The sequence below is a fragment of the Vombatus ursinus genome, unplaced genomic scaffold (assembly GCF_900497805.2).
Source record: "Vombatus ursinus unplaced genomic scaffold, bare-nosed wombat genome assembly UNPS02014858.1, whole genome shotgun sequence".
Lineage (NCBI taxonomy): Eukaryota > Metazoa > Chordata > Mammalia > Diprotodontia > Vombatidae > Vombatus > Vombatus ursinus.
In genome coordinates this window covers 302,263-373,472 of record NW_020954636.1, presented here as the reverse complement: position 1 = coordinate 373,472, position 71,210 = coordinate 302,263, and the positions used below count along the sequence as shown (strand labels likewise).

General features: G+C 43.7%; 2 protein-coding genes across 8 annotated transcripts; one reads left to right on the top strand and one right to left on the bottom strand.

Annotated features, from left to right (window-relative positions):
• The first annotated feature begins 13,680 nt into the window (after window positions 1-13,680).
• TRPV6 (transient receptor potential cation channel subfamily V member 6) lies at window positions 13,681-35,112 on the top strand. Its single transcript, XM_027841266.1, has 15 exons — window positions 13,681-13,857; window positions 27,489-27,586; window positions 27,772-27,894; window positions 28,488-28,625; window positions 29,147-29,245; window positions 29,394-29,569; window positions 29,864-30,010; window positions 30,110-30,322; window positions 30,933-31,019; window positions 31,164-31,240; window positions 31,575-31,740; window positions 32,001-32,067; window positions 32,535-32,803; window positions 33,799-33,905; window positions 34,279-35,112. The coding sequence occupies exons 1-15, from the start codon at window positions 13,730-13,732 to the stop codon at window positions 34,562-34,564; spliced, it is 2,181 nt and encodes a 726-aa protein (XP_027697067.1). The 5' UTR covers window positions 13,681-13,729; the 3' UTR covers window positions 34,565-35,112.
• Window positions 35,113-35,207: 95 nt separating this feature from the next.
• EPHB6 (EPH receptor B6) lies at window positions 35,208-59,182 on the bottom strand. Of its 7 annotated transcripts, XM_027841261.1 has the most exons (18): window positions 59,111-59,135; window positions 47,302-47,337; window positions 44,546-44,746; window positions 44,184-44,248; window positions 43,037-43,763; window positions 41,812-41,967; window positions 41,048-41,395; window positions 39,977-40,101; window positions 39,576-39,738; window positions 39,137-39,251; window positions 38,769-38,824; window positions 38,247-38,366; window positions 37,800-38,047; window positions 37,352-37,546; window positions 36,903-37,052; window positions 36,025-36,218; window positions 35,716-35,871; window positions 35,208-35,491 (listed from the first exon to the last, which is right to left on the bottom strand). In XM_027841261.1, the coding sequence occupies exons 3-18, from the start codon at window positions 44,640-44,642 to the stop codon at window positions 35,383-35,385; spliced, it is 3,024 nt and encodes a 1,007-aa protein (XP_027697062.1). In that variant the 5' UTR covers window positions 44,643-44,746; window positions 47,302-47,337; window positions 59,111-59,135; the 3' UTR covers window positions 35,208-35,382. The 7 variants fall into 7 exon arrangements, with proteins under 7 accessions (XP_027697062.1, XP_027697061.1, XP_027697060.1 ...); XM_027841260.1 differs by lacking the exon at window positions 47,302-47,337 and having other exon boundaries at window positions 59,111-59,182; XM_027841259.1 differs by lacking the exons at window positions 47,302-47,337; window positions 59,111-59,135 and adding an exon at window positions 58,840-59,104.
• Window positions 59,183-71,210: the final 12,028 nt, after the last annotated feature.

Here is a 71,210-nt window from a genome sequence, read left to right as displayed (position 1 = left end):
TATTAACAGCTAGTATTTCTTCCTCTGAAAACTTCATATTTATATCTGACTATCAATTGAGGAATGGTTCTTATTCTTATAAATTTGAATTATTTCCCTATGTATCTTAGAAGTGAGATTTTTATTGGAGAAATTTGTCACAAAGATGATTCCCCCATTTATTTACTTCTCTTCTAATTTTAACTGCATTAGTTTTGTTTGTGCAAAAATGTTATAATTATATATAATCAAAATTTTCCATTTTACCTTCTGTGATCCTTTCAATGTCTTGTTTGGTCATGAACTCTTCCCTTATTCATAAATCTGGTGGGTAATTTCTTCCTTGTCCTTTGTTTTTGATGTCACATTTTATGTCTAAGTCATGTATCCATTTGGAGTTTTTCTTGATAAATGATTTGAGTTGTTGGTCTATACCTAGATTCTGTCATACTCTTTTCCAGTTTTTCTAATGATTTCTTTTGAATAGTGAGTTCTTGCCCAAATAGCTGGGATCTTTGGGTTTTTGAAACATTTAAGTCTGCTGTGCTGCTGCTAGGTGGCACAATGAAAAGAGTGCTGGGCCTGAAGTCAGGAAGACCTGAATTCAAATTGGCACTCTGACACTTACTAGCCGTATGACCTGAGCAAGTCACTTAACCTCTGTTTGCCTCAGTTTCCTCAACTATAAAATGGGGATAATAATAGCACCTACCTTCCAGGGTTGTGGTGTGGATTAAATGAGATAATATTTGTAAGAACTTAACATAGTGTCTGGCAAGTGGCACAGTGGACAAAGCACAGGGCCTGGAGTCAGGAAGACCTGAGTTCAAATCTGGCCTCAGATACTTACTAGTTGTGTCACTTCACCTTGTTTGCCTCAGTTTCCTCATCTGTAAAATGAGCTGGAGAAGGAAATGTCAAACCATTCCAGTGTCTTTGCCAAGAAAATCCCCGGTGGGGGTCACGAAGAGTCAGATACCACTGAACACAGCAACAACAAATATGAATGCTCCTTCTCCTCTGTCCCTCATTTCCTTTTGTATGTCGTGTACCTAATCTGTTCCGCTGATCAACTTCTCTATTTCTGAACCAGAATCAAATTGTCTTGATGACTCCTGCTTTGAAGTTTAGCTTATCTGGTACTGTTAGGCCTGCTTCCTTCCCACTTTTTTTTAAAATTACCTTAGCATTCTTGATATTTTGTTTCTACAGATGAATTTTGTTATTATTTTTCCTAGCTCTCAAAAGTAATGCTTTGGTAGTTTGAATGGTATGGCACTAAGTAAATTATTAGGTAGTATTGTTATTTTTACTACGTTGACTCATCTTAGCCATGAACAATTAATTCTGCTGGCATCTTTCCAGCTGTCAATGTTCCAGTGAGAGGAGACAATGCTGTACAGGGAGAAGCTTTGGGCCCTGTCCCTCTGTCTGAGGCTGACATGTGTTCCCATGAACATTGGTCTTGGTTTTTTGCCCAATATTTGTTCTTCTTTTTTTTCTTTCAGGTGAAGGAAATTGTAAACTATGACCTTGTGAGTTTTGAAAGGTCAGGAGAGCTAATCACCGTGGGCCTAGGAGTCCAGAACTGGGGCACTAGTTATTGATGGTTAATAGTCGAGGAAACATACTCAGAATGGGGACTGAAGGCATAACATTAGAAAGAGAAATTGCTCAGGGATTTACCTAGAATCCAGGGAGAGTGAGGTCAGAGGGAGGGCTTACTACATTTCTATCCCCAGAGTATCTATGCAATGCCTGGCACATAGCAAGTACTTAATAAATGCTTGTTAGTGATAATAATAGATAACATTTCAGACATTGTGCTGAGTGTTCTACAAATATTGTATCATTTGTTTCTCACAACAACCTTGGAAAGTAGGTGCTACTATTATCACCCCAATTTCACAAATGAGGAAACTGAGAAAAACAGAGCTTAAGTGACTTGCTTATGGTCACACAGCTAGTAAGTGTCTGGGGCTGGATTTGAACCCAAGTCCTCTTGACTCCAGGCAACTAGGTGGTACAATGGATCGAGTGCCAGGCCTGGAGTCAGGATGACCTGAGTTCAAATTCAGCTTCAGACACTAGCTGTGTGACCCAGGGCAAGTCACTTGGCCCTGTTTGCCTCAGTTTCCTCATCTGTAAAATGAACTGGAGAAGGAAATGGCAAACCATTCTAGTATCTTTGTCAAGAAAACCCTAAACCAGGCAACAGAGTCAGATGGGACAGAATAATAACAACCTTCTGACTTCAGGCCCAGCGCTATATAAACTGAATCACCTTGCCCTTGTCGATTATTGATTGATTAATTATCAGTCAGTCAATCAACTGAATGAAACTTTAGTCACACACACACAACAAAAGGCTAAGGAATTGTTTCTTCCTTCTAAACAAAGTGCATTTCCACATTGTGTGGGGCAGGGTATGATCAAATAGATGGCAGATCACTCTCCTTTATCTATTCTTCTCTGATTGCCTATTTCACTGTCACTCATCTCAGTGTTCCAAACCTTCTCTCCTTTTCTCAGGACCCCAAATATTCTCCTACCCATCTGTCTCAGCTCTTACTTCCAGTGTAAATCTACCAATGAAAATTTCTTTCCTGGACTTCCTTGTTTTCCCTAGGACCCACTTCAAAGGCCCTTTATATCTTCACCTTCCTCCTGTTTTACTTTGTTTTCTGAGGAAAAGATATTTCTCCTTCATATGACCAACTCCACTCTTTTTCCCTTTCTCCCCCCCCCCCCCCCACATTCCCTACCTTTAATCTTTAGTCTCTGTCTACTCACTGGTCCTATTCTATCCTCTTCTATCTATCTAATAAGCTTTAACAATCCTTCATTTGCCTTGAGAGTTGCCTCAAGCTATTGTCCTATCACTTCTTTATGCTGCCAAACTCCTAGACTAACCAATACCAGTGGCCTCCAATTCCTTATCACATAATCACTTCTCTCACAGACTATTATGTGCCCCACTACTTGACTGAATTGCTCTCTTCCAGGTTGTCAACGATCTCTTAATTGCTGAATCAGATGCCTTTTTCTCCATTCTCACCCTCCTCCACATTTCTCTAGCTTTTAACACAGTTGAGTATACCCTCCTTTTTGTCTCCCATGGTTTTGGTGAAACTCCTTTCTTCTGGTTCTCTTCCTACCTTTTAGACCACTTAGTCTCATTTTTTCCTTTGGGAATCCCATCTACTCCCATACATTCTAATATCATCTCCATACAAGTAACTGCCAAATCTATATATCCATTGCTAATTTCTTTCTTGTACAGCAGTTCTATATCATCAGCTAGATTTCTCCTGAATGGGCCATAGGTGTCTCAAACTCAATATGTCCAAACTAGACTTCATCTGTTCCCTGAAACCTGCCTTTCCTCCAAACTCCTATTATCTTTCCAGTCACCCAGTTCTGTAATCCTGAAGTTATTCATGACTTTTCCTTCTTCATTCCCCTCACTCGTATTCTATCAGTTGTTAAGTCATGCCAATTTTATTTTCACATCTCTCACATCCATCTACTTCTTTCTACTTACATAGCAAATACCTTGGTTCAAACTTATCACCTTACACTAAGGCTACTATAACAGCCTTGTAATTAGTCTCTCGTCACCCCAACCATTCTGGAAATTAATGTGGACCTTTATGAGAAAAGGCACTAAAATGTTTCTAACCCTTTGACCAAGAGACCTCACTATTAGAGATATGTAGCCCAAGGATGTCAAAGATGTAATGAAAGGTCTTATTTTTATGCAAAAATATTAATAGCAGCACTTTTGAGATAACAAAAAAGGGGGAAAAACTAGATATAAAGCAGGGGCCCAACAACTGGGGTATGGCTGAATAAAAAGTGACAAACATGAGGAATTCAGAGAAATATGGGAATACTTGTACGAACTGATACCGAATAAAGTAAGGAGAGCCAAGACAACAATATATATGGCTCTAATAATGTAAGGGGGTTTCCCAGTGAGACTTGAGCAACTGCTGAAATTTGTTTTTTTTGTTTTTTTGTTTTTTTGTTTTTGTTTTTGTTTTTCTGGCTAGGCAATGGAGTTAAGTGACTTGCCCAGGGTCACACAGCTAGGAGATGTTATGTGTCTGAGATTAGATTTGAACTCAGGTCCTCCTGAATCCAAGACCAGTGCTCTATCCACTGCACCACCTAACTGCCCCCATGAAGTTCTGCAGAAGGTAAATGACAGAGACATCAAAAGGCAAAGGGGCAAGCCATCAGATGCAAAATAGACATTCCTCATTCTAAAAAAGGGTAAGAGACTTGAATACCTCAAATGCATGTGAAGAACCAACAAAACTATGAATATTCTCTCAAAGCACAGATTATATTCACTCAGTCACTTGTATATATAAGATACCCAAAGGAATATGAGAGAGGACTTAAGAAAGCAATAAACATTTTAAAAGTATCTACTATGTGCCTGGCACTGAGCTAAGCTCTCTGAGTACAAAAAGAGCCCAAAGATAGTCCCTGCCCTCAAGGAGTTTATAATCTAGCGAGGGAGACAAGATGCAAACAAATATATATAAAGCAAGTTACATATAGAATAAATAAGAAATAATGAAAAGAGGGAAAACACTGGGATTTTTAAAAAGTTGGGAAATGTTTCCTGTAGAATGTGAGATTTTAGTTGGGATAAAGAACGCCAGGAAGGTCAATAGTCAGAGCAGAGGAGGGAGAGCATTCCAGGCACGCAAGACAGCCAGAAAAAATATACCCTGAGCCAAGAGATGGAATGTTTTGTTCATATAAGAGTCAAGAGGCCAGTGTCACTGGACTGAAGGGCACATGTTGGGGAGTGAGTTGTAAGAAGACTGGAAGGATAGGAGGAGGCTAGGTTATGAAGGGCTTTGAATGCCAAACAGAGTATTTTGTATTTGCTCCTGGAGGCAACAAGAAGCCACTGGACTTTTAGGGGTGATGGTGGTGATGTGATTAGACCTGTGCTTTAGGACAATTACTTTAGTGGCTGAATGGAGAATGAATTGGATTGAGGAGAGACTTGAGGCAGGCAGACCTACCAGCAGATTATTGCAATAATCTCAAGACAGGAGGTGATGAGGGTCTCCACTAGAGTGGTGGCAGTGTCAGAAGAGAGAAGAGGGCATATTTGAGAGATGTCACAAAGGTGAAATCAGCACACCTTGGCAACAGCTGGGACATGAAAGGTGAGAGATAGTGACATGGGCAGAACTTTATCTAGGGTAAATCTTCCTCCTTCATTCAATCTGGGGGCATCTTCTAGAGCAGGGAGAGAAGGGGAGGAAACCCTGGCAATTGCAGAGTACTATTTGCCATACCTACATGTGCATTTAGTGATTCATCTGAAGCAGGGATTGTGACCCTTGTGGACAAGGAATACAAGTCTATGCCATAATTCCCTGGGTTCTAAGAGAACAGAGTTGGGGATAAGGTGCATGGTGGAGGCAGGTGGGGGAGGTAGGAGCAGCAGGGGCAGTGATAATAACGAACCCTCTGTTCAATATCTGCCCGTCTGAGGTTTGGATTCTTCTCTGTTTGTTCTCATGGGACTGAGGTTTGGAAGTAATCCATAGCAGAGGTTGAGGAGGATAAGGTCATAAATAGGCACAGAGAGAAGGAACAAGAGAAACCCCAAGATTGGCCATCCCAGTCTAATTTATGGAGTGTATTCAGGGATATATGATTCACAGAGATACATTTAGACAATCAGCATCTTCCACCTATATAGTACAGTATAGTATGGTATGGTATAGTATAGTACAGTATAGTATAATATAGTATAGTATAGCGTAGCGTAGCACAGCATAGCACAGCACAGCACAGCACAGTATAGCATAGCACATTTTCAAAGTGTTTTCCCATATTTTATCTCATTGATCCTCCTAACAACTATAAGAGGTATGCAGGAATTATTATCTCACTGATTTTATTGGTGAGAAAACAGTCTCAGAGAGTTTGAGTGACTTGCCCAAGATCACATAGTCAATAAGCTTCTGAGTAGCAAAAAACCCCCAAATCTACTACTTGCTCCCTGGTGACCTTGGGCAAATTATTTCACTTCTCTGGGCTTCTGTTTCTGCCTCTAAAATAAGGGTGTTGGAATAAATGATCTCTGAGTTCCCTTCCAAACTGATCATCCTATAATTTTCTGGTTCCTAATTCATTGCTCTTTCCACTATACTACCCCATCTTTCATGCATATATATGTAGATACTGGAGTATGCCCCAGGCACACAGACCTACTGATGCCCAGGCACCTACATTACCATTTGGACAATGAAGGACACATATACCAAAATTCAAAGTGACAGAGTGCTCAGAAGGCATGGACCTCTGATACCTCAGAAAGTTTTATAAAGGGAGCTATAGGCAGTGAATAGAATGGATAAGCAAGGACAAACTCTTAGTCAGAGTTACATTGTCAAGTACAACACAGCTCAGTCAGGGGCTGGGGAGTGGAGGGAGACCTGTGTATATAGATGGGATCGGTTCCTGAGATTTGCTTCTGCCCCCACCCCAAGGAAGAAAAATTTTCTTGGCCTCTCAGGCTTCTCCAAAAGCTAGAAAGTAACTTTCCCAGACACACTAAAGACTGCTCCTAGAGCCAAGACCCAGAAAAGCAAAGGGATGGGAGGGAGAGGGGTAGGAGAAAGGTTATTCAGGGGAGTCTAGTTAGGAACCAAAGAGTAAGGACCTTCCCTGGGACTCAAATTTAAGCACTATGATGATTTCACATACTTTATAATAGGAGATCAATATCAGGAAAAAGCTGATACAACCCTGCCCAAATGCCAAATTTTCTTTCTCTCCCTCTCTCCTTCCATAGAATCAAATCTGTTTCACATACACTCATATACACAATCTAAATGACATTCATGCTCATTTGCCAGTACACTTGGGGTCAGAAAGATGGGAGGGAAAGTAGGGGGCTGGCAGCAAAAGGAGCTGAGATCACTTTATTTCCTAGTTCCTGTTCCTGGAGTGGCTGCCCAGAAGCCTAATGCCCCCAGTTGCCCAACAGTGTCTGGGAAACACACAATTTGGCCTCAGTTCCTGCCTGCAAACTCAGGTGGGACAACCCCACGACCTTTTCCCACTTCTTCCCCATTCCCACTCCCCCACCTGCCACCCCACCCTGCTCAGGTATCTGCTGCTGAACCTGTCCCAGCCCCCTTGGCCTCAGCCTGGCTGCTTCCAGTCCTAGCAAAGGCCTAATTGCCATCTACCATGTCAGACTGAGAGAAGGGCAAGAGAGACCCACAGTACCTGAGAGTTGGAATTGCAGTAAGGGAGATGGAGAGGTGGGCATTTTTGCAGGGATGCATCAGATTTTTCCTGATACCAAGCTCCTATTAGAGGGGATATGAAATCATCACAGGGCTTGAATTTGGGTCAAGTTGGAACTTAGAAACAACCCAGTTTAACCTTTTAATAAGTAAACTATGGAGAAACTAAAACCCAGAAATGGAAGTTATTTGCTTTACTGCCTAGTACAAGAGGTAATCCTTATTTTTAGATGGGTTCTTTAACTCTGTTCTGGTTCTTGAGACCACTATTTAGCCAAGTACTTTTCACGTTTTCTTTCAATGCCCTAGAATTCCCATTGATATACCCTGCTGCCCAATCTGGACCCAAAAGCCCCATCCTTCAGCCTTGGTGCCTTCAGTATGGGCCTCTTTGACCCAAAAGGGAGATTAGGGAGCTGCAAAGGGGAGATTAGAGTCCCTACAGTACTAACCTCAGGGGTGTTCAAATGAGGGTTATGGAGACTAACATCCATCACTTTGGGGTACACTGGAAAGAAGACCAGGGTAATAGTCACTAGGCAGGGCTCTGTGAAGAGACTTACCAAGTCCTTTGACTTAGGAGAGGTCAATTCATTCCTTTCTCACTTTTCTCATGTGCTTAAAATGAGGGGATTGGACTAGATGAATTCTAAAACCAGTCCTAAGGCCTCTTTATCTTTTAGGATTTTATGAATTCTACTCCGTCTTCTTCCTACCCCCATCCTTATATCTTCAAGGCCATCTCAGACGTGCCTTCCAGAGTCATAGCATTTGGATACAAGGTGTGGATGCCCCACCTGCTCACATCCCTATGGCTGGAGGTCAGGGTAGGGGGAATATTCAATTTCATTTCCTCTCCCAACAAGTTTTGGGTAACTTAACCAGCAGTTCTTCTCCTTCCCTACTCCCCTCCCTCAATAGTCAAATACATTTCAGAGCTGAGTGGGGCCAAGATACTCACTTACTGTACCCTGGGCAAGTTCTCCTTAGCAAGGGGGCACATATACTATTCTCTCCTTGGCACCCACCTTCAATCCTGTCTCCTCCTCATTCCTATTGCCAAGCAACTCTCTCTTTTACCCAGGAGTACAATCCTAGCTGCCATCCCTGGCTCTTAAGGGGCTTAAACTCCAAAGGGGCCACCTTGAGAAAGGATAATATCACTCCCACTCTACATTCTGTCAGTTAGTCAATAAACATTTATTGAGCACCTGCTATGTGGCAGGCAATCACTGGAGATTCCAAGAAAGGCAAATGACAGTCCCTGCCCTCAAGGACTTCCCAGTCTAAAGGGGGAGACAACAGGCATATGATATAGGATAACTAGGAAATAATCAACAGAGAAAAGGGACTAGATTGAATCCTGTGACTCTCTCTGGATGATGAGGAACTTTTTTGAAAAGTTAGAAACTTTTCCAGCTACTAGCTCCCATCTTTCTCCTGGCTGCTCTTGGAGCCAATAGATCAAAAAGATTCAGAGTGACCTCAGAGAGTAAGGCTTTTCCTTGACACTTGGGTAGTTGGCTTGTGGGAGCATCCTGGAAATGATGAGGTGTTTGAGGAGAGATAAGGGTTATACTTGGGATGTAGCACAATGGTGCGTGTGTGTGTGTGTGTGTGTGTGTGTGTGTGTGTGTGTATAGAAGATAAAACAATGACTAAGTCCATAGAGCTTGAGGTGGGGAGAAAAAGGTTGGGGTGAAGGTGACAGTGGCCTAGAAGCTATAGGCGAACAGGCTTCTAGAATAGTTTTCAGATTTTGATATATTATAATGAACCTCCAATATCTTCAGACCAGAGTCCTGAGACTCACGAAAGTTCAAGTGGACGATGGAGGTCATGAGTCAAACTTGGGGTGGGGCAGGCTGTGGGGACCCAAGGAAATGACAAGATTGGATCAGGGTCCAGTCTCATGAAAATGGTGGGGTCACTAAACTTGTGCCTTATTAGGAAGAAACTTGGGATTGGCCTCTCTCCTGTCACCCGCTACCTATCACCCTGGGAAACTGGACATTAAGAATCACACAAAGAGTTAGAGGTATACTCTGTAAATGGAGCAGGATATTGGGGAGGGGGACAGTTGAGTTCAATTCAAATATAAGGGACTAGAGAACACTGGATTTGGACTCTATGTGGCATGTGAGTGAACTCTCAGGGATTGGGACATTGGGAAGAAAGTATAGTGAATGTGGATCAACCTTTTTTTAAGGGTCATATAATTACTATAAATTACTGATGTATTTTAATGTTTTGTTAATTCTGAGTGAATTCATACCTCCTTCTCCAAAAGTTAATAACCCAGGCACTAATACTACCTTCCCTTCTGTAATTCTACCCTTTTTTTTTCATGGCTCTCATCCAATTGTTGTTGTTGTTGTTTTTCCCAAGGAAAGTCACATTTATCTCAAACTTGAAATGTTTCCTTCTTCTATATCCCTGCCCCACCCTGAACTCCAGGGCCAAGTTTTCAGTGTTTAAAAGGGGAGCAAGAAATGGAGGTGGGGGATGGGATTGACAATTAGAACGTAGGAGGTAGGGCATAAAAATGATCTTCCATTCAACTGGAGATGAGATACAGGGTAGGGGAAAGGATCAGCTGTCTGAGGGTCAGAAAAGATGAGTGATAGTGTCTAGAAGCAATTAAGAGGAATTCCTGGTGGGTGAAAGCCACGTGTGTATATGACTGTGTGTTTGTAACTATGTCCTTATGTACATTTGCTGACCTGTCACTCCTACTTCTTGCAGGCTTTATGAATTCATACTGGGGTGAGTGAACCCACTGACCGGAGCAAACTCCAAGCTGAATGAGTCCTGGCTTAGTCTATCCTCACCCTCTGAGACACCTACTCCATCGTCACAGGCATCTGGGCAGCCCACTCTTGGGCTGCTCATGACAGCCCTTGTCAGCTGACCTAGGGATTACTTGATGTCTTCCAATACAGAATCAGTGGTAGTTTTGTGTATGGGGAGCAGCTGGGTGGTAGGGGGAAGGCTGAGTGGAGAAAGATGGGGATGGAGGGTGCTGACTCAGAGACTGAAACAGAAAGAGATAAGATCAAGAGACAGAAACTCAGAGACAAAAGAGGTAAATCACATATACAGTTACAGAGACTTAGAGGAAAACAGACAAAAACACAAGGGAAAAGACAGAAAGACACAAAGACAGAAAGAAACCTAGAAACAGAGCACGGAGATGAGAATGTTCAAAAACAGCTAGATAAAAGTACACCTATGCCAGACATCTCAAATACACACAAATCAAGTCTAGATTTTGGTACTATTTACACTTACATCAAGATAATAGACTATTTAAAAACACACATGGAGATATGTTTAGATAGGAACTCAAACCTACCATTTCTTTCTGTTTTTATCCCCCTGCTGGAAAGAAATCTTCAGAGGTAGGGTGCTGCTTCTGCTCTTCGACCTGGGGGGGCCCCCTCAACTTCAGTCCTTGCAGGCCTGAGGTCAGATAGGTAAGCCAGAGGCAGGAAGAACTGGTTTGAACGAACACTAACAGGACATTCCCTGAGGCTATGGAGCCCTCTGTCCTGCCCCAGCCCTCGAAGTTCTATTCCAGCAGACCCCAATTTCCATCTACAATCAAACCTTGCCTGGGCCCTAAACCAAACAGACTCTTTTCAAGTGGTACCTGCACTAGAGAGGGTAATAAGAGACCCCCAAAGTCACTTGCATGAGGGCAATTGTCACCAATAATGGCAAATAATGATGAGGAAAAAAAAGTGAAGTGTTAATATTTGTCCTTTGTCCTCACACAGAGGGCAGCAGTGTCTAGAGAAGGAATAAGTTCAGACCAAGAAGCAAAGAAGGTGGCTATTTCTCCTTTCCCAACTCAAACATCTCATTGTCTTTTACCCCAACCCTTGTTTGAGGTCTTATTTGGGGCTCTCTTACTAGGGAAGACTGGAGGTATAATGTGAGTTATATCGTAGGCTAAGCACCAGAGTAATGGACACAAAGGTCCTGAGTTCAAGGTCTGAACTTAAGCTCCACCCCCTCTTCCTGCACTCTCTGACCTTAGGGGGTGGGGGTGAGGCTGAAGGCCCCTCCTCTCCTAATCAGGCTTCTTTGTTTGCTCAGGGTATCTGGCCCTGGCCTTGAACCATCAGCAGGAAGAGAAGTGGCTTTTAATTCTGGGTTGCTCCCATTAGTGCTGAAGGCTGTGTCTGATCTACATCAAACATGGCACCCAGGCCTCTGCCATGGACTCTACCACTTCTTGCCCTCTTTTTCTGCTTAGTCAAAACTGTCCACTCCCCGTGATCTCTGATAGCAAAACTGACCAGGAAGGACATTTCAATTCAGTTCAAGGATTTAATAAATGCCTTTTATTCATTAAGGACACACTGAACAAATAAGGACAAAGATAGAGCATGAGAGAAGAGGCTGAGAATAGCTCTTTCTTAATAACATTTTTGTGTATTTACATACAAACAAGATCATTACTAACTAGCTGTGTGATCTTGAGTAAATACCTTTATGTCTTCTGGCCTCAGTGTCCTCACTTATAAAATGAGTCAGACGACCTGTAATATCATAAATTTAGAGCCGGAAGGGATATTAGACTTCTTCTAACCCAACTCAGACACTTACTAGCTGTGTGACCCTGGTCAAGTCTCTTAACTTGGTTTGCCTCAGTTTCCTCATCTGTAAAATTAGCCTGAGAAGGAGATGGCGAACCATTCCGTCATCTTTGCCAAGAAAACTCCAAATAGGGTCATAAAAAGTTATACGTGACTGAAAAAATGACTGAACAACAGCAAAACCCCAACTCTCTCATTTTACAGATGAGGAAACTAACATAGAAAAAGAAAGTTATGTGTGACTAATGTTTCATAGGTAGTAAGTAGCAGAATCAAGATTCAAACACAGCTCTTCTCATTCCAAATCCATGTCTCTTCCCACCACAAAACAACCATCTCCCTGCTCTCATAGGATCACAGATTTAGAACTCTAAAGATATCTAGTCCAAAGATGACATTTTTATAGCTGAGGAAACTGAGGCCCAGGGAAGTTAAGTGTTACATAAGTAGTAAGAATCAGAAGTGGAATTTGACCCCAAGTCCTCTGACTCCAGTCTGGGTGTTCTTTTCACTTTATTACACCTGTATATATTAAAGAAGCACTTTAATAGACAGAAGAGAATGAGAAGAAAGGCTTGGGAAGCAGTGTAGCACAGTGGTAAAAATATTGGCTCAGCTGACCTCGTTCTAATTCTCCCTCTGATACTTACTACCTATGAGACCTTAAGCAAATTTCTTGCCCTCCCTGGGCCTCAGTTTCCTCATCTATAAAATGGAAGGATTGGACCAGATGATCCTGCACCCCTTTGGGCTCAACATTCAGGATTCTATGAGTGCTAGCAGAGAAAAAAAAAATACTAGTTCTGGTGTTAGAGGACTTGAGTTTGAATCTTAAATACGCTATTTACCACCTGTGTGATCTTAGACAAGCAATTTTTTTTTCCTCCTCTGGACTTGAGTTTTCCCATCTGTAAAATGAGGTGGAAGGAGGGGGCAGGGTAACTGGTCTCTAACGCGTCCTTCCCGCTCTCAATCTTCGGTTCTTATGATCTGCAGAGTGCCTGCTCCCATTGATTACAGGCTAGGAAGCCTCTTTTCTTCCAGCCATAGAGAAGCCGGAGGGGGTTGCAAGCAGCAGTTACTGAAGAAGAAAATGAGCAAAGAGGTCAACACGGCACGTGCAGAGAGAGGAAAAGAAGGCATGCAGACAAGAAAGGCTGCCTATTGCTAATTTAGGAGAAATGATCGCTCCTGGGGGCCTCTGGATCACTGGGTCCCCATACTACCTGCACTTTCATGTGACATCACCCCTGACCCTACCTGCCGCCTTCACTGCCTGAAGCTTCTGAAACCTCCCTGAATTGTCCAGATCTTCTGGTGGCTCCGAGTCTTAGGGAGGGCTCCCCTAGTTTCACAGAATCTCAGTCCTTTAGGGGCGGGCCTGAGGGCAGGGAGAAAGACCCGAGTGGGGAGGGAGCTTGAACAAGCCCCGGGGACCAGCGGCGGGCGGGCCTCCAGCAGCCTGTCCCTTTAAATCTCAGGTAATTTGGGAGGAGGGTGTGTCCGCCGTGCTTCCCGCTGGCTCTGAGCTTCTGACAAAGCCAAGCCCGAGCCCGAGCCTCAGCTCCTGCCAAGTGTAACAATCCCAAAGCCCTGTCGTGGCTCGGCCCCAGCAGCTGGTGAGAGCTCCTGGGGGGACTGGGGGACGAATTCCTGCGTCGGAGCGGGGGAGGGGTGTTGTGGATCAGGGGGAGGCGGAACCCCGGACCAGAGAAAGGACCTCTTCAGGGCGGGGGCGGGGGCGAGCTCGCCCTAGATCGCTGCGATGTGGCCCCGAGATTGATTCCTGCCCCGATCCGGCCCCGGTCCGGGTCCCAGGCCCAGACCCCCGGTGAGCCAGCCCTGCACCCCATGGGGGTGCCCCTGCCCAAGGAGCTAGGACTGCTCCCCAGCCTGTGGGGCAAGATCTGCCAATATCTCCAGGGACGGGAATCGTGGGACAGACGCCTAGATGAGCTGAACCTGCTGCAGCAGAAGAGGTAGGTGTCGCTCGGACCCCGTGGGTCCCCCGCCACCACCACGCTATCTCTGTTCACCCGGCCTCTCTCCGCCATCCTCTAGATGTCCTTTTGTGAAAGGAAATTCCAAAACTCTGATGTTCTTTGTGTGCAGTCAGCCCTGAACATCAACATTCAATTCAATTCATTTCAAGGAGCATTTATTTTTGAGGGGTCAGGAAGGAGGCTCTAAAGTTTACCTAAAAGTTAGTCTGAGTGCACTTGGAGTTCCAAGCTGGGTAGACACCACCCCGCGGTTTGGATAGGCTTGGACTGCATCCTGGAGGCATCTCCTTCACAGCTGATTTGGAACATTTTGCTCTGGGGGACAGGATCCTCACTTCAGAGAGAGGGAGTGTTGGGATGGATACCACAGCCCCTGCCTCAGGTCATATTAGATGGCCAAGGTTCCCAGGTGTCCATGAGGGCAAGAGTAGCGGGCTGTCCCCCATTCCTGGAACTATCTCCCTCCTCCGCTCCGACTACCGACCTCCAAGGCTTCCTTTAAAGTCCCAACTAAAATCCCACCTTCTACTACAGCCTTCTCTGACCCCTCTTAACTCAAGTGCTTGCTTCTTTTCATTATTTTCTATTTATCCTGTATATACTTTGCTTTGTATATATTTGTTTGCATGTTGTCTCCCTCCTTAGATTATAAACTCCTTAAGGGCAGGGACTATCTTTTCCCTCCTTTTGTATCTCCACCGCTTGGCACAGAGACTGGCACATAGTAGGTGCCAATTAAATGTTTCTTGAATTGAATTGAATAGTGGAAAGGACCCTGAACTATCATCCTGATCAGCTTCTTGAGGGCAGAAATCAAGCTGCTTTGGGCGCATACATATTGCACGTATTAGGTGCTTTAAAAAAAAAAAGATTGTTGAACTGGAAATTAACTTGACTTGTGTTCAGGAGACTTAGGTCCAAGTCCTTTCTATTTACTGGTTGTGTGACCAAGGGTGATTCACTTTATGTCCCTGAGTCTCTGTTTCCTTATTTATAAAATGGAAAAAAAATGTTTTCAGTACCCTAAATCTAGGGATTGTTGAGAACAAATAAAAAAATTAATATGAAATCACTTCCTAGTTGTAAACTATTATTATTGTCAGCTCTCTTTATATTCTTTATACTCCCAGATAGAATTTCTGGCAGTCAGGAGTCTGCCTTTAGTTAGCTTTGATCCTTATGCAGATCCCTGAGGCTTTCCCACCATTGTTTCCACCCCCTACCTTTCCCTGGGGACATCTGGGACTCCCTGCTCTGGAAGGAAAGGAGAGGAGTGGTTCTCTGTGTGTTTGTGTTTGTGTGTGTATCTGTGTGTGTATGTGTGGGGGGGTATTGGACCCTAAAGAAGCGGCCTTTCAAATGACGTACTACCTCCTTCCTACACCCAGATCTCCTTCCCAACCAGGCCATAGGAGTTAGTCAGGTTCCCTACTTGATAGGGACTTCCCCAGGCCCCTAAGAATGCATATAATGTTTCTATTCATAATAGAAATACTTGGTACCCCTCCCCCTACCCCCAGACTCACCATGGCTCTTCAGCCCCAAACTTGTCATGGTCAGGTTGGAGGCTGGGGAATTAAGGCAGAATTACCCTCTCCCTAGCTGATATCCAGAAATGAGGGTTTGGTGGGCTTACCTTCCTTTTTTTTAGCTGTAGTTTTCTCACCTCACTCCACCCAGATCTCTCCCCCTGGGCCTGGGAGGGTGGGTGGGGGAGAACATGTTTTGGTGATGAGATCTTGAGTTGACACAAGGATGTTGTTGTTGTTGGGGAACAGGTGATCACTGGTTCCATGGTCTATTCCATGCACTGGTGTGACCCCCACCTCCAAGAATGGGAGCGGAAAGGCCCATGGGCTTAGAGTGAGGGAGCCTTAGCTTCCTGAGTCTCTCTGTGGGTATGAAAGGAGGGTGTAGGACCAGGGCTGGCGGCTATAGCCTGGTACTCGACTTCACTCTGTAGCTCCATTCTGACTTGGCCAGGAGACTTTAGGGAAGGTACACTCCCTAGATCTTCCTCTGTCTCCCATCTCTCTCTAAAATGGCATTACATTACCTGCTGAGTGACCTTTGTGAGCCTGGCAAGGAGAGTAGTAGCTGGAACTTTTGAGACCACGACTTTGCCCCATCTGGGACAGTCTTTTCTCAACCTGAATACCTATATCAGCCATCCATCTTCTTTTCTATTTCCCCTTTCGTTGACTTTCCACCTCAGCACCCAAAACCTTACTCTTTCTGTTTGAGAAACTATACTGTGTGACATTGATACTGCCTGGAATGGTGGGCTTCCCCTATGAAAATAAAGGAACACTACATAATATTTCAGTATAGATGACCACAATACATTTCTATAGTGTTTTGTGGTTGTTATAAAGTTCCCCCCCCCCAGCATACTCTACTATATCCTCCATATATATTATCTCACTTTATTTCTATAAGGGTGGGGAACCTATGGCCTTGGAGTCACATGTGGTCCTTTAGGTCCTCAAGTGCATCCCTTTGACTGAATCTAAACTTCATAGACCAAATCCCCTTAATAAAAGGATTTGTTCTCTAAAACTTGGACTCAGTCAAAAGGCTGCACTCAAGGACCTAGAAGCCCACATGTGGCCTCGAAGGTTCCCTACCCCTGCTAGGGAAAGCCTATGAAACAGGACCCTAGGATCTAGGACTGGAAACTAGCAGTTAGGGTTTCAAATGCAGATTCCAAAAAGGGGAAAACCTCTAGCAGAGTAGGAAAGGCTTAATTTTATTTCACTTAACTTCTTCTTCTTCCTAATTTCCCAAATAGTCCCTTTCTTGTCATTGTGTCCTATGTTCATCGGATCATAAATTCAGAGCCAGAAGGGACCTGTAAGGTCATTTAATCCAATCACTTCGTTTTACAGATGAAGAAACTGAGATCCAGGGGAACTGTGATTTGTGCAAGGTCTTATAAGGAATTATCAATCACCAAAGGTGGGATAAGACCCCAGGATCTCTGAATCAATGTTCTTTGTGCTGTACACCTCCTGTCTCCCGAATGATCTCGAAAGTAAAGGGCCTTCTAAGACTGACTCTCTGGTCCTATCAGCTACCTTTAGTCTAGTGGAATTCAATTTGAGCTCCACTATTTTTCCTGGTTCTGCCCTCCTCCTGGGTCCTTTATTAAGGACAGATTGAAACAAATAGAAACAAAGACAGAATGGATGTGAGACCTCAACTGAACAGGGAATGGCATCTACACTTAATAGCATGCTTGTATACATTCAAATTTAGCTGGCTGGGTTACCTTGAACAAATCTCTTCACCTCTCTGAGCCTCACTGTCCCATCTGATGATCCATAAGAGCATAGATTTAGGATGACTAGGGACATGAGAGATTATTTGAAGATACCCCATTCCCCTTCCCTACTTGAAAGTACTACCTTCTTTTGGATTAGGTACTTCATTTTCCTAATGGATTAATTTAACTTTGATCCATCACTTTAACTCCTCTCTGTTGGTGGCCTAGTAATGGGGATGGAAGAGGGCCAGGGGTCATCCATGTTTTTGCATGTGTGTGTTTACCAGAGGTGGGGAACCTTGAGGCCACATGTGGCAGGTTCCCCACCCCTGGTTTAAACCCATAGGGGGTACTCTGTGATTCCCAGTTTGTTGTATTCTCACCCAACCCATTGGAAGTTGCATTTGATTTATGTGTACAGTGTCTCAATGCCCTGGAAGAATGAGCTGAGGTTCAGAATGCCATCCCAGATGCTCGTGCCCTGGAAAAGCTGTTTACCTGGGGTTCTCAGTTTTTCCTTCTTAATTTCTGGGGACAGTCTGTAAGAAGCAGAAGTTGATTGTATTCTGCCCTCATCACCTCTCCCTGCCCCTGACTCAAGAAAACAACACCAAAAAAAGCTGTCAGTCAGGTGAGACTAAAAGCTGCATGAGTAGGATGAGCCCGAAGTTGAAGTAGCCCAAAGCTAGGTCCTAATTCAAGGTCTTCTGTCACTAGGGACTTTGGGCAAATCACTGAACCTCTCAGGGCCTCAGTTTTCTTATGTGTAAAATGATAATGTTGGACTGGACTGTCTATAAAGTTCCTTTCCTGCTCTAATTACATGATCTAATGAACTTACCCTGTGATCTTAGACTTATCTATCTAGGCCTCAGTTTCCTTATCTTTAAAATGAGATGAATAACATTTCTCCTACTAACCTCAGAGAACTACCATGAGTATCAAATGAGATAGTGAATAAGAAATTACTTGGTAAACTGCTAATTTTTAAAGTAAATTGTAATTTATTTTTTCCAGTTACATATAAAGATAGTTTTTTTTTTTAATTTTAGGCAATTGGGGTTAAGTGACTTGCCCAGGGTCACACAGCTAGTAAGTGTCAAATGTTTGGTCTGAGGCCTCATTTGAACTCAGGTTCTCCTGACTTCAGGGCCGGTACTCCATCCACTGTGCCATCTAGCTGCCCCCAAGATAGTTTTTAACATTCATTTTTTAAATAAGGTTTTGAGTTCCAAATTTTTCTCCCTCCCTAAGATGACAAGCAATCTGATCTAGGTTATACATAGTGCAATCATGTTAAACATATTTCTACACTAGTCATGTTGGGAAAGAAGAAACAGAACAAAAGGGAAAAACCATGAAAAACAAGAAAAAATGAAAATAATATGCTTCGATCTGCATTCAGACTCCATAGTTCTTTCTCTGGGTGTGGATAGCATTTTCTGTCATGAGTCTTTTGGAATTGTCATGGATTGTTGTATTGCTGGGAAGAGCTAAGTCAATCATAGTTGATCATCACACAATTAAACTGCTAAATTTTATATGAAGTGACTTAATAATGCTGTTTGTATTTTTAATTCCATCACATGTATAATATAATGTGTGATATTTATTAATAATAATCTCAGTCCCTATGTGGAGGCCCCTGCAGTCTTCTTTCTTATGATGTATTGCTTTCTACCTATACCTTGAGCTAAAAGACTATATATACCCTTCCCCCACATACACACACACATACACACACACACACACACACACCCAACAACAGTACAAGTCCTATTTACCTGGACCCACTTGATGGGGGTTTATATTCTGCCCTGTCTCTAAGTAACAGAATAAACACAATACACTGTGGGCACCATGGCACTCAGCATCACACTTTCCTAAGAACTGAGACAGAAAAGGGCAAAGTGGAGCAAAGGGAAGAGGGCACTGATATTAATGTGCCAGGTCACACCTAGCAACATGGGGCTAGGCCACAGGTCCCTGGGTTTGAGGAGAAGACTTGAAGTAATTTAGTAAGATAACTCAATTATATATGGAAGATGAAACCTCCATTTCTTTGTTTAGAACCATTTTTTCAACAGGTATTTGGAGGGTTTGGGGGAGAGCTCAAGCAAGTCACTGCTTTTACTGAAACCTCCATTTCTTGGAAGGAAGAAAGAGTAGAGACAAAGGTGTTTAATTAGGACCAAGAATGGGCTGAACAACACATTCGATATCTTAGCTGTCATAGTGTAGTGGAAAGTGGGCTGCTGTTTAAAGCCAGAATACCTGGTTTTGTGTTCTGGCTTGGGTTACTTGCTTGTTGCATGACCTGGGCAAGTCACTCAATCTGTCTGAGGCTCTGTTTCCTTGTCTGTAAAATGATGCTGATAACATTTGCATCATACATTACTCAGGGTCATTTAAAGGAAGACACTGAAGGCATTATATAAAGGTGATTTATTTATTATCATTATGGAGATAACAGTATGCTTCACCCTTTACTAGTTTCTAAGAAGTTTCCTGAGGGGTGGTAAATAATAGGCTTTATGTATCTCCTGCACTTAGGCATAGTGAATTTGGACTTAGGTGTTTAATAAATATTTGGTGTTTGTTGGCTCGAATTTAACTGGGCTTTGGGGAAGGTGGATGAAGTACAATGAGGAAGACGTGATTTCTAAAAAAGGTGTCGAGTGCTCCAATGTTATGGTTCTACAGGCTCCAGAGAGAGCACGGTGGGGGCTTTGTACACGGGATCTTAGATGTCTATCTATAAAGGCTACCAGAGGTCATCTAGTCAACACCATCATTTTATGGATGAAGAAGCTGAGGAACAGCAGGTTAAATGACTTGCCTAAGGTCACACAGGCAATAAGTATCAGGCTGGAACTGGAAGCCGGGTCTTCTGATTATGAAGCCAACACTCTTTCTACTGTACTAGACTGCATCTTAAGATGAGCTCATCCCAAGGGCCAGTTCTGTTTTTTCTACCTCTACATTTCTTTCATCCATGAGACTTTTGTGGAATGTGATAGGTTTTAGAATCTGAGTAGCCTTATCCTTTCCATAGTCCCTGTGGGGCTGTTTACTGGGCCACTGAAAGGAACTTAGTTGCTATACTAAGTTCCCTTCTTTTTGAGATTTTCAGATTTACCAGTTACAGGCTAAATGGATAGAGCTATTGGTTGGTTTGGAATCTTGCTGGTTCTGCCTCCCAGGGGAGAAATTTCACTTAGCTTCACTGTTAATAAGAACAATAGCAACAACAAGAATAGCAATCATAATAATAACAACAACAAACACAATAATAGCTAGCATTTATAAATGTGTTTAAGAGCTTTAATCACTTTACACATTTTATCTCATGTGATACAACCCCTTCCCCTCAGTCCTTTAAGGCAACCAGAAGATGGGTCTGGCAATACTCAGTCATTCAAAGAAAGTCAGGGCAAAGTGGAAAATAAAATTTAGGAACATCTAATGCCATTTTTGAACTTGTGTTCTTAAAAAAAAAAAAACCAACCACTTCATGCATTTTCTCATTTGATACTATCCCTTCCCTTCTATCCTACAAGGTAACCGAAAGATGAGCCATTAAAGGTTAGACAGATACTCTCTCCTGAGAGTCTACGGTCTCCTGGAACAAGATGCAACCATTTAAGGAGGAGCAGGGATGAAGTGGAGAAAAAAATTTAGGAAGATCTAACACTATTATTATACCTACCCCTGGGTTTTTCTTACCTTTCATTCAATGAACTCATTTCATCCATAACCTTAGAGAGTGAGACCACATCCAAGGGGGTTGTTGGTCCTATGACACTGCCCCACCCCTACCCCCAGCCTCTTCTAGTTCCAGCCTTTTAGAGCTCCCAAATTCCACATTTTCAATCTTACTTCCTTTCACACCTTCTTATCCCAGTCCCCACCGAAACTATGGTCTTACACAAGAACATTGTCAACTTTTAACCAGCTCAAATGTGAGTCAACCATATTACAGGGCTGCCAAAAACAGGGACTGCAATTGTAGGCTCTGTTAATAGACCTATAGTGCCCAGAACAAGGGCACTTCATTGTACTCTGCCCAGGTCAGACTGCATCTGGAATATTATGTTCAGTTTGCAGTGCTGTGCTTTAAAAGGCATATGGGACAAATTATTAAAGGAAAGGTGACCAGGAAAGTGGTGGTACTTGAAAACACATGGAATGATTAACCATTCTACAAGCATTGATTCAGCCTATTAGGTGGTAGGTGTTGGGGATACAAATACAAATGATGAAACACTCCTCTCTTTCAAGCATCATGAAGGCAATTGTAAGTACATTACTCCAGCACAGTTTAAGGAATTGGGGATTAGGGATGTATAACTTGGTGAAAAGGAAGAAGGTGGTTTTTCAATGGGGGGAGACATATGATCATAGTCTTCAGATATTTTAAAAAGCATCTTTCAGAAAAGGGATTAGACTTATTCTGTATAGCTTCAGAGGGACGTGTATGAAAGGGAGGCAAATTGCATGTCAGGATAAGGCAGCTCTAACAAGTTAGATCTGTCTAATGATGGAATGGGCTACTTTGGGAGGTAGTGACTTCACTGTCACCAGATATGTTTGAACAAAGGCTATCCCCCTGTCAAGGATGGGGTAAGAGGTTGGACTAGCTGACATTAATCCCCTTCCAGGACTAAAAGTTAAGTGATTCTCTCACCCCAAGCTCTAGGTCCTCTTAGCTAAGTGTTCTTTCCCAACTCTCCCTCCCTTCCCCACAGGTAATATGGGAAAATGGTTGAGAACTGGGAAGGGCCTCATATGCCCTAGAGCAAAGAAACTGGAGAGGACTTGGGGAGAGATGACTGTAGTGTTTGGAGACTTTGGGTATCAGGACATAGCACATGCTCTTGTGGTGTCTGACTAGTAAGACAGAATAGAATAACATTAGGCTAGGAGATAGGAGACCTGCATTTTTAGTCCAAAATCTGCTACTAACTGGGCAACTAGCCAGTTCACTTTGCCTCATCTCAGATGAGTTTCCTCGACTGTAAAATAAGGGGATGATCTCTAAGATCTTTCTTGGCTCTTTCTGTCTGATGATGCTTTCTTCACGCTGTGCTCCCTTGGGAGGAAGAGAAATAAGGGAGAGAAATGTGGGAAGAGAATTTGGCTGGCCAAACTCAGGGAAGGGTTTGAGTGGCAGCTACATTCAGATGGGAGTGCCACAGAAGATGGTAGTCTGCTGATGTCCATTCCTGGAAAGCAGCAGGAGGGAAATGTGATAAATTTAAGACCTGGTTTTAGACACGATACCATGGCTAGATGAGGAAAATGTAAATCTAATAGCTGTTTCTTCTCTTCCCTCTCTTTTTTGTTCTCTCTCCTTGCCTTTGAGAGTATCTGGTGTAATTAAGTTAACGTTGTTACTTCAGTATTTTAAAAGTTATTACCCACTGTTTTCTCAGAACCTATCTCTCTTGTAGCATATTATCTTCATTGAGTTGCCATGTAAAAAAATATTCACCTGGTTGCCAATTTCTAGATGATGAGCCTCCTTTTCTGCTCTTAGGGTGCTTGGTTCTCAAATGGCAGACAGATTTGGAGGCATTTATATAGACTACACCTGAAACATCTCCATCTTTGTAAGCCCATTGTTCTGTTAACATCAATTTCAAGAACTCAGAGTCCATTTCCCCATACCACAGTGAAACTGATTTAGGACGAGGGTCACCGATCTGGAGCTGGAAGGAACCTAAAAGACCACTAGTCCAAACTTCTCCTTTTACAGCTGGGGAAACTGAGGCCCAGGGAGGTTGACTAGCCCAAGATCATGCAAGTAGTCAACATAAAAGGTGTGATTTGAACCCAGGCCCTCTGACTTCATAGCCAGTATATTTATATTGCAGTAGGTATATACCACTTTATATGCCACTAAACCAGGAGGACCCATGTCTTTACCCATGTGAATAATTGTATGTGAATAAGCTATCAGTATATTTCTGACCTATAGAAAATATTTTTGTCCTATAGAATATTTTCAATTCAAACAATATATTTTTGACTCCTATAAAGAAGACCAAATTGCTCAGGAGAGAGAAAAATAGGTAAAGAGGAACACTAGAAGGAAAATAATCATGAGGAAAGAGAAAGTTTTAGTTTATAAGAAAAATAGGATTCAAGGACATAAATTCTAGTATTACGTAGGAGAGGGAAGTTTAGCCTGAACCAAGAGTCACAGATTAGAACTGGGCAGAGTCCACAGCCTTTTCTGAAAATAGAAAAGTGAGTCTTGCACACAAAATAGGTATAACCTAAGGACGAGGAGGAGAGGGCTAGACAGAGGCATCTAGATTTTGGGAGCATGGTAGGAAGTACTCACTAATGGTTGCAGAGCTGAATGTGAATCTACTTTGTACATCTGTAATTCATGACCTGAATATAGTTATTGAATGAATAATTAATGAATAAAAGCATTTATTAAGAGCTTAGTATAGGGTCAGCGAGGTGGCGCAGTGGATAAGGTTCCAGCCCTGGAGTCAGGAGGATCTGAGTTCAAATCTGGCCTCAGACACTTGATACTCACTAGCTGTGAGACTCTGGGCTTAACCCCGATTGCCTCACCAAAAATTTAAAAAAAAAAAAGAGCTTAGTATATGGAAAGCGCGGTGGTAATCACTAGGACTACAAATAGTAGATTAACAGTCTCTGCTGTCATGGAACTGCTAGTCTTATGGGGGAGACAATATATACGAAAGTTTTCAGCTGTAAGTCAGATGGAATAGTCCCATGGCTCTCAGGGTCCAGCAGCAAAGCAAAGCAAATGTTAATGTCTTCTCTTTAGTGCCATTTCCAACGATAAAATCCCATCAGTTTCTGATGCTGAACTGTGTGACAGGCCCAAAGACCTTTGTGACAAGAGCGTTCTTTTCTGAGTGTTCAGTAGGGGTTCCTGTAGCCCCTGTAGCAGTAATTGCCAGGCTGTATCACCACAGGGGTTGCCCATGTCAAGAATTCTCTTGTGGAGAATTCACTCATTCTTCCAGAATGATATCTGAGGGAACTGGGCTGAAAGCACTGCTATTCCCATGACTCCTGGGCTCAGGCCGTACTTATTAGGACCCGAGGAGAGATGGTGACCAAGTTGGTTGTAGTCATGGTGGTCCAACCTGCCTATCAATGTTATCCTTGCCCAGTTACCTCCTCAGTGAAGGTCATTGCCACAGCCAGGCTGGCCGGCCTGCCTTGTGTATGTAGTAGCAACTGGTCAGGGGATGGTGGGAAAGGCTGGCCTCTTTTTGCACAAGAATGGCCTCCCTAGATGAAGGCCACAAGGGCAGGGCTAGACACAGGAATGGTGGTCTGGGTGGTGCTGCCACTTACATGGCGTCCATGCCCATATGCTTGTTGGTGGCAGTTGGTCAAGCTCTGTTGCTGGTGAGGGGGGAAGGTTTCTCCCCTCATGACTAACCCCCTCAATGATGGCCGCAGGGCTGGTTTGGAAGCATCTTCAGCGGCTCCAGAAGGCATCACCTTTTTCAAGGCTTTTGGGTTCAGGGTCCTGGGCTATTTCCTTCAGAGTCAGAGGGGCTGTGGTGACTAAGGTGGTGGTGGTGACCTGACCTGCCTAGCCAACTCTGCCCTCCCCACCATCGTGTCCTGTGTTCTGCCTTTTAGGGTGTCCTGCTGCTTCAGCCAGGTTAGCCATATTATTGCCCATATACATCTTCATTCCTGCAGTGAAGTAATATTTATTGCATTGAAAATAGCTTTTCTAATTGTGTTTTGCTGGGGACTTAGCAGCAGGAAGGGAAAGGTGGGGGAAGGCCGTGTTCCTCAGGCTGTCAACTCATAGAGGCTACTCTGCTTGCCATTCCCCTCTTTCTTCTCTGATCAGAGGAAAGAAAGAAAGAGCAGGTGATGATACTGAGATTTGAAGAATGCTGCTCAGAGACTTTGAGATTCATAAGGGAATAAGCATTTTTTAAAAACCTAATATGTGCTAGTGCTTTACATTTGATCCTCATAACAACCCTCTGAGTGAAGTAGGTACTATTATTATACCATTTTATAGATGAGGAAACGGAGGCAAACAGAGGTGAGGTGACTTGCCCAGAGTCACACAGCTAGTAAGTGTCTGAGTCTGGATTAGTTCTTCCTAATGCCAGTCCCGTTGCTCTATCCACTATGCCACCCAGTTACCTCTAAAATAATTTAAATATGGAAGGGAATAAGTATTTATATAGTACCTACTATATGCCAGATACTACTAAGCTCTTTTTATTTAAAAAAAAAAGATTCTTACAACAAACCTGTGAGGTAGGTGCTATTATTATCACCATTTTACATTTGAGGAAACTGAGGCAAACAGATGTGAAATGACTTGCCCAGGGCTACTCCAGGCCCAGTGCTCTATTCGCTGTGTCACCTATGTAGCCTGTGAGCTACCTAGCTATGAGCTCATCTGCTCCAGGTCTGGGGAGCAGCAAGGACAATTGGGAAAGGCCCAGAGAAGGCGAGGTTAGCACCTTTTTGTGCTGGTGGGCAAGGCTGGGATCGAGTGCTTTCTGAAGAGCAGGGAGGTGGCTGAGGTGATGCTGCATGGATTTCTAAAGGGTGAAACCAGACTGAGTTCATGACTTTCTCTTGACCGCTTTCTATAGCCCTGAAGCAGAAGCAGAAATTGTGTGGTGGAAGTTACCTAGAGATAAAGATTTACAAGGCAGTCTAAGGTGATAATTATTGAAAGATTAAAATAGCAGACCATGAGGTCAAGGCTGGATATGGAGATAAGTGATACCAGAGGAGGGAAGATGGGGAAAGAACACTGGGTGTGGGAAACAGGGGAGCTGGGCTCCATCCCCAGCTCTGCCATTTTGTATCTGTTGTGATGTGAGGCAAAATGATCTTCCCAGGCCTCAGTTTTCACATCTGTAAAATGAGAGAGTTGCATTATATCAGTTGTGTCAGACTTGAATAAATACAGGGTCACTAAACTGGGTCCCCAGGGTACATGAGGATCTCTGCGGATGCAGCTTGACTTATAAACTACATACGCATTTTTATTTATTTTGTTAAATATTTCCCAGTGACATTTTCATCTGACTCTGGCAGCCCTGGGAGTGTTGTGAGTGGCATGTTTGACACATCTGGATTAGTTGACCTCTGACACCTCTTCCAGCCCTAAATTGATGACCATATAATCCTCTTCTCTCCCCTCCCCCTTCCTTCTTACTTCTCTTTCCTTCTACTTCTACTACATCCTACCCTGGCCTCCAGTAAGAGCACTTGAAGGAGCAGTGGTTGAAGAGGAAGACAAACCAGAAGGCTCAGTGCAGTGGAGCTAGGAAACCATGTCCTTAGGAGTTTTACCCTACTAGACCGTATGGCTAAACCAGAGCCTACGGATGCGCATAAGACACTATCTGCCTCTTGTGGTTGTCGTTGTTTGGTTGTTGTAGTCACGTCTGACTCTTTGTGACTCCATTTGGGGTTTTCTTGGCAAAGATACTGGAATGGTTTGCCATTTTCTTCTTCAGCTCATTTTACAGATGAGGAAATTGAGGCAAACAGGGTTAAGTGACTTGCCCAGGGTCACATAGCTAGGAAGTGTCTGAGGCCAGATTTGAACTCAGGATGATAAGTCTTCCTGACTTCAGGCCTGGCACTCTATCCACTGTGCCACCTAGCTGCCCTTCTTTGTATACCCCAAATCATCATTGTCATCATAATAGCTAGGTTTAAGGTTTGCAAAGTACTTTACAAATATCTCATTTTATCCTCACAACAACCCTAGGAAGTAGATGCTATTATTCTCCCTATTTCACAGCTAGGGAAATTGAGGTTAAGTGACTTGCCTAGGGTTATACAGTTGGTAAATGACTGAGGTCAAATTTGAACTCAGGTCTTCCAGGCCGCAGGTCCAGTACTCTATCTATCATACCACCTAGTTGCCTCTGTATGGTAAAGAATTAGAGGAAAAAATGTTAGTCTTGAGATATGGCCTATGGCTGTCTAATGAAGCAGAGGGGAGACCTGATTTATAAGTAAACATCGATTTGGAGCAATCCCTTTCCCATTTTAGTTTTAGGCTGTCAAAGACATAGGGTCTCATGTCTATCTTTCTCCCAGATAAGTGGATAAGAAGAGTTGAATGTATTGACTCATTGGATAACTGGCCGGTGAAATGGGATAAGGATTCTTTGAAGCTTGCCCTCTCGTCTTACTGAATGATCTTGGGCATCCCTGGACAGCTGGAATGCATATATGTGTAGGAGAGTAGGGCTAGGCATTCATATCTCCCCACAGACTTCCTCCTCCCCTTTCCCTGTACCTGGAATCTTGTTTCTATCTTCCTAAATGTCCCCTCCTATAGGATCTGGGAGTCTCCGCTGCTCTTAGCTGCCAAGGAGAATGATATCCGAGCACTGACTAAGCTTCTCAAGTATGAAGTCTGTGATGTACACCAGAGAGGTGAGGAACCTTCTGACCCTGACCTAGGACAACCCTTCCTCCCTGACTTCCTTGGACCTGCTGATTCAGAAACCCCAACCCCATGTGCCACTATAAAGGCCTATATGCTGAACTCCTATGTGCTACTATAAAGGCCCCGAGAGGTGACACTGCCTTATGACACTGCTTCCCTTCTCCAACCTCAGGGGCCCTTGGGGAGACAGCACTACATGTTGCTGCCCTCTATGACAGTTTTGAGGCAGCCAAGTTGCTGATAGAAGTTGCACCTGACCTGGTGACTGAACATATGACTTCTGAGCTGTATGAAGGTGAGAGGGCATGACGTAAATGGATGCAGGAAGAAGGAGAAAACATGCCTTCCTGGGCATGGGATGGCCCAAGGGTCCAGAGCTATGGATATCAGGCTTCTTGCTGACCATTAGCATGCCTCCCCTTTCCCTTGGAACCTGATAATCTCCCCTCAAAGTACCTGAACTTTGTTCTTCCTTCCACTGTCCTTACCCAGTGGGGAAGGTGCTATCTCTTCTAGTTGTGTTCCTCTGAAGAGCCAAGGGGTGGGGAAGAGGGCTAGGAAGAGAGAAAGAAAAGGGGCTAGGGAGGGGAACTAGGTTAGGCCACTTAGAGACCTTAGAGTCGATTAGAGGGAGGGGTGGTGTTAGTTACTTTTCTTTCCCTAATACATTAAGATGTGAGGGGGTTCCCTGGTTTTCCTTTGTTTCCCCCGCTTCCCTAAGTCTTCCTTGCTGAGATTCAGTGGCGTGGGTCAGAAGGTTCAGGAGGAGGGGGATGTTTCAGGAAGAGATGTTTTCTTTCTGGGTCCCTTGGGACACTGTTGCTTATCTGGGAGGATAACGTGGAAGTCGTTTCCCACACCTGAGGTGGTCTCCTTGGGGGGATCCAGGCCAGACAGCACTCCACATCGCGATAGTGAACCAGAATGTGAACTTGGTGCGAACTCTGCTCACCCACGGTGCCATCGTCTCTGCCCGAGCCACTGGGATGGCCTTTCGCCAGAGCCCCCACAACCTCATCTACTTTGGTGAGGACCAGAACCAGGGTGGTGAAGGAGGCCAACAGGGATGGGGGTGGGCTGGGAGGGTAATGGAAGGGATGCAAATAAGGATGAAAGAGAAGGGTACAGAGAAGATTGGGAAGAAAAAAAGTTAGGAGGGAGGTCAATTTCATTTGCTTGGGGGAGGTCAGGCCTTGGGTCAGCCTCTGCAGACTCCGGAGCCCCTTCTTTTCTCTGTACTTTCTCTGCCCTCATACTGATCTTTCCCTTGTTCCTTTATGTGATTTCATTTCCCTTACTGCCTTCCACTAATTCTGCCCTCCCACTGCCAGCCAATCACTGCCCTAATTTCTGCACAATTTGTACAAAGAACCCTAAACCTCACGTGTACAAAGGAAGGAGACAGTTGCTTCTTCTGAGAGCTCCTCATTTGACGGGAGAGAGAGGGTCCCAACTTTTCAAGTCTTAATAAGGGAAACAAAGCAGTTAGATGACTCTGGCTACTCCTGTCCCTCATCTTTATTGTGATGACCCCTTCTTTCCTCCAGGAGAGCACCCTTTGTCCTTTGCTGCCTGTGTGAGCAATGAAGAGATTGTTCAGCTGCTTATAGAGTTTGGAGCTGACGTCCGGGCCCAGGACTCCTTGGGTAAGAGCTGGCATAAGATAAAGGTGGAGGGATTTAGAAAGCTGTGTTAGAGCCGAGACACAACAGAAACACAACTGGGACAAAGAGGAGTGGATTAACAAGTGGTCAGTGGCCTTCAAGCCACCCCCATATCATATGCTCTCTCCAGGAAATACAGTGCTCCACATCCTAGTATTCCAGCCCAACAAAACATTTGCCTGCCAGATGTATAATGCGTTGCTAGCTTATGATGAGCGGAGTAGTCACATGAAGTCGTTAGACCTCATCCCTAACCACCAAGGCCTCACTCCTTTCAAGCTGGCTGGTGTCGAGGGGAACATGGTGGTAAGAGATGCTTGTCCTCAAAATCAGGGCCCCAAATCTTTGCCCACATGGGTAAGAACAATTCCTTGCCACTTACTGAGAGAAAAGTAGTTACAGAATACAGATTTCAGCTGTCAGCCTAAATTTAAATTTCTTCCTCAGGTCATCCCTTTTCTGTTTCCTGTTTTCCACCCTGTTCCTTTTCTGTCCATCTTGAAGTCTGGGAAGTTATGGCTAATCAGGGGACGTCAAGGATGGACAAGCTGTTCTTCAGGAGTCCTTTGACTCTGATGTCTCTTATCTCCTGCCCTTTAGATGTTCCAGCACCTGCTGCAGAAGAGGAAGCATGTCCAGTGGACATATGGACCATTGACTTCCACTCTGTATGACCTCACAGAGATTGACTCCTACGGAGATGAGCAATCATTGCTTGAACTCATTGTCACAACCAAGAAGAGAGAGGTATAGAGATAGTCCAAAGGGGCGGAGGGGAAAGGAGAGATGGGATGAGAGTATGTGTATCAGTGCACATACCCTAGACTCCATTTTCCTACCTTCTAGGCCCGTCAGATCCTAGACCTGACCCCTGTGAAGGAGCTGGTGAGCCTCAAGTGGAGAAGGTTTGGGAGACCATACTTTTGTGTGCTGGGTGCCATCTATGTTCTCTACATGATCTGCTTCACTATGTGCTGTGCCTACCGTCCCCTCAAGCCTCGGAGCAGCAATCATACCAGCCTGCGGGATATTACTCTTCTCCAGCAGAAACTACTGCAGGTGATTGCCTCTGAGAGCAGACAATCATAGGATGATGCTTCACCTGCCCTTCCTTTCCCCAGATAAGGCATTCACGAATTATATGTGTTTATATTTTCAACGGACAATCTTGTATAACAAATGTATATACAAATTCTAAGGTACATATATACATACTCCTTGGAGTACCGTTAAATAAGATAAAAGCAATTGAACCAAATCTAGCCTAGGAAAGTAGATCCCATAGGGCAGACACTAAGAAACTCCTCAAGGTCTGGGACACGTACTCACATGGACTCATTCTGCTTGGATCCTGAGGACAGAATTAGGAATAATGGGACACAGTTGGAGAGAGGTTTATTGGGGAGCTTCCCAGCAATTAGGGCTATCCCAAAGTAGAATGGGTAGATAGGTCCCCACTCCTGAAGGTCTTCAGTTAGACTGGATAGCCATTTGTTGGGGATTGTTATAGAGAGGATTCTTATGCAGATATAAATTGGACTATATGTTACATAGACTACAAAGACCCTTCTAATTATGATATTCTATATGTGTATACACATGTACAATACACACATACATACATACACACCACATGTTCCACACCTTGAACTTCTATTTTTCCTAGCAGGAGTCTTATGTGACCCAGGAGGACAATATCCGAATGGTGGGGGAGCTGGTTTCTGTCATTGGGGCTATGGCCATCCTACTTCTTGAGGTGAGATGTGGGTAAGAGATGGCTCAGGCCCAGAGATTGGATGAGGAGGGTATTTGAAGCTGGTCTCCTATTAAGAGTCCTAAATCATTTGTAATCCTTTATTCCTGTTTTCTATTTCTTTTCTTAATTGATTCATGCACTCAGATCCCAGACATCTTCAGGGTAGGGGTTACTCGGTACTTTGGACAAACTATTCTTGGAGGACCATTTCATTCCATCATGTAAGTCACCTCTTACCCATGTCTTAGACCCATTGAAGTATCTCTAGCACCCTAATGTCAACACCCCTTTCTTCACCTATCCCTCCCTCCCAAAAATGGGCTTTAGGTTTCAGCTAAACCCCAATTTCAGGAGCCCCATTTCCAGAGAATCTATGTGTCTGTACTGATGCAATATATGTGCCTGAATTTGAGTGCATGCAGGTGTATGTGATTATGTGTGTATGAATATATGTGAACAGTGGAAGTCATACACAACTTACAGCTGAGTCCTGAGACAGCCTACCAGCCATCCCTTTACATGTGCCCTATGTTTTGCTCCCTCCTCTTACCCAAGCATCACCTATGCCTGCATGGTGCTAGTGACCATGGTGATGCGGCTCACCAGCACATCTGGGGAGGTGGTGCCTATGTCCTTTGCCCTGGTGCTTGGCTGGTGCAATGTTATGTACTTCGCCCGAGGATTCCAGATGCTGGGCCCCTTCACCATCATGATCCAGAAGGTCAGTGTTCCCCCCTCCAACTTCTGGTATGGACAGCATCTCCCTGCTCCCCAATCACATTTGGCCATCTCAGAGAAGGGGACTGAGCAGTTTGGGAGGTGGGTATTTAGCATATATGATATAAACTAGAGGTTCATGCAGATGATAGATAAATTGGAGACTGACTCATTGTGTTATTGGAGGGAAGGGGTAGCTACTCAGGGATAATTAGGGGAGAAGAAATTGCCTCATCCTGCTCTTCCCTTCTCTGCCCCCTGCAGATGATTTTCGGCGATCTGTTGCGTTTCTGCTGGCTGATGGCTGTGGTCATCCTGGGATTTGCTTCCGGTAATATCTCTGCCTAGGACAGGGGCTAGGAAAAGGAGAGAGAGAGAGACTCTAGGGGTCAAAGATGATGGACAATAGTACAATCAGGGTAATTTTGAGTAAGAAGGGAGTAATGGGAAAGATGTATGAAACAGGAATTAGTAGAATTCAAGGAGATTGACTCAGTGAGGAGAGCAGGGTTTTTGATCCCAAGATCATGAGAGTTAGGAAGGTAGTATAACACAAGATGAGATCAATTAGGTACCAGGAAGTTAGAAAGATTGGAGTAAGAATGAGGTTCACAGGGAGATGAGGAAGGATAGGGATATTGGGGAGGGTCTTCAAGATGAGCCATCTTATGGAGAGTGAATATTATCAGAGATAAAGAGCTAAAGGTCTAAAGTTTGGAAATGTGACTGGCAAGGGTCACCTAAAGATTGGCTGATGGTTGCTTGAATATAGTTGTCTCCTCCTCCTGGGCGGAGCAGCGTTCTATATCATCTTCCAGACAGAAGACCCAGATGAACTGGGCCATTTCTTTGACTACCCTATGGCATTGTTCAGCACCTTCGAGCTGTTCCTCACAATCATCGATGGTCCTGCCAACTATGATGTAGACCTGCCCTTCATGTACAGCATCACATATGCTGCCTTTGCTATTATTGCCACGCTACTCATGCTCAACCTGCTCATTGCTATGATGGGTGACACCCACTGGCGAGTGGCCCATGAGAGAGATGAGCTCTGGAGGGCTCAGGTGAGCTCCTTGGTACAAGATGTATGTCTGTCCCCTCCTATCTGGACTCTTTTTGCCTGGGATACCTCTTGATCAGTTCCTAGCTACTCCTTTCTTCCTCTAAACCTGCAAAGTGTCCCAACTTAATTCTAACTGCCAGGGCATTGGGTATAGGATCAGACTGTAGTCACTCTTTATCCCTTAGGAAAGGGACAAAGAAAGCAGATCACTCTCAGTAATAATTGACATGACTTCCTAGAGGAAAGCCTCATCTATCTCCTTCCTACCAATCCTATTTTAGAGGGTTTTCCTATAACAGAAGATTGCGGACGTAAGACTGGAAGGGACCTTGGAAGTCATCTGGTCATAGGCTCATAGATTTAGAGCTGACTTAAGGCCTTAATAAGGCCTATCTAGTCTGATCCCTTCAGTTGAGAGATGTGAAAACAGAGGTCTGGAGACCTTGCCCAAGGCCATACAGCTAGTAAATAGTGGAGCTAGACTTTGAACCTCAGGTCTCGTGAATCCCAAGATCAGCATTCTCTCTTCTGCACCTTTTTGTGAGAGAAGAGGATTCCTAATCAAAAGACCTGGGTTGGAGTTCTGTCTCTGTGACCTTAGGAAAGCCCTTTACTGTCCTCCTTGATAGAATAGGGGTTAAAAAACAAACACCTGCCTTAACTAACTGAAAGAGTTGTTGTGGGGATGTATTAGATAATGTATGTAAAGTGTCCTTGCAGTTAGCATTGTGTTGTCCAGGTATTAGAAATAATAGCTGGGTGATATTATAAGAATTCCTACCTGGATCTTGGATTGGGATAGAATGGAATTAGGTGATGGTGAGTACTTATGGACATGAATGATGCCCACTTTCTCCTTACAGCACTTAAAAAGATTGCTTATTTCCACCTATTGTCCTTTCTCTATTTATTCCTTGTCTTCCATCCTTTTCTCTAGATTGGCATTCCTCTTCACACTTTTAACAGTAATTCTCTCCTCCCCCACCCCCACCCCAGGTTGTTGCCACCACAGTGATGTTGGAGCGCAAGCTGCCCAGATGCCTCTGGCCTCGATCTGGAATCTGCGGCCGAGAGTATGGGCTGGGGGACCGCTGGTTTCTTCGGTGAGTTGAAGTGTGTGAGCATGCGCCTGTAGGAGTGGCAATACTTTTATGCATCTCTTCTCTCTACCCAGCTCCTTGGGTCTATAGAGGGTTAAGGTCTTAGATAACAGAATTTCCGTAAAAAGCATCTATTTAGTAAGTCATTCCCCCAACCTCTTCAAAAAAGGTTGTGGATACTGCTAAGAGCAGGTTTTTTGTCTAGAAATAGAACTTTCCTTTTCCCTCCTTCTTTTGAGGGCCTACAAATCCTAGAGTCCACTCCTTTTCATAGCCAATAAATTACGAGCTTAACTCTGACACACTCTTAAGGGAAGGCCACTGGCCAGTAAGTGTATGATTCAAACCATGCATGTGTCTTCTACCCTCTCCACAGAGTGGAGGACCGACAAGACCCAAGTCGACAGCGAATACATCGATATGCCTATGCCTTCAATCCTTCGGGGACTGATGATTTAGACAAAGACTCACTAAGTAAACTGGACTTGACTCCACCTTGTCGTCATCACAGACTAGCAATACCTACTCCCTCCATTTCCCGAAGTACCACTCGGAGCAGTGCCAACTGGGAGAGGCTTCGACGGGGGACCCTGGGGGCAAACCTAAGGGGGGAGATCAATAGGGGCCTGGAAGAGGAGGAGGGGAGGGTATATCAAGTCTGAAGCTCTTCCACAGGAGCCCAAAGAGTCTACCTTCTTCGCTCAGTGGGAATGAAAGGAGGCCATGTTCTTCGTCCCTTTGAGAGAGATCGAATTGAGCCAGAGAAAATGCTCTTTAGAAAGAGCCAGATTCCAACTTATCCAGGCCCCACTGGGCATCTGGTTAATTAAACAGTATGTGTCCATTCCTTCCCTTCATTACCCCCAACCCCCCAAATGTCCTGTCACTGTGGCAAACTTTCCCTCTCCTCCAGGTCGAGCAGCTGAATACACTGCCAGAACAAAGCACTTTAAGGATGTTCTACTGAGCATCCTCTCCCCACCCTTCTCAGGTACCCCTCATCCCTTATCAGGGATGGGCTTTCCCTTGCTGAGCTGGGTAATTGTAGGAGATGAGAATAGGGGCTCATGAGAAGTGGAGGTTGTGCAGTTGAGTGAATAAGGAAAATGAAAAAGACTTGGGTGTTATGGCTGGTACACAGACACCTGCCCTGCTAAGGCATCACTCCTTCCAATAAAGTTGGCACCCTAATCTCTAAAAAGCCTTCCATGTTGACCTTTCTCCAAAAACGTTTCCAGTCCCTTTAATCTTCCTCCTACGGTCTCCTAGTTTCCTACTTACATGAGACTTCATCACACCTCCATATTGGCATTTTTCCCCTTTAATGTGGTAGTGGGAGAACCATTGTGGAGGGAAGAGTCCAAAGAATGAGTCATGGATGGGAAGTGAAAAGGGGCAGGTCCTTCCATCTGAAACCAAGGCTCATGCTATTTGTGGTCCTTTTGTGGCTGTGTGGCCACAGCTGATTCCTGTGCAGGGCTCAGACTTCCACTGGGCCTGGCTGGCTTAGATGCTGCTGAAGCAGATCGATGTTATGGAGAAGTTTCTTCTGGTGTCCAGCCAGAGTGATGCCCAAGGCAGGCATATCCCTGAGAAAAGGAGGAATGGGGGTGATGTGAGACATAGCCTCTCTACCTATCTCCCTTAAGCTACAAGACACCTATTTCTGCTGCTTTTCCCTGGGAAAGTGGGGATTCTGGGGGAGGGAGTAGGTCAGATACTCTGTTGAATGAGAGATGTGTGGCCCTGACACTTAACCCTTTCTTCCCCCACTCCATTCTCAATGATTGCAATGTTGCCCAACTCTGCTTACTCAAGACCAAGCTGAGCCACCTCATTGAAGCTACAGAGCCCAACTTTGGAGAAGCTGTCTTGATAGCACTCCATGCCGATGGCAGCCAACCAGGCCTGGGGTGTTTCCAGTGAAGAGAAGTCCAAGGTCACAGGACTCAATAGGATCTGTGATGGTCTAGTGGGAGAAGGGATTAGGCTGTTGAAGGGCTTCAGGCTCAAAGTTCATAAGCAACTTCCATACCACGTCTCACCCAGAGCTTTTGCCTTTCCCATTGGTAACCCATTTCTACTTCTTGGTTTTCCCTAGCCCTCTCTTGTTTCTCCAGACCTTCCCCTATGGACTCCGCCAGCCTGTAGCATTTCCGGCTTGCGGATCATCTTGTCCAAGGCAGCCACCAGCTGGTCAAAATGAGGCCGCTGGGTGGAATCCTGTTGCCAGGTATCCAGCATCAGCAGGTGCAGTCCACTGGGGCAGCCTGGGGGTGGAGGAAGCCGGAACTCCTGTTCAATAGCATTCAGCACCTGGAGAAAAATTATAGAAAGTCAGAGAATCAAAGAATCTTAAAATCTTGTGGGGTAGGACTTCAGAATGTATGTAGTACAAGCTATATCTGAGTAGGAATTCTTTTCACAGCCTCATTAACATCTAGTTTTTACCTAAAGACCTGCAGCGTGGGGGGGAACCCACTACTTCCCAAGTCTGTCCATTTCACTTTTGGATAGCTCTGATTGGTAGCAAGTTTTCCCTTCTATCAATTTGTCTCTGCAATTTCCCATTGCTCCTTGTTCTCCCGTCTGGCTCCAATGGGAGCTTCTCTGGGATCAGGTGGGACAACTCACCTGAGAGAAACACACCCAAGGGTGACCCAGTAGCATCCACTACACACCCAATAACATGGAACCAAACTGGCTGGATCTTCAAATCCTTAAAGACAGCTATGCTGCCTCCCATATATCCTCCTCTCCAGGCTAAATATCTCCACTTCAGCCAATCCCCATGTAACAATCTGGTGGTGATATTGAGTGAAAGTGAATTAAGGGACAGGAAAATGGCACTGGGCTCATATAGAAATGGGTATACGAAATCTATGGATTAGAGAGTGGAAACTGGGTGGGATGGGGTGGCTAACTATATTAGAGGGAAGGGGAGGGGGTTTTGACATTCAGAGATCAATCACCATGAAGGAGCAAGGTAGGCATCCTCACCTCTTGGTCACTCATGTCCCAGTATGGGCGCTCCCCATAACTCATTACTTCCCACATTAGGATCCCAAAGCTCCAGACATCACTGGCTGTTGTGAATTTTCCATGAGTTAGGACCTCAGGAGCTGCCCATCGGAGTGGAGGTTGTGAACCCTGGAAGGAAGTAGATGGGAGACTTTGGAGCTCTGGAGGCCTCCAATTAGTGCCCCTGCTCCTTAGGCCTTTATTAAGTCCTACCTTCCCAGATTTCCTAATATCCTGCCCCAAATCTCCCAGTATCTTTCTTCAATGCCAGCTCCCATCTTCTCCTGCCCTTGGTAGCCATATGTACCACTAACTCCTCTTGAATTCCATGAACCCTCAGTACATCAGATGTTGAACCTCTCTGTATTTCTGTTCAGTCTACTGATCCATCTGTAGAATAATGGTTTCCTGAGCATATGATCTCTTACCTGGCTACTGTGACTCAGATAGCTGTGGCCATGGCTAAGGTGGGCCACTTTGCACACCAGGTGGCCATTGACTAGCACACTATGGGCAGTCAAAGCCCTGTGTACAAAGCCACAACTGGACAGGTACTGCATGGCTGCTGCCACACCCCGCTGCATTGCCACGAGCTGCAGGTTACTGAACTGACCCTCTTGTTGCTGAAGAGTAGAGAGCAGAGGTCAGCTATAGGGTAGAGGAAAGAGATAAAAAGCTACTGACCTAGAAGTCTGGTGAGATCAGCCGTGGCTCAGGGTTGGGATTAGAAAGCTATCTACAGGAGATGGGCAGATCAGAAACCAAGGGGAGGGAGGGAAGTAGCAGAAGTATTATGGGTACCTCTCCCAGGACAATTGGGGTCCTCCCCATCCTAGTTCCCAAGTCCTTGCCTCCTTCCTTCTGCATTCTACTGACCCTGAGAAAGCTGTCCAGTGGGCCATTCTCCATAAGCTCAGTTAGTACCATGAGGGGTTGACTCTTGGTTACCACACCCTCAAGCCGAAGGACATTAGGATGATGGAACTGGCCCAGTACTGCAGCCTGGCCCAGGAAGGCACCACGCTGGCTTTCTACTCCACTGGCCCATAGGGTATGAATGGCCACAGCTTGCTCCCGCCGTCCTCGAGGCTGCAGCCAGCCTTTGCATACCTCACCAAAGGAGCCTGGGGGGTAAATGCAGAAGGTCAGGTTGTACCAAACTGGCAGGGGGCAAAAAGATAAGGAATGTCTCTAGAAAGGCAATCATTAGGGATGTTTAATCATACCACCGGAAAGGCTTGGTTACACAGGGACTGACTGAGGGAGGGGAGAGCCTTAGGAAGATCAGGTCAGCTCTGCTATTCCCTTCAGATCTTTTGATACCTGGTCCAATGACCTCCTCAATCTTGACATACGCTGGATCCACCTCCCTGGTGAACTCTCTGACGGCCTGGCTAGGGTCTTCATATGTGGATGGATCGATGTAGTACTTCACTCCTAGTCCTGTGGTTTGGGGTTCATGGTTAATGCCCACCCATTCCAAAAACATAACACTCCAGGAAGGTCTCGATGTTGGAGTGATTCATAGAATGTTTTCACTTCTAACCCCAATGCCTAGCACAGTGCCTGGCACATAGTAGGTTCTTAATGAATACAAGTTGAGTAATTGATCATAGATTTAGAGCTGGAAGAGACCTTAGAAGCCATCCAATCTAACCCCTTTGTTTTACAGATGAGGTAACTGAGGCTGAGAGAGGTTAACTTGCCCAGGTCATGTACATAGTAAGACTATCATGAGCCTCCCCACCACTAGTCTTTCTTCATCATTTCCCAGGGCCTCTATTTTTCATCTTCTTCCCTTCTTCCCCAAGTCCCACCAACCCCTTTTCCAACTCCATTTCATACCACTGGGGCTGGTGTACTGCTGTAGTGGTTCCGTGTAGCCTGTCCGTTGACGCTTCCTGTAGGCACAGACTAAGAAACTTGTAGTGTTTTCTTACCTCCAATTTCCTACCCATCCCTGGCTATTTTGCCAACTGTCAGCTATACAAGGGGCAGTTCTGTGAATAGGGATTCCCATACTTCCGTCCCCCTCCACCATCATATACCTTTCTTACATCTTCGTAGGGACAGAGGGGAAGGGGAAAGAGAAGCTGTATTACTGCACCCCTTGGGGTAGGGTAGGGGAGTACACTCAGGCTGCCCTGGATCAGGGTTTGTTTTGGAATCAAGGGGTGGGGAGATCAGAAGAGGGGGCAAGGGGGAATCATCACCTCTGGAAGATGAAGGCAAAGATGGTGATGGCTGCCAGCAGGAGGAAGGCCAAAGCACCCAGGGCAGAACCAACCACCAATGGGAGCCTCTCCGGGATCAGATGGGACAACTCACCTGAGAGAAACACACCCAAGGGTGACCCAGTAGCATCCACTACACACCCAATAACATGGAACCACACCCAAAGTCACTCAGTCACACCCAACAACCCTGGAAAATACACAACTGGGGGGAGTCACACATGCCTAGATTCACAGACTCAGGGTGACATTTATCCATTCATACATGGATCCATAAAGACACATCATGAGAATCCAAGAGTTGTCCAAATTCTGTTTCCCCAGTAGACCCTCACTAGCCAGAGAATGATCCTGTCCTTGAGGGGGACAGCCTTTCCTTCTTTAGTCCTCCCACTCCCATATTTCAGGCTCCTCTCACCTTGGGGGAGAGTCTGGAAATAGACTTTGCCCCCATAAGGGCCATGACCTGCTGCACTCCGTGCTCGAACCTGGAAACCATAGACATGGCCAGGGCTCAACTGGGATATAGTGGCTGTGTTGGTCTCACTGGTCATTATGGAGAAATGCGCCTCATCTTCTGCCTGAAAACAACAGCCACTCTAACTCTGTGGCCAGCCTGGCCTTGTAGTTAGTCTCACCCTGAGCACCAAACTCAATTTAAGGACAAGTGTATTAAGCCCAAGTGTATTCCATCCAACAAAATCCTCTCCCTTCCCTTAGACAGTCTAACTCTCTCCCTGCCCTGCCGCCTTTCCCCTCTCCCACCTCCTGTCTGTTCCAGCTGCCCTATTTCTATCTGACCCTCTCCTTCCTACCCACCTGGTCATAGTACCGGAGCTGATAGTCCAGGATGTGCCCATGTCGTTGGTCAGGCTGTGGCCAGGACACAGTGATGCTGTCAGATGCCCGGCTCACCTGGTGCAGCAGAGGAACTGCCGGGGGGACTAGGGGGAGGGTGGATCACTCAGGGGATGGCTGGGGGGGACTAGGGAGAGTGGATTCCTTCAGGATACTTGGGGTTACATAGACTAGCTGATGACTGGGAAAGCAAGAATGCTACTCAGTGGGTGATAAGGGTAAAGGAGCCTCAAGACTGTCAGTGACTCCCTTCCCTTTCCTCCTTTTCCCTCCACATATTCTCCCTCATCCCCAGTCCAAGAAGAGGTAGCTCTGACCCAGAAGAATACTGCCTGTTGCTCCTTATGTGTATTTCTATGTGTTTTCCTTTGTATATAACTCAGACATCTGTTTTATTAACAATAGTTTATCATTATACTATACTTTAAGTTATACCACACTTTAAGGTTTATGAAATACTCTTGCAACATCTCCATGAGATAGGTAGTCCAAGCATTATTATGCCCAATTTTTAATGGCAGGGAAAATGCAGGTCAGAAAGGTTTTGCCCCAGGTCACAGAGTGAGTAAAGTGGCAAAACCAAGACTTGAATTTAGGTACTTCTGACTCCAAATCCCTGCTTTTCCCACCCTGGAACCAGTACCTGTACATTTCCAATTTCTCTTTGGAGATAGTTGAGCTAAATCTGGAGAGTGCGAAGAGGTAGGAAGTACCTCTTAAGGACTTAGAACCAAGCTAACTCATACAAAGTCAAGTCCACAAGGGACATGAAGGCATGAAGACAACCACTATGACCCAGAGGTAGACAACACTAACAACTAGAATCCTCCAGAGTCTAAGGAGGAAGTCTGGAAATCTCACAAATGGAGAGAATAAGGAAAAGGAATTAGTCCTAGGTTGGGGAAAGGATGGGATGAAGTGAAGATGACAGGTTGGAAGAGTGGGTAGGAAAAGGACTAGGAAGGAAAGGTTATTGAGAACAATACAATTTAAAGAAGAAGGGAGGTTTAGAGGGTCAGAGAAGGGTCTCACCTTCATGGATGATGCTGACATTGATGGATGTGGTCTTTGGAGGGTCAAAGCTGAGCTCAGATACTCCATTGAGAGATTGCACCTCCAGGATGTAGGGCACATGGGCCTGTAGTCCTCCGACCAGCACTCGGCTTTCCGTTAAGCCTTGCTGGCGAGGGTCAAAGTACACCTCATCTCCACAGTGGTGACAAGCCCCACCCTCAGGCCCATGTTGGCCTCCACACTGCTTGCACACGATGTTGAACCGCACATCTCCTCGACCACCCAGGTCTTGGGGCAGTCGCCAATACAACATCAGAGATGAGCCCTGTACTTCAAACCAAAGGTCTCGGGGTGCTGATGGAGGCCCTGGGGGGATACACACAATAGGGCTTGTGGAAGCAGGAGAGGGCTTGGAGGCTAGGGTTGGGAGGGACATGGATTTGAAGGGGTCCAAGTGGTATGGACAGAATGCAGGGAAAGAATGAAATCAGATGTAATCAGTGAGGAAGGAGTGGATGTGGGGTTTGTGTAAAAGTATCAAAAAGGAAGAGGGTGAAGAAGCCGAATGATGAGGTGAGAGAGAGGCAGGGGTGGGTAACTGAGTTAGTGGACAGAGTGAGTGGATGGTGAGTGACAACCTTTCTCTCTCTCTCTCTCTCTCTTTCTTTCCCCTCTCTCCTTGTTTTCTCCCCCCACCATGCTCTTTTCATCCTCTCCCTTTCCCTCCCAATTCCCATTTCCATTTACTTCTCTACCCCTTCCCCCAGTGATAAGTGACTCACGAGTGCAGGGAGCTTCAGGGGGGTCGGAGCTGGACCGGTAGAAGCCACTGAGACAGGGACACATCGGTGCACCAGGCATTGTAGTGTGACTTCGGGAGGGGCAGGGTGTACAGGAGGAACCTCCGGCCATAGCCTTAAAGGAGCCCATGGGGCAGGCTGGGGTGAGACAGATAAGACAGTGAAAGCACTATACCCACTTTCTCCACCCTCTCTACCTCTCCCCTATCCTGATCCTCACCCTCTCACCTTTCCCTCACATGATCTCTTCTTTTATAGCAGGGAAAGACCTTTCTTCTGTGGGCAGGATTTCCCTTCCCACTCAACCACATTCCCAACCCCTCAAGCTGGTAGTGTTTCACCTTCCCTGAAGCCCACAGTTAAGGGGCAGAGCCACAGAGACAACTCAGCCATTCTACTAACCATTCCTGTGAGTTTCCTGTTGCTCTTGACCCCCAACTCCTTCCCCATGTCTCCTCCTCCACCCCAGCCTGCTTCCTCCAAGCCATAGCACTCAGCTCCTTCCAGCCTCCCTACTTATTACCATTTGCTCATATTTACTGAATTTTTAAGCTTTGAAAAAGTATCTTACACATACTATCTTATTAACCTCTCAACAGTCCCATGAGTTAGATAAAACAAGTATCATTAATTCCGTTTTATAAACAAGGAAATGGAGTCCCAGGGGAGTTAAGTGACATCCTCAAGGTCACAGAAATATTAGGTTGTAAGCTCCTCTGGCTCTAAATTTATTGCTCTGTCCACTACACTATCCCATCCCTTTTTTTTTCCATCCCTATACCCCAGGGACTTCTCTACCACAGCCATTACAGAGGGAGAAACTGAGGCACATGTACCTACACCAACAGGGAAAGAGGACACAAACTAGAGACAAAACCCACAGAGTCTGATCCTTATCTTCCTTATTCTCACATCTCTTCAAAAGGCAAAAGTGGCCATCCTTGTCTCTCTACAGCCTTGAAGTCCTGGAAAGGGGCTGTGGGAGGCCTTAAAGGGCAGGATTTCAGGTGGTGGGTGAAGGCAATATTGGAATGGAATGCAGGGATAGTAGGTCAAAAGGGGACCTTGTCCTATCTCTGGGTGACCAGAACTTCATAGGGGTATATGGAGTTTGGCGGGGCGGGCTTGATGGTAAACCTGAAGATCTCGGGTAGGCCAATCAAGGCCAGGTGATTGTCCCAATCTGGAGAAGGGGATTATGTCTCACCTTGGCAGGCTTTGTCACTGTATGCAGGCTGGTACCCAGGGCTACAGTGGCAGCTTCCCACAGCTACCATCCACTCGCCTTCACCGTTACAGTGAAGCCTGGGAGGGCTGCTCCTCACTCCATCATCCTCTGGCTCGGCCTGTGCCACACAGGTGCCAACTGCCTCCACCAGGGAAGCCCCCCCTGCCCCACTGGCTTGCGTCTCAGGAAAGGAAGCAAAGGCCTGAAGCACAGCGGGGCAGGAATAGGCAAATATCTTCACGACTACAAGGGCAAGGCAGGCCCCTGTGTCCTGGAAGGCCACGTAGAAGCCTCGCTGAGTCAATGGCCCAAAGCTCCTCTCCTTGACATTGAGCTGAAGCCCAGCCCCGCCTGCCCAGGAGGAGGAAGAGGGAGAAGCAGGGAAGCTCTCATCTGCAGCAATTGTGTCCACCTTGATCCAGGGCCCAAGATGCCAGGATGATGCATGGCTGGGGCCATCAGGTTCTTCAGCCTGGCGGTAGTGGAGGGTAAAGGTCTCACGGCAGGTGCCTCCACCCACTCCCAGGCTGGTACACGCCCTCACAGAGAAGTGGAGCCGGATATGTGCCCGATGGGCCCCTTGCCGATCCACAAAATGGGTTTGTAGCCAGTTGTCCTGTCCAAGGCCTAGGCCCTCTGCTACGTGACATGCCTCAAATGTTCGAGTCAGGCGCTGCTGATTATCCAGGACACTGACCTCATCCCACTGCAAGGAGGGTGGGAAAAAGGACAAGAGGTCACTTTAGCCTTCCAGCATTTCTGAGAGAGAAGGAAAATAGCTTGGAATATGCCTAGGTCAGAACCTTTTTAATGCTCAAATTCAGCAGTATTGAAAGCAGAACAGGAGGGGGCATAGCTAGTTCATTCTTTCATTAAATGCATATCATTCAAAGAAACATGCAGAAGGATGTATTTTTCTTCATCCTGCTCACTGCTGTTATCCCCTTAACTGCTTCCCAGAGGACATAATTCTAAATTCCTATACTCTGCAGAGGAAAGATCCTAAAAGAAGCTGGAGATGTTTTGGAATTGGGAAGGTGGGACCAGGTGGGTAAGAATAATAAGGCTGAACTCCAAATAGATATGGGGCTACATCTTGGTAAAGGGCCGAGGGGGAAGCACTTACCCCTCCTGGTGGGTAGGTGAGCCAGCCAATCTCAGATGTCTCTCCTGTAGTGTCCAGCAACACCTCTGCCCAAAGAAAAGCAGTCATAAGCCTCCTAATCCTGTTTTCTACCCAAACGTGGCATCCCTTCCACAACCCATTTCAGCTTCTTTGCTCCCTGAGAAGACCCATCCACAGATCATCTTTACCACTCACCAAATTTTCTCCCTCCTTCCTGTATTTCTCTAATCCCTTCATTTTCCTTTAAAATATCCCCTTATGCCTCTTTTCTACTCTCTCCATAAGCACCAACTCTTCTTCCTATTATCTTTGGGGAGGCAAGCAGGGTTAGCCCTCTATCATCCCTTGCCCATTCCTCTTACCTTCAAGAGATAAAGCTGGAGTTATAACGAAGAGGACCCAGATCCACACCATATCCCCAACTTTTTCCCCAGGCTGAGTGGCCCCTTTAATTGACATGGGGCATCTTCGGGATTTTCACCATTGTCCTAGCCAGCATCTCCACTTCCAGATGGGATTGTTGCTCCCTCAGAACTGGGTGATCTCTTATCCAAGCTCACTCCCTAAGAGGAGACACAAAGCAGGGGAAAAGAAGGGAGAGAAAGCTACAATTCTCTGATCTAGATCACAGACTTAATGAACCATTGTACCCATCAAGGTTCAAGATGTTTCCAAGTTTGCTTAGGGTCTTAGTAGGGAGTGAGCTCACTTTCCAGTGACAATGTGAACTCACTCACACCGGAAGAAAATTTGGACTTGCCTCCTTTTTCCTTGATCTGTCTCTTGGTTTGGACCCAAGGTTCAGCATGACCTATTTCTGTGCCTTCATTTCTTTCTACTCAGTGGCTTGGAATAAACCTGACCCCATCCTTACTTTCTAAGGGCATAGGCTTGGGGTCTCAGTTAATTTTATGCTCATCTGGAAGGAGATTTTTTTCTGACTGCCTCTTTGTTGACTTTCACTCTCTTCTTCCCCCACCCCCAACCACCTTTTGAAACCTAGAAGCTCCTTAGCAAGTAAAGGCAGCTGGGTATGGAACTGCCCCCAGTCATTCCTTACTAGGGACACAAAGGGCCCTCTTTCTTTGCTGTCAGACCTGGCAGCCTAAAATGTTTCAGAGAAGCAGTGAAGCAGGAGGGAGGGAGGAATGAAAGGCTCTGGGGCATGATGGAAGAGGGTAACACATGAACAGAAGTAAGGAGGGGGAGGGAGGAGAGACCATGTCGTGCCAAAGCCCACAATGGAAGGGGAAAGGAACAGAGATGTGAATTCCCCAAGGGGTGAGGGTAGAGGAAAAAAATGAATTATTTCTGGAAAAAGCAGTTTTTTGTGGGTTATCTGAAAAATATTGAATTTTTTAAAAAGTAATAAATAAAAATTTTAGAAGGTGTTCCTATATTGTTACCTATTTCTTCCTCTCCTGAATTATTTTTCAAATCTATGCAATAGAATAATAACTAGCATTTGTATACTGCTTTAAGTTTGCAAAATGCTTCACCCATTATTATCTCATTTAATTCTCATAACAATCCTGCAAGGGAGGTGCTATTATTATCCGCACTTTAGAGATGAGGAAACTGAGAAGGAGCAAGGTTAAATGACTTGTCTAGGTCACAAAGCCAGTAAGTATGTGAGGGAGGATTTGCACTCAAGTTTTCCTGTCTCCACATCTAAGGTAGTCCACTGCAGCACGTAGCTGCTTCTAAGATAAGTATATAAAACAATCTGCAGCATCATGCATTTAACGATGCTTACATTGAAGACAAACAATTACAATTTGACCTTCCTTTGGAAGAACAGATTTATTTTTACTTCTGGAAACTTTCACCATTTAAGAAAGAAAAATTTAGTACCTTCTTGGCTTGCAGGTGTCCTCTAGTGGACTTTTGCTCAGAAAATTGGTAGACAGCTGCTAGATCTCTATCCCAAAGACATCCAAAAAAAAGAGGGAAGGACCTGTTCGTATAAGAATATTTATAGCAGCTCTTTTTGTGGTGGCTAAGAATTGGAAATCAAAGGGATGCCCATCAATTGGGGAATGGCTAAACAAGCTGCAGTATATGAATGTAATGGAATATTATTGTATCGTAAGAAATGCCAGGTAGGATGATTTCAGAAAGACCTAGAAAGACTTATGTGGACTGAACATAAGTGAAGTGAACAGAACCAGGAGAACGTTGTACACAGAAACAGCAATATTGTTTGATGAAGAACTGTGAATGACTTAGCTATTCTCAGCTATACAATGATCCAAGACAATCCCAAGCAGCTAATGATGAAGCATGCTATCTGTCTCCAGAGAAAGAACTGATATTGATTGAATACAGACTGAAGCATGCTATTTTTCACTTTCTTTTTTTCATTTTTTTCTCTTATCTGAGTCTTCTTGTACAAAATGACTAATATGGAAATGTTTTACATGATTGCACATGTATAACCTATATCTGATTACTTACAGTCTCAGGGAGGCGGGAGGAGAGGGAAGGAGGGATAGAATTGGGAACTCAAAACTGTAAATAAAAAAGTTTAAAAAATTACAAAAAAAATAAAAAGAGAAAGAAAGAAAATTGGTCAATACAGTATTGTCTTCCTGAACAGGTCTCAAAGGGATGAATGTGAAGTGAATGTGGAAGGAACATTCATTTATTCCTGTAGAATCTGGAAATCCGGATTTTACCGTCCTGATTATTTGAAAAGTTCAGTGCAGGGAGAAATGAGAAAAAAACAAACTAGGTTTGGGATTGGAAAAAGAAGTGAGACTCTGTCTAACTTCACCTGGCCCTATTTTCTTGAGGCCTACAGGGAAGCTCAAAAAAGTACGCATCTTAATCAAAATGGTAAGACTTCGTACTCATTTGAATAAAGAATATTAAATTATGTTTTAAGTGTGTTATCATATTTTCACATGCTATGTAAATGATACCCAAGTGTCTGTTCACTTGAGATTTATATGGTGCAATCACTTAGCCTTAGCAATGAGGTGAATTCACTCTGTAAGGATGGCAGTTAGGTGGCGCAGTGGATAGAGTGCCAGGTCTGGAGTCAGGAAGACTTTCCTTGAGTCCAAATCTGGCCTCAGGCACTTACTAGCTGTGTGATCCTGGACAAGTCACTTACCCTGGTTCGCCTCAGTTTCCTCATCTGTAAAATGAACTGGAGAAAGAAATGATAAACCACTCTAGTATCTTTTCCAAGAAAACACCAAATGGGGTCACGGAGAGTCAGACACAGCTTAAAAATGACTGAACAATAACAAGGGGGGAAAGTTGTTTATAGTTAACTGTGAGGAAGGAAATACCATAAACATATCTCTACATGCTGTAGCTTAGCAGTTAGATTGTTGTCCCCACCCCCAAGCAAGTGATGAGACCAACTTCACCTGTGAGGATAAGAGTTTCTACTCTACCAACTATTCTGAAGGGGGAGGGAGAAAGCAATTTGCAAATATTGTCAGATTAAAGATGCATTTCCAAAGGCTACTAAGATCATTAAACACCCTTGCATTAGACCATTTAAAAAAAAAATCCTTTTGGTTAGTTTAAAGGGGGTGGGGGGACTACTATGAAGAAAATGCAAGTCATTCTTTCCCATGTTCTTGGCCCAGAGGTGCTAGTATAGTTTCTTAATACCAGCATTATCACAAAGGGCTTTGCAATTAACATCCTTAAGAAAATTGCAATCAATTCACTAACTGGTTTCATTCATAGAGAAGATGGCATCTGAAAACCAGAGAGAAAATGAATTAATCTTTCCCAAGAGCAACCTTTTACTCTGGAACTGATAGTGTGGGTCATGTAAAATATAGTCCAGCAAGGAGTTTGCAAGTGACTAAGACCATCGTTCCATCTGCCCAGGAGCCCTTCCAGAGTCTGGATGGGGACAGGTAATGACATTTGTGGAGGAAAGAATCAATGAAACACCATGCCTCTGGGTACTTACAGAAGGATGGGCACAGGTGTAGGAGAAGGAATTATAAACTTCATGATCACACCTCAATGCAGAAAGAGAAGAGAGCAGATAACATTGCTGAATACCTCAGCTGTAAAATAAGCAATGCTAGGCAGAAGATTGGGAGTGGTAGGGTATTTTCTTTGCTGACTGGCTATGCAAATAAATGTGAAAGCATCATGGGAGATCAAAATGGATAAATACTGATGTTACTGCAATAGGATGTACATCCCATGGCCTAAACTTGCATTGTCCTGACGTCATGAAGTTGGACAGTCTCCAGAAGAGCTACAGAAGTGCAAATGAATTTAGTTACAAAGCAAATCAAAGCTGCTCCTGTCACAGTTGCTGTCTTCAAGAAGCAAGACGAAAAGAATGCAAGGAATAAAATAAGGACACAGAAGCCTGAAAAGGGAGGGGTACCCTTTGTGAATGTGTCGGGGCTGAATTATTCTGAATTCGAGGTGATGGAAGCTTGTTCTGTTTAGGATTCACAACCATTGGAATTATCTGCTCTAGTGTGGTCTAGTAGAAAGAGCAAGGACAGGGGGTGGGAGTGGAATGGGACAGGTATTCTTCACCTTTTTTTTGTCTTGGAACCTTTTGACAGTCTAGTGAAGCCTATGGAAGGACCCCCTTTTCAGAATGTTTTATTGCCTACATTCATAATTGAAGGAAATGCTAGATTTTACTTAGAGGTTAGTGAAAATAAAGATGTATTTTTCTCCATTCACTTTTGGACCCCGGAGATTTATCAACAGACCCCTTTTAGGTCAATGGGCCAGAAGATACAAAGTACTGACTCTATAATTCTGGAGGTCCCTTCCATTTCTAAGTTTTAAGGCCCTACCTCTTTCTAGTTCTCCCTTTTTTTGATGGGGGGGGTGGATCCCTATGGGAAAGAAGGGAAAAGATAAGTTTAGAAATCTATTCAGCTAAGGAACTGCATAGCCTGTGTGTGGAGAATCACAAGTCACAAGGAGATTTCTGGATTGAATGAGATTGAATCTGGGATTAAGAAAATGGGTCAATGATCTGGAACCAGAGGATCCAGGTGAGCAATTCCAAATTCACATGAAGTAAGTTCCGAGGGGTGGACCGTTTCTCCAAAGCGGTTTGAGGTGGACAGGGGTCTTGGCTACAAGACTGGGGCATCCCTTCTAAGAGAATCACCAATTTGGCAGGGCAAGAAAGCAATCTGCAACACATGTAGGTGGAACCAAGGGCAGATACAGAAGAACAACATTAAGGAGCTGAGCATAGGGGTTATCCTGACAAAAGGAAAAAAATTTGAAATGGAAGGAGGAAGATTGCACCTGACAGTCATTTGGCTGACACTTCTAGGTGTGAGCCTCCTGATTTCCATTCGGACTTCTCTGGTTTAAACCTCTGCTATGGTGCTGGGCCTCCTGCTTCCATCATCTCTTGGACTTGAGGGTTCCCTGGAAACTGTGCTTACTGGTCTCTAGTTTATGATCTTGCCTGGCTGCCAGTTTGGGCCCTGTCCCTTTTTGAACTGGTTTCCAGTCAAACCTGACGATCCACCTAATCACTGACGTTTATCAACCCCAATGTGGGAAACTCAATAGTATTTATCATCTGGTACCTATTTCAGACTCCTTCCCCCCAATTCTGGCTGCTTGTACAATGGCTAACTCCCTACCACCCTTTAAGATCCCTAGTAAAGGGCTGCACCAAACCTGGGAGCAGACTGCTGAGGAAGTGGCCATAAGCCAGGGGCATCTGTCACCCTTTGGGAAGCAAGCAGCTGACTCCAATAGCAGATGGGGTCAGTTGCCTTGCTTTCCAGCAGGCCTGTGAATACCCTAGATTCTTTTCCTGGGTGGGCCCATAGTCTCCCAGGGTTCCTGACCCTGAGTAAGTTGCTTTTTGACCTTCATCTGACCAATATGACTTTTATTGTAGATTTTTTTTTCCTCCGTGCTACCAAACAGCACTCGTTTCCTACTGAACCATTTTCTATCTTATGGGGAAAAATCTCTCATTGAAAAATGTGATGGTAGTGGTGGGGTTCTTCTGAAGTTCAAGAAGATATCTGACATTCTCCTTAGATCCCATATTGCCAGCCAGTGTATTTTCTAGCTCTATTAGAACAAAGGACAAGGATGAAATATGCCAGCTCCCTCTGGACATTGTCAGAACTTGATATAGACCAAAAGCTCCTAACCTATCTTGTGCTATGGACTCACTTGGAAGTCTGGCTAGTGAAGCCTATGGGCCCTTCTCAGAATATTTTTAAATGCATAAAATAATATGTGATGGAATACAAAGGAAATAAATTATATCAAAATGTAGTTATCAAAAACATAATTTCAAGTTCATAGACTTCTGTCTAAAAAAAAAATGCAGCAGACTCCTCCTGGCTCTGGGCAGCTTGGATAGAATACCAGGCCATGAAGTCAGAAGAACTCATTTTATTGAATTCAAATCTGGTCTCAGATACTTACTAGCTGTGTGACCCTGGGCAAGTTGCTTAACCCTGTTTGCCTCAGTTTCCTCATCTGTAAAATGAGCTAGAGAAGGAAATGGCAAACCACTTCAGTAGCTTTGCCAAGAAAACCCCAAATGGGGTCATGAAGAGTCAGATATGACTGAAAATGACTGAACAACAATCCCAGTCCTACTGGATCAATTTTTGGAGGCATTAGCTATACCTACACATTCCAGGTCTTCTATTTATTACCTGCGTAACTCTGGGCAAATCACTCCTCTCTGGGACTCGTTTTCCTTATCTATAAAATGAGGAATTGGCCTAGGTAAGAACTAAAGTCCATTCCAACCCTAAATCCTATGGCATATTGAATTATGGCAGGTAAACATGGTGTTATTGCACCAAGCCCTATCTTTGGCAGCACCTGAAGTTGAGGCAGATGCCCCAGCATTCTCTAGGACTGCCCACAAGGAATTTGATAAATGGCAAAGATTAGGAGTGGTCAGTGAAATTTAGGTACTGGGTCCTGACCCACCCTCATCATCCAGGCTCAAGTCTCCACTAAGCCTGAAAATTGGTCTACCAGTCACCATGGGTAGAGGGGTTGTAGTACCACCCCTTCCCTATATATGCTTAGGCTAACAGACTTTCTAGTTCACCTCATGATACATCTGTTCCTGATACTCAAGATCCAATTATCAGGCCCTTGGCTATTGTGGGTCTGAGCTCTGATGGATTCAATGGCCTTCATAAACTTACTGGACTTAGTATAGGCATTGTTGTCATAAGATCATATATCTAGACCTGACCCTTTGGTTTAACAGAGGAAGAAACTGAGGCCCAAAGAGGTTTATTCACTTGCCCAGGATCATTCATTCATTCATTCATTCATTCAACATTTATTAAATGTGACCACACAGGTAGCAGCATTAGAGGAAAGATTTGAATCCATGTCCTCTGACCCTAGAGACATTATACAGAGATATTATACAAAAAAAATTGTGGCCTACAGAGGTTAAGTGACTTGCCTATGGCCCCAGAAGTAGCAAGTGATTGTTGAGATTATCACCACAGTTCTTTTGTTTTTTCTACTAGACAAAGCAAGTATCCTGGAAACCCTCTGACACTCAAACCCACAAAGTTGAAGAGGTTTATTAAGGAAACAATGTGAAATATTCAACTTGCACATTACTTCCAACCTGCTTTTCTTAATAGTAGCTGATGCTCCATAATCCAGCCATTGCCCAGGATTTGGTCCTGTTCCAGCAACAGGAGTCTGGCCTAGAGAAGGTGTGGGCTGCCCCTAGCCAGACTTAGAGCCAGAGTTCCTTCCTTCACACAAAAATCATCTTGTATTTGGTACAACTGAGAAGTGGCTTTCAGGTAGATCATGCATTTTTGTAATTAACCTCAAGCTCCAATCCTGACTGGCTAGATCTGTTCACTGGCTAGGCCAGAGATAGTAGCTCTGTAGGAATTTTGAGCAAAGGGAAGAAAGAAACGGTTTGTACCCCTTCCCTTTCAAAGATTCAATATCATTTGTGAAAAAAAGAGTAACAAATGAATATAGAGAGTTCAATGCTATTATGATGAGATTAGCATCACTTACTTTTAATACTCAGCCTCATATATGAGTTGGCAGAGATGGTTACATTCTTTAAGATGCATGCAATTTGGTTTAGATATAAAAAGCAGATGGATGGAAGATGACTTCTAAAGCCTGAATGATTCTGTGTAAATATCAGGCTTTGCCTTTTGATCTGTTATATATTAGACATTTCAAAACCTATTAAATCAAGGAATGGTAGCTTCTCTCAATGATCTCTTGATATCTTTATCTATTGCCATTACTTTTCCCAACACAATGGAACTGGTTTAAGCCTTCTTTTGGGCCTATGCTAACACCAATTCTTTATCAAGATGGAGAAATGCTAACATGAGATGGAGAATACACAATTTTAAGGTCATGCTCTCCAGCGTGGTATTTGGGTTGGAGCCTCCATATTGATAAAATACTTGCAAAGGTTCCTCAACTTTTAATGGTTCTTAACCTTTATTATGTCATAGACTACTTTGACAATCTGAAGAGTATGTAACATATCTCAGAATAATGTTTTTAAATGCATAAAAAAGAGGATTAGAAAAGGAAACCATTCTATTGAAATACAGTTATCAAATATACATATGCACACGCGCACACACACACATATATATATACACACATACATATATACACACACACACACACACACACACACACACACACACACACACACACATATATATATATATATATATATATATATATTTTAAAGTTCATAGACCCCTAGGTTAAGAACTTTTATATTAGGGGGAAGGTTGGTGTCTCTTCCCATAGAACCTTAGCAGGACAGCCAGGAGGCCTGGCCTGTGTACAAATGTGGTCATGAACTGGCACATCAGACCAAGGAGGTAGAGTAGACTACACGTTTTGCTAAGATAAAAGAGTAGAGTTTTGAAAAGGAAGATTATATCATAGAGTCATTTTGCCAACAACTCCTGTTATCCGGCTTCCTGTTTTCCCTGCAGATAGCCTCAGCTCAGTGTTGCCATCCTAGTCTTTGCTTCCTACTTCCACTTCACCTCTTAGATTGGCTGTTCCTAAGAGTCTTTGGTTCCTGATCATTCAGTCAATAAGCATTTCTTAAGTGCCTACTATGTGCCATACACTGTGCTAAGCACTGAGGAAACAAAGGCAAAAGCAAATCTCTGCCATTGAGGAGCTCACAGTCCACTGGGTCTAGCTTGGTCTCTGGTTTGCACTCTCACCTGCATCCTGATTTATATCTCCCAAAGGGTTCTTTTTAGGTGCAATAATTTCCTTGTTGGTAATTATGTATCTATACCTTCCCCCCTCCTATAAATGGTATATAATATAGAGAAATTTTAGTATGGGGTAGCTTATGAAGTTTAGGGTTATTTAGCCCTGGATTTTCTTTATATGCTTCTAATTCTCTTATCTAGATGCATCATTTGTGAAGACAAGAGTGAGAGGTAAAAGAGACAAAGAAATTAGAAAGAAAGGGCACCTAGAGACATCAGAAATGGAAGAAGACAAGAGATAGGTAATTAATGATCAGTTAATTATGTTTAGCTAGGTGGCACAGTGGACAGAGTGCTATGCCTGGAGTCTGGAAGACCTGAGTTCAAATGTGCCTAGTTGTGTGCTCCTAGGAAAGTCCTTTAACCTCTGCCTCAGTTTTCTCGATTGTAAAATGACAATAATGATTAGCACCTACCTCCCAGGGTTGTCATGAAGATCAAATGAGATGATATTTGTTAAAGCATTTATCACAGTGTCTGGAACATAGTAGGTGCTTAATAAATGATTGTTTCCTTCTTTCCTTCTCCCTTTACTGGCTCCATGAATTCAGAGTTCTAAGGGGACAGAAAATTCTGGTAGGTTCTGGATCTCAGGCTCAAGGGTGTTCCCTTAAGAGCGCAAGATGATCATGGTCTGGGGATGAAAGCAAAGGTTCCTAGACCATCTCTGAGAGTAGGAAGTTGAATGCAGGCCAGGGTAGCCCATGGGCCAGGCCTGGATCTTGGCATTCATGACACGGCTCTTCAGTAAAGCACAATGGGAGAAACCAGCAATGTCAGAGGATCATAGATTAAGAACCAGAAGGGACCTTACAAATGATGTTGCCCAAAGGTTCTTAATCTGGGTTCCATGAACTTGTTTTTTAAATTGATAACTATATTTCAGTATAATTGGTTTCTGTTGAAACCCCACTTATTTTATTTTATACCTTTAAAACTATTATTCTGGAAAGGACTCAATTGTCTTCACCAGGCAGCCAAAGAGGGTCCATGGCACACAAACAAAAAGTTAAGAACTTCTAGTCCAGACTAATCCCTCTATTTTACAAATGAGGGAAATTGAAAACTAGAAAGTTGGAGTGACTTGTCCACAGTCACATAAGTATTAAGCAGGTGAGTCAGGATTTGAATACAGGTCCTCTGATTCCAATTTTATTACTCTTTTCTTTCTATCAGACTAACTTTTTGTCCTTGGAAAGTATACTTTTTAAAAACCTAGAGGACCTCTACAAGAAGGAATAAAAGTCTTAAAATACCCAGAAATGGAAGAACATTTTGCTTAATGAGAATGACAGCATTCAGCAGCAGAAATCCATGAAGGTTCTAAGGCATGCACTGTATCTGAATCACAGTGCTCTTTTGTCAGACGTTCCTTGCCAATTCTTTATCAAACATCAACAGATTTTGATACCCAACATGGAGTCCTACTTATTGGTACAGAAAAAAGCTAAATAGAAGACTTCATTAAGAAAGGAGATTTTTGGTGCCAACTAATCAACACAACTACAAATCTCTTGGTCCAAGATTCAAAGGCAGAAATGTAAGTGATGACAAAGCTAGTCTTGCCTTTAACTAGGCTGCAAAACAAGCAATCCACCTATGACTCGATGTTGGAAAGATATTTTCCATTGGAGCATAATAGACAATGTTCTCAGGTGCTTGGTCAAGGAATGCAAGTTGGGATTCTGCCAAGCAAATCACTCCTACAACATGGTGCCAAATCCCTTACAGGACAAAAGCCTCTGATTCCTTTTGCTTCTTTCGTGTTTCAGAGTCTTCTGTGATCCGTAAAAGCAACTGGCTTCTGTTTGGATGTATTTACACGGATTCAAGAAATGTACTGACTTGTGAAATAGAGGGACTTGTCTCAATCCAGGCAAATGTTCAGTTTTCAGAAGGCCAGGAAGACACAAAAAATGGATCGTTGGAAGAAATAGAAAAGATTGAGAGTGATAACACAGAAAATGAGACTGATTTGACAGAAGTTTTTTGTGGTAAAAGTCTAATGAACTCATTTGGTTTCCCCCCCTTATTTATTAAGAAAAATGTAATTTTCTAGTTCTATTTGAAATTGTGGAAAATGTTAACTTAATAAAAAAAACCTTTTTTTTGGCTTTACTATAGTCTCTTTTGTTCTCAGGTTTTTACTAACTCATAAAATGGTAAACAAAAATAGGAGATGATACATTCCTTAAATTTCAGCAGCCTGTAGCCTCATTTATAACATATATTAAAATATGGAAAAGTAGATTCCAATATTTGATGTGTAATTACTGCCCACATTAATTGTGTTTAAATCTAACATAGCAAACCTGATGATTTTATGAACAACTCAATGAAAAATAATATGGTTTTTAAAGTTCCTAAAATTACAGCTAAGGTAGATTTGTAGAAGGTGCTGTAAAAGGCACTGTATCTATTTTTCCAAAATTTTCAACTAAAATGTTTCTTTTCTCCATGCATGGCTTTGAAATTTCTGAAATTTTGCATAAATAGGATGAAAACTGAGATGGAGAAGCTGGGGGCACCAAGAACATGACTAAGAAAATAGTATCACAGAAATAATAAACAACACAATAAATAATCTTCATCCTGGGATTTGCTAATGCTGTCTCCCAAGAAGTCGAGATTGTTACCTTGATAACACTTTGTTTTCTCTCACACAATCTCCCTGGGTAGGGAGTATACAGAAAACCACAAAGAGAAAAAATGGATGAACAGACAAGTCGGGGTATGGTTCAGGACATATAACCAATGATAGAGCTGTAAAGGAAACCCATAAGTCCTACCTCCCAAGTCATATTGTCACCCTTAGATTAGAATATGGTGATCTAGAGGGGATCCGAGGGCAGGGACAGAGAAGGGAGAAGGAGCAGAGAAAGGAATAGATGGAACAATATGGGGACGGGAGATCTGTGGCTGGTTCTGAAACTGGGCAGGGCTTCCCACCTGTTATCCCTGGCATCAGAGTGGGAGGGTCAGCACCATAGGGCCATTCCTGGGTCTTGCTTTGCAGCTGTTAAACTCTCAGGAAATTCCTATATAATCCCTGATCAGTGCAGCCCTGTAAGCTTGTAGCTTTCATCTCCACCTTGGAAAACCTCTCCATAATTCTCTTCACCACTCTACGGTCCCTCCTCTTCAACAGCTCATTTTCAGTAGAGGCCCATGGGGAAGAGTCAATTTACACCCATGTGTAAGACTCATAACCTAATTGGGGAGCAGGAGGGGGTGAAGAAATATGGATTTATTTTTCTTTTGTTTGTCTGTTTGGGAGGCAGGGAGTAGAGGTAGGGTAGGGCACAGCCTAGTTCTATGATGTTTACTGAGGCTCCGAGCCTGTCCTGCAGAGAGTGTCTCTAACAGGGTATCCTCAGAGCAAGCAGCATCTGTAGCCATATGCACCTCCCACTCCCAGAATGGGGGGGGGGGCGGCTAGGGACAGCTTTTGAGGTGTGGGGTGTTTAGATAGTCCCTTCCAGCTGAGATCACCATAAAATGACTAAGTGGGTGTGGATGTGGGTGTGACAGCATAGGAAAGTGTTTTGGCTAAGTGTTTGGGGGCAGGAAATGTGTGTGAACGAAAGCTAGTGTAAGCTAGTCTATGAATGTCTATGATAGTGTATGAATGTGAAAAAAATGAGGTTGTATAAAAACACATGTCTTGTAAGAGATTGCGTATGAGATTGGGTGTATGCCGCAGGGGGTGTCTGTGAGAGTGAGGGACAGGTGTGTGTGTGTGTGTGTGTGTGTGTGTGTGTGTGTGAAAGCATGTGGCTCTGTCAGTAGATGACACGGGCTCCCCACATCCTCGTGTTAGGATGTGTCTCTGGCCTTGCATCTGAATTTGTCTCAGAATAGCAGCTCTCACAAATGGCCAACCCCCACCCGCTTTTCCTTTCTTCAATCTGTGTCCACCTGTGTTCTCAGAGGGGCCTGCACAGGGAAAGCAAGCTGAGACCAGAGGAGAATAGAATGGTTAGGGGGAGCCTGCAGCTTTGTAGCCCCCTTCCATTTCTGCACTGGTGCCCCTCACTGTCCCTCAGTTTACCTACTTTTTATCTTGAGGACACCAGGTCCTCCCTGGGCAGGGGAAGACACCAGAGGACCTTCTTTTTTGCCTTGCTTTCCTCTCCCTCACCATCTTCCCTTAATCCTCAGGCATAGGTACTTGCCATGTTTCTCCCTGGGCATCGAACTGGAGTCCCACTGCCAGAATTCTTTCTAGGTACTGAGGGAGGCTCCCCCTTAACCCTGACTTGTCCACAACAGAACACCATGCTTATAAGTGATGCCCTCAGACGGTATCAATACCCCATCTCAACCCCTCCCCCAGCATCTCAGCATTGGAAATAGGCCCTGGGCATTCTGACCTTTTCCTACAACCCCTAGTCTCAGAAGCAGCCTTCGACTCCCACATTCCCTCCTGAGCCAAATGTCCCCTGAAGGGTGGAACCAATTGGGTGGGAAAAGACTTAGCCCTGACTTTCTCAGCCTAATGCCAGGGCCATTACAACACGAACTGTGCTGCTGGGCTCCTGCCACCTCCCCCAGGGGAAGGCGGGCACAGGGTGCCAGAGTGTTGGGCTGCCAAGGTGCGGTGGGATGAACCAAGCCAGGAAGAGAGGGGAGTGGAGTTGGGGTGTGGGCATGGCAGAAGACTGAAGCTTAAGTTTTCAGGTTGTGTATGGGATGCAAAAGCTGTATCCCGTCTCCCCTACTCAACCTCCAGGTCTTGAATTGAGGGTGGAATGGGCACATGGTAAGGAGTAGGGCCAAGATAGGATGTAACCACTACTCTGTTCTTTCCCCTGCCCCTCAACACACACACACACACACACACACACACACACACACACACACACACATCCCTCCACATTTACTTCCACTTAGGATCTCAGTAGATGTTCTAAGCCATTGGAATGGGGGGATGGAGGGAGATCTGGTTACAAGTTATCAGTCTCACCCTCTCAGACGTCTCGCAAATTAAAGACAGGGTTACTTTGGGTGCAGATGCAGGAAGAAGGGTCTGCACTCTTGGCAAATTGAAAGGGGAGAAGACAAGAGTTGGCAGGTCCTGGACCTTTTGGCTAGCCCAGAACAGGCAGACAAGGAAGTCGCTGGGTGACAAAACTCAGGACAGGTCGCTTCGGACCTTTCCCTCCTGTCCCAGGTACTTCCTCGGACCTTGCAGAGGCCCTGTTGGGCAGTCCACCATCATGCAAAGTCCATCTGGGCAGACAGCCCATTATCAAGCAAAGTCTTTTCGACCCTTCTACTCCCTGGGCCAACTCCCTTTCCCCAAATGTCCCCTCCACGCCCCCTCCCCCATTTCTAGGGTTCACCTTCCCGCCTAGGGAGAGGTAAGCACGAGTCCCCAAGCCTCCCGGTACCTGCAGCTCTCCCAGGAGGGCAGGGCGCGGGGCTTCTCTCGGCGCTGCCCAAGCCCTCCCCCTCTGCTCTGGGGCCGGAGTCCCCTCTCCCCCAAGTTCTCAGCCACCGCGACCTGCCGCGATCAGCTCGGTGACGGCTGGCGTGCCTGCCGCGAGGAGTTGGGAGCTTGTACTCGGGCGCAGAGGGAAGGGCGGCGCAGTCTGCTCTCCAAGGCGTGGGTCCAGGGTAGGAGGGGAGCAGAAGGATCGGGAGGGGACAGCTCCTTCTCACCTTCGGCTGTGCTTGCTCCGGCACCCAGTCCAGGTCCCGCCGCTGCAGCCGCCGCCGAGCGTTGCCCGGCCCCCGCCCCCTCTTCGACCCCTCCCACTGCGCCCGCCCTATCTACGGCTTCTTCTCCACCCCCTTGCTCTGCCTTCTACGCTCTCTGGGGCTGTAGGAGGAGGTCTTCCCAGTGTCGTCAGTCTCTCCCGCCGGCTGGAGGACCGAGCTACGTGCAAAAACCCTTCTCCACTACCAGGAGACGTGGTCTGTGATGGGGAGAACGGTGCTGCTCTGCCCCCCGCCCCAACCTCCACGCCCCCTGGACTACATGAGAAGGTGGCACGCACGGGGGCGTGGAGTGACTTAGGGGATTATGCCAAGTGGGAAGGTGGGAGGGACATTGGCAGCCTCTGCCTAGACAATCCTGCCGGCTCCTGTTCCAGACCTGCGGGGAATGCGTGGGTGGAGCAGCCTGTTGGAGGCGCCTGGAGGAACAGGGGAGGAAAAGGGGTAGAGAACCCTTTGGATCCTTTATCGTCTTATCCAGACACCCTGGCTTGTGGGCGGGCACACTGGGGCAAAGCTGACAAGGAAGAGTTTGTCCAGGGTAGGTCAGGTCCACAAAGGGTGCTTCCAAACCCCAACACTTGCTGCCACCCTCTTCCCTTCCATATACACACACTTTCCCTTTTTGATTTCTCTTCATTTATATTTAGCTAGCCTAGATCCTGAATGAACATGCTGAGTGGGGGACTGGAAAATGAAGTGAAAACTCGGGTATGAATTGGAGTCAAAGTGAAGTGAAAAAGTTGAGGGCAACTTTGAAAGAATGTTGGGGCGAGGGTGGAAGTGGGGGTTAGGAGAGGGTCCAAAGGATGAGGCTAGGATCTGGGTGAGGGAAGGTCACACTGTTGATCTAAGCTGAATCTGCCCATTTTCTTTTTTCCCCTCACTGTGTTCTAAATTGGAGTCCTGGAGACCACATACCTTTATCTCCCTCCATCCTTGAGATGGGGCAAGGAAGCCTGGGAATGAAGCTCTGTCTGTTCTGAGGACTGAGTGAGTCCCAGGCTCTGGGTTTAAGCAAGTTTTTAAATTATCTGCTTCAGTCCTACAGCAAAAGATAAGGATGGTGGAAGGCACTTCTAGCTAGTATCAAGAAGAGATTATGAAGAGAATAGGAGAGGACAGTGCATGGGAAGCCATCCTTCTCTGAGATCCAGAGATGGTAGATTTTCTATTTTTATAGTTATTTCACCTCCTGCTGGTAATAGACCTTCCTCTGACATCCTGCTACCACCTGCTGGATGCTCCAAGGAAGAATCCATTACCTGACTGGGTTTCCTCTGGTTCTCCCTTAAAAAAAAAATTAAAACTCAGAACTTTCAAATCCTTCATTCCTTTTCTTCATCTACTTCTTTTCATTCATTTAATAATTCAGCAATTAAATTTCCTTCTTCCTTTGCTCCCTTCTTCCCTCTCTCCCTTCCATCCTTCCTTTTTTCTTCCTCCCTTCTTCTTTCCTTCCTTCCTTCCTTTTTTCCCTCCTCCCTCCTTTTCTTCCTCCCTTTTTTCTCCCTCTCTCCCTCCCTCTCTTCTTTTCTTTCTTTCCTTCCTTCCTTGGAACACAACAGTGAGAGTTGCCTTAAAATATTCGAAGGGCCGTTGTGTGGAAGAGGGATTAACTTCCATGGATTTGTCATCTTGATGTGGGTGCTATTTTGCAGAGTGGAGATCACAAAGCTTCCATCATCTATTGTGAATCACATTCACGTTCTCCCATAAATTTTTCATGGAAAGCAATGGTCCTCTAGGTCTTTATAGGAGTATCAAAGCAACATAAAGACTGTTGATCTGTTATTTTTTAACCTTACTATGTGACCCAGCTCAACATGTGTCATCATCCATCTCTCGAATGATATCTTTTATTGAATATTTTTGCCCACAGAACATTGCTGGTAATAAGGTACATTCCTCCCCATTACTAACCAATGGGGAGACAACAGTTACTGTGCAATAGCTGAGAGGCAGAAATTCAAACTCTGTCTCTGCCACTTACTACCTATTTCACCTTGGGTTAATTGATATCTCTGGGTCTCAGTTTCCTCATTTATAAATCAAGGGGTTGGGATAGGTGACCTCAAAATTCATCCCTTCCAGCTTGAAATCTGTGATCATGCAATCCTGGCCATTATTGGCTATTCAAAATACTCTCAAAGAAAATGAGGCTGAAAGAGCTTAAGTGACTTGCCCAGGGTCACATAGCCAATAAGTATCTGAGGCAGGATTCAAACTCAGGTCTTTCTGAGTCCAAAGCCAGCACTCCACAGAGTTCCAATGCCCTCACAAGGCCATGTAGTCTATGTCATCCTGGAAAGAAATGCCCACCATGACATACTTGAAACGTGATCACTCATCCTTTTCTAGAAAAATCCACTACCACCCAAGATGACCCATTCCATTTTAGAATGCTCTAATTATTAGGAAGCTTTATTTTGCTTCAAATCTTAATTTATCTCCTTGTAATTTCCACCCCATTACTGCTACTGCCTTCCAGGGGTCCAGCAGGATTGGCCTAATCGCTCTTTTTTGTAATAGCTTTTTAGAGGTAGCTATCATGTCTGTTATTCTCCAGGCTAAACAGCCCCACTTCCTTCAACCAATCCTGAAAAATTAGCAGGATGGCCTGATGTTGGTAGGTCCCTTCTGGGAACTCTCCAGATTACCAGTGTCTTCTCTAAACTGTGGTGCCCCAAACTGAAGACATGGCTTGGGATGTTGTCTGCTTAGAGGAGAGTACAGCCAAACTCTTATCTCCCTTCTCCTGAATCCTATGCTTCTCTTAATTGGGCCCGAGCCAGCATTAGTTTTTTTGTTGCCATATCACAGTGATGATTCATATTGAACTTTCACAAGAAAATTCCCAACTCTTTGTCTGATGAACTGCTTTCTAGCCCCATTCCTCCACCTCTTCAGTGCTTGCTCGTACAAGTGTATGTGCGTGTGTGTGTGTTTGTGTGAAGCTGGTTTTTTGAATCCAAGTTTATAAGATGTTACATGCCATCAGAAGACCTGAGTTGGATCTGCAATTCTGAGTGCTAAGCTCTGCTTAACAGAGGCCTCAGTTTCCTCATCTGTGTGTAGGGGGTTTATCAAGGGAGTTCCCAGATCAGCTTATTGAGCTTACAGGGTAGCAAACCTTTGTTTTGAACTTTTGAAAGCTCCTTATGGCAGGTATGGACATGCCCATTAGCATCTTTTTGAGAAGACTTAAAGATATATGATTAAGTTTCATAGATTGGGGATGCCCCCAAGATGACTAATTTGTTATGGAGATGCCCTTTGGCACCTCTTGAAGGACAGGTTTTGCTAGGGGGCTGCCTACTGATTGGTATGTACTCTTGGAAAGACGTACTCCTATGGGAGGAGCCACCTTCTTTGTGCTATAAAAAGACTATAAAAAGAAGCTGATGAACATTCAGGCTTCTTCTTTTTATCACTTTTCTTCTAGAGAGATCCTGAGTATGCAGCAGGTGGTGTTGCCCCAGCTCTGCAAGAAGTATTAAGGTTGCCTTTTGGCAAGAGCTAAGCTAATATTTTTTCCCATCTTGGAGCCTGAGAGGAGGGTTCCTGGGTTCCTAGTCACTTTTTATTTTCTTTTTCTATTTTCTGAACATGGGTCAAAGAACAGAGACCTTAAAGTACACTTTATCCGTTCAAAAGATAGTACCAACTAGGACAGTGATGGATGATCGAGACATTCTGGGGAGGCACTTGGTGGAGGTAAACATATGCTTGTCTATGTACCTAAACCAGAAGGTTCTCAAAACAATGTTTTGTTTTATTTTTCTTTCTGAACCCTAGTCTCCTAGTTCTTGAGTGAAGGGAGTCTTTTGCAATAATAGCCTTAGAGTTGTTTCACAGATCACCCCAAGTTCAAGTTCAAGGAGTCTGAAAGTTCAACCTTCCAATGAAAGAAGAGGGTTTTCCAAGGCAGTGCTAGCTTCACTCACACTGAAAGTGTGAGTGTTTGGTGATTCGTTGTTGAGAGAAGGGGAGTTTCTTTGGAGAGAGGAAAAATATTGTACAGATATTTCGATAGCAAGAGGCCCAATAGTAAGGAACTAAAACCCTAGTATAAGGGAGACAAGGGACCTGAATTTTGTGCTTTACTATCTTAGTAAGTTATTTGTATAGGATGGGTCTGATGGTGAAGGATGTTGTCTGTCTAGCATATACTAGTTACATGGTACATTTCCCTTCTGGGGGAATCCAAATCAGGGGTGTATTTCCAAGTCTTAAGTGTTTTAGAAACCTGTTAAAAGTGAATGAGACTCATTGAAATGGAGAGATAATACAGATTATTGATGAGCTGTTTTGAGTCCTTTATGCATTTGTTTATGAGCTTTTTACGTCTTCTGTATCTTCTGTGACATAAAATGAATTGTTGACTAGTGACTTTCTGCATTAGTTTGAATATTTGTACTGAACTCAGGAATCTTGTTACTGTTAGCTGTATCCTGAGATTTCTTAAAGAAACCTCTTAGTGGGCCAACATGAGAGAAAGAGGAAGCGATTTATGATGGGAGTAGCCACCAAGATCAGACCTCGTCTATGTTAACCCAGAGTTCTGGGCCACAGGTCATGTAAAATGAGGTTTATCTATATGAGTTCTAAGGTCTTTTCCAGCTCTAAGTCTATGATCACAATTCACCTAATTAGATTGACCACGACATTCACCAAAATCATCGTGAATCTTCACTGTCATTGAACACTTTAACTTTTCCTCCTGGTTTTATCTCATATTAAAATTTGATAAGTATACCATTTTTGCCTTAATCCAAATCATTGATTAAAATGCCATTTTTGCTTTAATCCAAATTATTGATTACAATCAAATAGAACAGGTCTAAGCAGATCCTTGGGGATACTCCTTCCCGGTCCACATTATGCCAGTTTTAATTACTCATTGGATCTAACCATTTAACTAGTTCTGAACTAACCTATTTATTATCTGGCACTTTCTAGCCCACATCTCTTCCACTTGCCCATGAGAATGGCATGAGAACTTTTGTCAAATGTTTACCTAAAAGTTAAGCAGAACATATTTATAGCATCCTCCTGACCTACTAGTCTAATAACTCTCTATAAAAAAATAGAATTATTTGGCTTGATCCGTTCTTGATAAAGGCAAGCTAGCTCTTCATGATCAATATTTCCATTCCTTTCCTTTTCTTTTCTTTTCTTTATTTTTTTGGTGAGGCAATTGGTCACTACATCCTTTTCAAGAAATGTTTGTTAGCCATCCCTTTATTAATGTGTTCTAAAATTTTGCCAGGAATTGAACCCAAACTCAATCTCACCTAGAGTTTGCAGATTCTCTCTTTGTTGTTGTTGTTGTATGTTTAGATTATGATACCATTTGCCTGTTTCCAGTTTTGAGACAGTTCTCCCATTCCCCATGATCTTTCAGAGAAAATTTTCAGTGTTTGAGCAGTAACATTTAGCAGTTATTTCAGTACCCTGGGATAGAGTTCATCTGAGCCTAATGACTTGAACTCATCAAAGAAAGTTAATATCACTCCATTTATCTTGGATTTCAACTTCATCCCAACTATTTTTCTTTTGTCGCTTTGAGTCCAAAGATCATTCTACTTGGTGAGAAAAAGAGGAATAAAATAAAATTTTGATAGTTCTGCTTTCTTTCCTTTCATCTGTCAATACTGAATCACATAGTCAGAGCAGTAATTGTGTCTTTGTACTTCCTTTGTACTTCCAATACGGTTAAAAAAAACCAAATACTTGTGCTGTCTTTATTATTCTTTGACAACCCCAGAACATTCTGAGTTGAGTGCTTTTGGCAATAGTCTTCCAAAAGTATACCATACTTCTGCTTTTGTATTCATCTTCCATTGTTTGTCTTTCTTCTATTTTCTTTAGGCAGCTTTTAAAAACACATAATTTGTTCAATTAATTCCCCTTGTATCCCTATAGGCCTCCTTAAACAACCCACCTTGCTCCATTTTAATTTCTTTTTGTGTCTTCAAAATTTCATTCTTGAATATTTTCTATCCTTTCTCATCTGGCCTTCCTTGTAGAATTTAGTCTATGGGATCTGACCTATCCTTTCCTTCATCAATTTGAAATCTGCTCCCCTGAGATCTATAATCCATGTGACACCCTACCTGCATTTCTTCTACTTTTCTGTCACAAATTCTAAGATGGAGTGATCACTTCTCACCAAGGTCTCTCCCATGTCCACTCTAGCAATGAATTCCTCCTTGATGAAGACTGGATCTAGAATGATAGTGTCCCTCATTGTCCTTTCAATCTTCTGAAAGATAAAATTATCATAAAAGCAGGTGAAGGAATTACTAATTTCTATGCTTTGGTGACAGAGAAAGAGAGAGAGAAGAGAAAGGGAGGGAAAGAGAGAGAGAGAGAGAAACAGACAGACAGACAGAAGTTCTAGTGCTTATGAAGATCAGGAAAATGTATGCAAAGCACTTTTTAATCTTTAAAGCTTTGTAAAGGTGTGAACTCCTATGAATCTGTGATTTAAGTGGCAGAGGGAGCACTCAGGTGAGGACATTTCCTCAACTAGTGCAGGTAGGCATCTTCTCTGCAAAACATAGCCTCAGAGGAGCAGCTAGGTGGCACAGTGGATAAGAGCACTGGCCATGGAGTCAGGAGGACCTGAGTTCAAAGCAGGTCTCTGACATTGGCTGTGTGACCCTGGGCAAGTCACCTAACCCTGATTGCCTCCAAAATGCATATGTGCAAACGTGCGCGCAAACACACACACACACACACACACACACACACACACAGTCTCAGTGAATTCTATAAAGCACTGAGAGGTTAATAGACTTGCCTAGAATCTACAGAGAGTGTGTGTGTCAGAGACAGCACTAGAACTCAAGTCCTCCTGACTACAAGTGTTGTTGTTGTTCAGTCATTCTTCAGTTGTATTGAATGCTTTGTTTCTCCATATGGGGTTTTCTTGACAGAGATACTGGAGTGGTTTTCCATTTCCTTCTGACTTCAAGTGCCAGCTTTTCATTCACTAAGTCACAATGCTATGATTTTTATATCTGAAAAATTGAAGGTTTCCATCATTAATATATTATAATACTGTGCTAAGCTTGGAATCGGTTTTCAAGATTCATCTTGAATGAATGAATAAAGTATTTACTAAGTGCTTACTATGTGCAAAGCATTTTCATAAGGACTGGGGATACACATAGAAATGTAAGACAGTCCCTGCTCTCAAGGAACATATATTTTAATGGAAGGAGAATATCATCTATTTCCTCCCATCTAGTGATCTGTCATATAATCTGATAACAATACCTCTTCTATTTCTGCTTGTGTTGATTTTCACTGAATGCTATCAATCAAACCCCTTACAGCTCTTGTGTTTCCTTGTGAAATTTTGTCCTATAACATGCTCTTTCTTTTCCACTACCCCACTTCCTCTCCTCTTTTATCAGTCCTGTTCCTTTTGAATGTTCTACCTTCCCGGAGCCATATTTCAATCTTATGTCCCATTCCATCAAATTTCAGCGATACCAATAAGTTCAGATTACAAACTGTGGTTCACATTGCTTGATACCTATACAATATTCATTTATATATAGATATACCAGAGGTAAAAGAACAAAATCATTTCTTCTATTTGATCTTTAATTTGATATTTTTATTGATATTTTTGCTCCAGTGTATTCTACTCTTTATAGCATGTAACTTAGAAGCTCTAGACTCCAGAAAATACAGATAGTTCTTTCTCTCCATTCTTTTCAGTTTTAAGCACTTATTAGATTTGAAGGACTTCAGGCAAACCCATTTTTCTTTTTTATTAATATCTTTTTTTAAACTTGATTTCTAAATAGATTCCTTGCTCTACCCTGCCTGCCAAATCAACTTTTATAACAACATTTCTAGAAGAAAAGAAAAAGAAAGCATTCCAACAAAAGCAATCAATACAAAGATCATGTCTGATAGTATTAACAGTACTGCATACCCACAGTCCACTTTTGAAAGACAGAAGGAAAGTACATTTTTTCAGCTCTTTTCTGGGGCCAAGCTTAATCTTTATATTTTCTCACATTTCATTTTTTTATTCTTTCCATTTATATTGTTTTAGTTGTATATGGTCATTTTCTCATTCTGCTTATTCTATTATGCATCAGTTCATATGAATCTTCTCATGCTTTCCTGAATCATTCATGTTCTTCATTTGTTATTGTATAGTAATGCTACATTACATTCATGTGCCATAATTTGTTTACATTCAGTGGGCACCTATTTTATTTTCAATTCTTTGTTTTACTACCAAAGTGCTACTGTGAATTTTTCGTTTGGTTCATTGATTTTTTTTGCATGTATGGTATCTTTATTTCTCTCTTTGTTATTCTTAGAGCCTCTACTTAACAGTGGGAAGTATGGGCAAAAGGAAATGAAAATTTCAGTCATTGTTTAAGGATACTTCCAAAGTGCTTTCCAAAATAACCGGACAAATTCATAGCTTCACCATCAGGGTATCAATGTGTCTGTCTTCCTGGGACCTCTCCAACAATGACAATTTCCATATTTGGTCATCTTTGCCAATTTGGAAGATGTCAGGTGAACCCAAGAATCATTTTTATTTACATTTTATTATTAGCATTTTGGAGCAGTCTTTCATATATTTGTTAATAGTTTGAAATTCTTCATTTGAGAATTTTTTATATCCTTTGACTACTTAAAAATATATAGCTTATTTTAAAAGCTCTTATTGGGTGTACTCTATCTCTTGCCAACATGTCCATCATTCCATTATTTTAAGCTGTGGTCCAAAAATTCAAAACCCATTCTCAGATGTCATCTTCTTTTTTTTGTGAGGCAATTGGGGTTAAATGACTTGCCCAGAGTCAAACAGCTAGTAAGTGTTATGTGTCTGAGATTGGATTTGAACTCAGGTCCTCCTGACTTCAGGGCCGGTGCTCTATCCACTGCACCACCTAGCTGCCCTGAGAAGTCATCTTCTTAAGAATCTACTTGCTTCCTTAATTCATTTTAAAGAATCTACAATAAAGAAAACAATGAAATTCATTATACCATTTTCTTCATTGTCACGTAGTATAGCCATTTAGTTATATATAACCAGAAACAGCTTAACCTAAGCTTCAACATAGTCACTCAGATTGAAACCAGTCTGAATATGTCTTGAAATGGTTCGAGGACTAGCTCTCACAGGCCAGTCCATCCCTATTACATATATGAAGCATTTTCCAAGCTTTAAAGTGCCATATAAATATTACACATTTTTATTTATTTATTTATTATTACTCTTCTATGTCTTATGCAGCATGACTTCTCTCCACGGAGCTAAATTTAAACTGTCCTAATCAATGTTTCCAGTGACCTCTGGAAAGTCCCCAATGTGTCTTGTATATAGGATTGAAAACTCTTCTCTGCAACTGAAAAAGCCATCAAATGTAGACTCCAAATTTAACTTTATAACCACCAGGCAGTTTTAGGAGTGAATTGAAAACAATAAAAACAACTTCATTGAAAAAATTTCTATATAAAACAGCAAAACCCAAACATGCACTTCCCAGCTTTAGTAGCAGCATGTACACTGAAATTGAAAGTAAAATCTTTCTCTATCCTTTCTGACTGTATATCATAGTATACTCATTATGATGCCCATTAAATTCTTTACCATATGGGTGACCTTTAGAATTTGAGTCTTTTGTAATTAATTTAAGAAAGGCATCTAAGGTTCTAAGAAAGAACTATTGTGCTTGGAATGAAATCAGTTGTTTTTTGTTTGTTTGTTTTTTGCTTCTAGAAACTCATTTTGCTCACATGATGTGACTACAAACATTATTGGTCCTTCATCATTAAAGAACTGAAAAGGTGAAAGGACACGATGTACACACATTTCTATAATACAAAGTAGGACCCAGTGAATGCCGAATGAAGGTATAAGCAAAGTATTGTGACAGCTCCAAAGGAAATTCCATTCCCAAGATGAGATTTAAGACATCAGAGATATTTGAGCATGTTATAAAATGGCTAATTTTCCTTTCATTTCATTTTCCTATTGCTGGCAAGGGCTCCACAATCTACTTTGTAGCTTTGGTATCATCCTTGATTTCTCACTCTTGCTTACTCCATATAAATTCAATTATTAAATCCTGTTATTTCTAACTTCCTCTCTAAGCACACAGCTACCCCTGCATCCTGGGCCACCACCAGGCTTCTTGACCTTTGTCTTGTCACTGGACTTTGATGACTCTAGAGGAGAGAGTGTGGCTGATGCCTGTGCAGCTCTGCCTCACTTAAATCAAATTCACACACAAGTCAAGACATCACCCTCATGATGTCATTGGTCTTAAGGACAAACAGCAGTTTAAGCTCTCATCACCTCTCCAATGGACTATAGCAAGAACTGCCTTCAGAGTCTCCTTTCCTCAAACTTCACCCCATGCAAGTATACACTCCACATAACTGTCAAAGTACTTGCCCTAAAGTTTAGGTCTGATCATGTCACTTTCCTGCTCAATCAGAAGTGTCCCCCATTATCAGAGGATCAACTATAAACTCCTATTTGGTATTAAAAGTTCATCACAACCTGACCCCTGCCTACTTTTCCAGTTTTCTTATTCTTTACTTCACTCCTCACATTCTAAGTTCCACTCCCAGAAAGCTGTCTTTCTTTTCAAGTCTATTCAATAGGTGGCTATTCCTGGTCAAATTTCTTTGATGCATTCTAGTACCATTGCTACTATCACAGGACAAGAGATTGCAGGGTCATCTCAAAGCAGCAAATCTTTTGGCACTGCACCAGCACACATGGCCCATAAAAAGTGGCTCATGGTCCTATAAATGGGAGTGAATGGGCGTATAATCATCCCCATTAGACAGAGTTTGTAGAAGGAAATATAATTTCTGACTAGAGATCAGGGAAGATTTCATGGCAAATGTGACATTTGAGCCAGATCTTGAGAGATGAATAGGATGGCAACAGGTATAAATAGAAGTGGGATGAGAACAAGCCACGTGTAAGGAATGACTTGAGCAAATCAAAACAATTCACAAACCATGAGATATTGAGTATTCCAGCTAGCCTAGAGTATGTAGTGCATGGTGTAGTGATAGTGGTAAATAAAGCTGGAAGAACAGGGTAGTATCACCTATTTATAGACTGGAGGGTTTAGATTTGGGGTAGCTCATTTTGATGTCTGATATTTTCTGATAAGTGGACAAAATGTCTGTAAGCATTTCTTTTGATGGTTTGGGTAAATAAATCATAGAAGTTCATGCAAATAGATTAATAATGTGAGATTTTTATGCATGTAAACTGATTTTTATGCACTTTAATTTGGAATCATTTTTTAAATTAAGCAACAGTTACGGTTCAACTGATGAAATGGAAAGGAATGGGAGGGAGAAACTTTGTCTTGTTTCTTCCTTGGTGAAAAAGTTCAGGGATCTCTAATTGTTTACTTTGTGTTTGCCTGAGATTCTTCCTACAAAGCATTAATTACACAGGGGAAACTTTCCCCAAATTGAGTTTTTCTCCCCTAACAGATTTGGAAAACAGGTTCCTTCCAGGCAAATAAAATCTTTTATGAGCATAATGACATGTTGGCATTGGCAATCTGCACTATTTACAATAACCTGTTATATTTAAAAGCCTTACATTATCTGCCATATGTCTATTTATGATAAATACACTTTGGTAGTAATGAATGTATTATCCAATTATGTTGTTTAGTCTCGTTGCCAACATGACAGTGAATAATTTTATGTTTTAGTAAAGGAGAATCAGAGAATTGCAGAGTTGAAAGGAACATGAGAGGCTGAGTGAAAAACTGTCTACTATGTAGAAGACAAATGGTCATTAAGTCTTGGCTCAAAGATCTGTGGTGTTGGAAATCCATGACTTATTAAGACAGACCATTGCCTTTTGACTTGCTCTCATTTTAAAGGATGTTTTCCCTTTCATTAAGACTAAACTTGTCTCTTTGCAACTTTTACCCACTGTTCCTGGTTCTGCTCTCTGGAGTCAAGCAGTACTACTTAATCATCTTCCACAGGATAAGCCTTTGAGTGTATT

Coding starts and splice junctions, on each gene's coding strand:
- TRPV6 (XM_027841266.1), top strand. CDS start 13,730: ATGGGGGTGCCCCTGCCCAAGGAGCTAGGACTGCTCCCCAGCCTGTGG. Junction 27,587..27,771: donor CTGTGATGTACACCAGAGAG/GTGAGGAACCTT, acceptor CTCCAACCTCAG/GGGCCCTTGGGGAGACAGCA. Junction 33,906..34,278: donor GGGGACCGCTGGTTTCTTCG/GTGAGTTGAAGT, acceptor CCCTCTCCACAG/AGTGGAGGACCGACAAGACC.
- EPHB6 (XM_027841260.1), bottom strand. CDS start 44,642: ATGTCAATTAAAGGGGCCACTCAGCCTGGGGAAAAAGTTGGGGATATG. Junction 41,396..41,811: donor CCCTGAAGCTCCCTGCACTC/GTGAGTCACTTA, acceptor GTATCCCCCCAG/GGCCTCCATCAGCACCCCGA. Junction 36,219..36,902: donor GGGACATGAGTGACCAAGAG/GTGAGGATGCCT, acceptor ATTTTTCTCCAG/GTGCTGAATGCTATTGAACA.